This window comes from Procambarus clarkii, chromosome 2, assembly GCF_040958095.1.
Source record: "Procambarus clarkii isolate CNS0578487 chromosome 2, FALCON_Pclarkii_2.0, whole genome shotgun sequence".
NCBI classification, from domain to species: Eukaryota; Metazoa; Arthropoda; class Malacostraca; order Decapoda; family Cambaridae; genus Procambarus; species Procambarus clarkii.
The window spans coordinates 22,719,523-22,774,522 of NC_091151.1; the positions used below are offsets into that span (position 1 = coordinate 22,719,523).

The window sequence follows — 55,000 nt, forward strand, 5'->3', positions numbered from 1 at the left end:
GTGTCCTGGTAGTAACAGTTGGCGTCCTGGTAGTAACAGTTGGTGTCGTGGTAGTAACAGTTGGTGTCCTAGTAGTAACAGTTGGTGTCCTGGTAGTAACAGTTGGCGTCTTGGTAGTAACAGTTGGTGTCCTGGTAGTAACAGTTGGTGTCCTGGTAGTAACAGTTGGTGTCCTGGTAGTAACAGATGGTGTCCTGGTAGTAACAGTAGTTGGTGTCCTGGTAGTAACAGTTGGCGTCCTGGTAGTAACAGTTGGTGTCCTGGTAGTAACAGTTGGCGTCATGGTAGTAAAAGTTGGTGTCCTGGTAGTAACAGTTGGTGACCTGGTAGTAACAGTTGGTGTCCTGGTAGTAACAGTTGGTGTCCTGGTAGTAACAGTTGGCGTCCTGGTAGTAACAGTTGGCGCCCTGGTAGTAACAGTAGTTGGTGTCCTGGTAATATCAGTAGTTGGTGTCCTGATAGTAACAGTTGGTGTCTTGGTAGTAACAGTTGGTGTCCTGGTAGTAACAGTAGTTGGTGTCCTGGTAGTAACAGTGTCGTGGTAGTAGCAGTTGGTGTCCTGGTAGTAACAGTTGGCGTCCTGGTAGTAACAGTTGGTGTCCTGGTGTTAACAGTTGTCGTCCTGGTAGTAACAGTTGGTGTCCTGGTAGTAACAGTTGGCGTCCTGGTAGTAACAGTTGGTGTCGTGGTAGTAACAGTTGGTGTCCTGGTAGTAACAGTTGGTGTCCTGGGAGTAACAGTAGTTGGTGTCCTGGTAGTAACAGTTGGCGTCCTGGTAGTAACAGTTGGTGTCCTGGTAGTAACAGTTGGTGTCCTGGTAGTAACAGTTGGCGTCCTGGTAGTAACAGTTGGCGCCCTGGTAGTAACAGTAGTTGGTGTCCTGGTAATATCAGTAGTTGGTGTCCTGATAGTAACAGTTGGTGTCTTGGTAGTAACAGTTGGTGTCCGGTAGTAACAGTAGTTGGTGTCCTGGTAGTAACAGTTAGTGTCGTGGTAGTAGCAGTTGGTGTCCTGGTAGTAACAGTTGTTGGTGTCCTGGTAGTAACAGTTGGTGTCCTGGTAGTAACAGTGGTGTCCTGGTAGTAACAGTTGGTGTCCTGGTAGTAACAGTTGGTGTCCTGGTACTAACAGTTGGTGTCCTGGTAGTAACAGTTGTTGGTGTCCTGGTAGTAACAGTTGGCGTCCTGGTAGTAACAGTTGGTGTCCTGGTAGTAACAGTTGGTGTCCTGGTAGTAACAGTTGGTGTCCTGGTAGTAACAGTTGGTGTCCTGGTAGTAACAGTAGTTGGTGTCCTGGTAGTAACAGTTGGTGTCCTGGTAGTAACAGTTTGTGTCCTGGTAGTAACAGTTGGTGTCCTGGTAGTAACAGTAGTTGGTGTCCTGGTAGTAACAGTTGGTGTCCTGGTAGTAACAGTTGGTGTCCTGGTAGTAACAGTTGGTGTCCTGGTAGTAACAGTTGGCGTCCTGGTAGTAACAGTTGGTGTCCTGGTAGTAACAGTTGGTGTCCTGGTAGTAACAGTTGGCGTCCTGGTAGTAACAGTTGGAGTCCTGGTAGTAACAGTTGGTGTCCTGGTAGTAACAGTAGTTGGTGTTCTGGTAGTAACAGTTGGTGTCCTGGTAATAACCGTTGGCGTCCTGGTAGTAACAGTTGGTGTCCTGGTAGTAACAGTTGGCGTCTTGGTAGTAACAGTTGGAGTCCTGGTAGTAACAGTTGGTGTCCTGGTAGTAACAGTAGTTGGTGTCCTGGTAGTAACAGTTGGCGTCCTGGTAGTAACAGTTGGTGTCCTGGTAGTAACAGTTGGCGTCCTGGTAGTAACAGTTGGTGTCCTGGTAGTAACAGTTGGTGTCCTGGTAGTAAAAGTTGGTGTCCTGGTAGAAACAGTAGTTGGTGTCCTGGTAGTAACAGTTGGCGTCCTGGTAGTAACAGTTGGTGTCCTGGTAGTAACAGTTGGTGTCCTGGTAGTAACCGTTGGCGTCCTGGTAGTAACAGTTGGCGCCCTGGTAGTAACAGTAGTTGGTGTCCTGGTAGTAACAGTAGTTGGTGTCCTGATAGTAACAGTTGGTGTCTTGGTAGTAACAGTTGGTGTCCTGGTAGTAACAGTAGTTGGTGTCCTGGTAGTAACAGTTAGTGTCGTGGTAGTAACAGTTGGTGTCCTGGTAGTAACAGTTGGCGTCCTGGTAGTAACAGTTGGTGTCCTGGTAGTAACAGTTGTCGTCCTGGTAGTAACAGTTGGTGTCCTCGTAGTAACAGTTGGCGTCCTGGTAGTAACAGTTGGTGTCGTGGTAGTAACAGTTGGTGTCCGGGTAGTAACAGTTGGTGTCCTGGTAGTAACAGTTGGTGTCCTGGTAGTAACAGTAGTTGGTGTCCTGGTAGTAACAGTTGGCGTTCTGGTAGTAACAGTTGGTGTCCTGGTAGTAACAGTTGTTGGTGTCCTGGTAGTAACAGTTGGTGTCCTGGTAGTAACAGTTGGTGTCCTGGTAGTAACAGTTGGAGTCCTGGTAGTAACAGTTGGTGTCCTGGTAGTAACAGTTGGTGTCCTGGTAGTAACAGTTGGTGTCCTGGTAGTAACAGTTGGTGTCCTGGTAGTAACAGTTGGTGTCCTGGTAGTAACAGTAGTTGGTGTCCTGGTAGTAACAGTTGGTGTCCTGGTAGTATCAGTTGTTGGTGTCCTGGTAGTAACAGTTGGTGTCCTGGTTGTAACAGTTGGTGTCCTGGTAGTAACAGTTGGCGTCCTGGTAGTAACAGTTGGTGTCCTGGTAGTAACAGTTGTTGGTGTCCTGGTAGTAAAAGTTGTTGTCCAGGTAGTAACAGTTTGTGTCCTCGTAGTAACAGTTGGTGTCCTGGTAGTAACAGTTGGTGTCCTGGTAGTAACAGTTGGTGACCTGGTAGTAACAGTTGGTGTCCTGGTAGTAACACTTGGTGTCCTGGTAGTAACAGTTGGTGTCCTGGTAGTAACAGTAGTTGGTGTCCTGGAAGTAACAGTTGGTGTCCTGGTAATAACCGTGTGCGTCCTGGTAGTAACAGTTGGTGTCCTGGTAGTAACAGTTGGCGTCTTGGTAGTAACAGTTGGTGTCCTGGTAGTTACAGTTGGTGTCCTGGTAGTAACAGTTGGTGTCCTGGTAGTAACAGTTGGAGTCCTGGTAGTAACAATAGTTGGTGTCCTGGTAGTAACATTTGGCGTCCTGGTAGTAACAGTTGGTGTCCTGGTAGTAACAGTTGGCGTCCTGGTAGTAACAGTTGGTGTCCTGGTAGTAACAGTTGGTGACCTGGTAGTAACAGTTGGTGTCCTGGTAGTAACAGTAGTTGGTGTCCTGGTAGTAACAGTTGGCGTCCTGGTAGTAACAGTTGGTGTCCTGGTAGTAACAGTTGGTGTCCTGGTAGTAACAGTTGGCGTCCTGGTAGTAACAGTTGGCGCCCTGGTAGTAACAGTAGTTGGTGTCCTGGTAGTAACAGTAGTTGGTGTCCTGATAGTAACAGTTGGTGTCTTGGTAGTAACAGTTGGTGTCCTGGTAGTAACAGTAGTTGGTGTCCTGGTAGTAACAGTTAGTGTCGTGGTAGTAGCAGTTGGTGTCCTGGTAGTAACAGTTGGCGTCCTGGTAGTAACAGTTGGTGTCCTGGTAGTAGCAGTTGTCGTCCTGGTAGTAACAGTTGGTGACCTGGTAGTAACAGTTGGCGTCCTGGTAGTAACAGTTGGTGTCGTGGTAGTAACAGTTGGTGTCCTGGTAGTAACAGTTGGTGTCCTGGTAGTAACAGTAGTTGGTGTCCTGGTAGTAACAGTTGGCGTCCTGGTAGTAACTGTTGGTGTCCTGGTAGTAACAGTTGGTGTCCTGGTAGTAACAGTTGGTGTCCTGGTAGTAACAGTAGTTGGTGTCCTGGTAGTAACAGTTGGTGTTCTGGTAGTATCAGTTGTTGGTGTCCTGGTAGTAACAGTTGGTGTCCTGGTAGTAACAGTTGGTGTCCTGGTAGTAACAGTTGGCGTCCTGGTAGTAACAGTTGGTGTCCTGGTAGTAACAGTTGGTGTCCTGGTAGTAACAGTTGGTGTCCTGGTAGTAACAGTTGGCGTCCTGGTAGTAACAGATGGTGTCGTGGTAGTAACAGTTGGTGTCCTGGTAGTAACAGTTGGTGTCCTGGTAGTAACAGTAGTTGGTGTACTGGTAGTAACAGTTGGCGTCCTGGTAGTAACTGTTGGTGTCCTGGTAGTAACAGTTGGTGTCCTGGTAGTAACAGTTGGTGTCCTGGTAGTAACAGTAGTTGGTGTCTTGGTAGTAACAGTTGGTGTCCTGGTAGTATCAGTTGTTGGTGTCCTGGTAGTAACAGTTGGTGTCCTGGTAGTAACAGTTGGTGTCCTGGTAGTAACAGTTGGCGTCCTGGTAGTAACAGTTGGTGTCCTGGTAGTAACAGTTGTTGGTGTCCTGGTAGTAACAGTTGTTGTCCAGGTAGTAACAGTTTGTGTCCTCGTAGTAACAGTTGGTGTCCTGGTAGTAACAGTTGGTGTCCTGGTAGTAACAGTTGGTGTCCTGGAAGTAACAGTTGGTGTCCTGGTAGTAACAGTTGGTGTCCTGGTAGTAACAGTTGGTGTCCTGGTAGTAACAGTTGGTGTCCTGGTAGTAACAGTAGTTGGTGTCCTGGTAGTAACAGTTGGTGTCCTGGTAATAACCGTTGGCGTCCTGGTAGTAACAGTTGGTGTCCTGGTAGTAACAGTTGGCGTCTTGGTAGTAACAGTTGGAGTCCTGGTAGTAACAGTTGGTGTCCTGGTAGTAACAGTAGTTGGTGTCCTGGTAGTAACAGTTGGCGTCCTGGTAGTAACAGTTGGTGTCCTGGTAGTAACAGTTGGCGTCCTGGTAGTAACAGTTGGTTTCCTGGTAGTAACAGTTGGTGTCCTGGTAGTAAAAGTTGGTGTCCTGGTAGAAACAGTAGTTGGTGTCCTGGTAGTAACAGTTGGCGTCCTGTTAGTAACAGTTGGTGTCCTGGTAGTAACAGTTGGTGTCCTGGTAGTAACCGTTGGCGTCCTGGTAGTAACAGTTGGCGCCCTGGTAGTAACAGTAGTTGGTGTCCTGGTAGTAACAGTAGTTGGTGTCCTGATAGTAACAGTTGGTGTCTTGGTAGTAACAGTTGGTGTCCTGGTAGTAACAGTAGTTGGTGTCCTGGTAGTAACAGTTAGTGTCGTGGTAGTAACAGTTGGTGTCCTGGTAGTATCAGTTGGCGTCCTGGTAGTAACAGTTGGTGTCCTGGTAGTAACAGTTGTCGTCCTGGTAGTAACAGTTGGTGTCCTGGTAGTAACAGATGGCGTCCTGGTAGTAACAGTTGGTGTCGTGGTAGTAACAGTTGGTGTCCGGGTAGTAACAGTTGGTGTCCTGGTAGTAACAGTTGGTGTCCTGGTAGTAACAGTAGTTGGTGTCCTGGTAGTAACAGTTGGTGTCCTGGTAGTATCAGTTGTTGGTGTCCTGGTAGTAACAGTTGGTGTCCTGGTTGTAACAGTTGGTGTCCTGGTAGTAACAGTTGGCGTCCTGGTAGTAACAGTTGGTGTCCTGGTAGTAACAGTTGTTGGTGTCCTGGTAGTAAAAGTTGTTGTCCAGGTAGTAACAGTTTGTGTCCTCGTAGTAACAGTTGGTGTCCTGGAAGTAACAGTTGGTGTCCTGGTAGTAACAGTTGGTGTCCTGGTAGTAACAGTTGGTGTCCTGGTAGTAACAGTTGGTGTCCTGGTGGTAACAGTTGGTGTCCTGGTAGTAACAGTAGTTGGTGTCCTGGTAGTAACAGTTGGTGTCCTGGTAATAACCGTTGGCGTCCTGGTAGTAACAGTTGGTGTCCTGGTAGTAACAGTTGGCGTCTTGGTAGTAACAGTTTGTGTCCTGGTAGTAACAGTTGGTGTCCTGGTAGTAACAGTTGGTGTCCTGGTAGTAACAGTTGGTGTCCTGGTAGTAACAGTAGTTGGTGTCCTGGTAGTAACAGTTGGCGTCCTGGTAGTAACAGTTGGTGTCCTGGTAGTAACAGTTGGCGTCCTGGTAGTAACAGTTGGTGTCCTGGTAGTAACAGTTGGTGACCTGGTAGTAACAGTTGGTGTCCTGGTAGTAACAGTAGTTGGTGTCCTGGTAGTAACAGTTGGCGTCCTGGTAGTAACAGTTGGTGTCCTGGTAGTAACAGTTGGTGTCCTGGTAGTAACAGTTGGCGTCCTGGTAGTAACAGTTGGCGCCCTGGTAGTAACAGTAGTTGGTGTCCTGGTAGAAACAGTAGTTGGTGTCCTGATAGTAACAGTTGGTGTCTTGGTAGTAGCAGTTGGTGTCCTGGTAGTAACAGTTGGCGTCCTGGTAGTAACAGTTGGTGTCCTGGTAGTAGCAGTTGTCGTCCTGGTAGTAACAGTGGGTGACCTGGTAGTAACAGTTGGCGTCCTGGTAGTAACAGTTGGTGTCGTGGTAGTAACAGTTGGTGTCCTGGTAGTAACAGTTGGTGTCCTGGTAGTAACAGTAGTTGGTGTCCTGGTAGTAACAGTTGGCGTCCTGGTAGTAACTGTTGGTGTCCTGGTAGTAACAGTTGGTGTCCTGGTAGTAACAGTTGGTGTCCTGGTAGTAACAGTAGTTGGTGTCCTGGTAGTAACAGTTGGTGTCCTGGTATTATCAATTGTTGGTGCCCTGGTAGTAACAGTTGGTGTCCTGGTAGTAACAGTTGGTGTCCTGGTAGTAACAGTTGGCGTCCTGGTAGTAACAGTTGGTGTCTTGGTAGTAACAGTTGTTGGTGTCCTGGTAGTAACAGTTGTTGTCCAGGTAGTAACAGTTGTTGGTGTCCTGGTAATAACAGTTGGTGTCCTGGTAGTAACAGTTGGTGTCCTGGTAGTAACAGTTGGCGTCCTGGTAGTAACAGTTGGTGTCCTGGTAGTAACAGTTGGTGTCCGGGTAGTAACAGTTGGTGTCCTGGTAGTAACAGTAGTTGGTGTCCTGGTAGTAACAGTTGGTGTCCTGGTAGTAACAGCTGGTGTCCTGGTAGTAACAGTTGGTGTCCTCGTAGTAACAGTAGTTGGTGTCCTGGTAGTAACAGTTGGTGTCCTGGTAGTAACAGTTGGTGTCCTGGTAGTAACAGTTGGCGTCCTGGTAGTAACAGATGGTGTCGTGGTAGTAACAGTTGGTGTCCTGGTAGTAACAGTTGGTGTCCTGGTAGTAACAGTAGTTGGTGTACTGGTAGTAACAGTTGGCGTCCTGGTAGTAACTGTTGGTGTCCTGGTAGTAACAGTTGGTGTCCTGGTAGTAACAGTTGGTGTCCTGGTAGTAACAGTAGTTGGTGTCCTGGTAGTAACAGTTGGTGTCCTGGTAGTATCAGTTGTTGGTGTCCTGGTAGTAACAGTTGGTGTCCTGGTAGTAACAGTTGGTGTCCTGGTAGTAACAGATGGTGTCCTGTCCGGCGAAATTAATCTTCCGGCGAAATTCTTGAGTACTGCTACGTGCTTCCATTTTTTGACCTCTCCTCCAACACTGCTGGAATGGCTGCAGTCTTGATGACGCAGCAGGTGGGTAGTGGTGATCTCGAGACAGCTACCCCGGCGTTGTATGGCACCTCCGGTGACTGCTATAATGTGGACAGCTCGCTGGCCCTGACAACCTCGTTAGTGACGTGAGGCGTCGGCCGGGTGACTCTTGGATAGTCACTCATCCCCAAAGTAACTGATGTATGGGTTACTGGGTCTGGTGGGGGGAGGGCTTTGTGTAACGTGCCTCCCCCCTCGGTCTTTACAGACAAGGGTTCACGTGTGGCTGGAACAACTGGGTCGGTGTACCAATCAGACCTGGGAACAGACAGACACAACACAGCGGAAGCATAGATATACTCTGGGTTTGGTGGAGGTGGAACCCCAGAGCACGGTAAAAGTTGCTACCTGAGTCAAGTATAGACATAGTACATCTCATTGCCTTTACAGGAAAATCTAATGAATACTAAATTATACTAACCAAGGAAGTTACTTTACTGTACAGCGCGAGATCTCGTCACCATAGGGTGGCGAGACTGCACCTGACTACTGATGAGCGATGACAGAGGGTCATCCTCATCTTCTGACTCGTCGGTGAAGCCATGAGACAGCACTGCTGAGTCAGGAACTAGACCCGCTGAAGGCAGTTCTAATTCCTCTCTAGCATGATAATGTTTCAATTTATTTACGTGAATTGTCCTTTCCACCTGGTCCTCGAACACTCCTTTTATAACAAGATTAACTGGCCCCGCCCTTTTAATTACTCTATATGGTCCTCGCCACCTCGGAGCTAGTTTCCTGCTCTGATTGGCGGGCGCAGCCTCATTCACTCTCAATACAAGGCTTCCTTCCTTCAACTCAAGAGGGCGCACTTTCTTGTCATAAAAATGAGCATACCGAGTCCGTGCCTTCTTGGACGCTTCAGCTGCAATATTCCATGCATTTCTCATTTTACCAAGGACCTCTGAAGGATAGTCCTCCCCGTATGCAACATTATGTCTGTTAAGCAGACCTGACGGGAAATTGCATGAATTACCAGTAAACAAATGTAGTGGTTGGGTGTTAATTGATTGGTGGATGGCAGTATTCAAGGCGAACTGAACATAGGGTAGGTGTTCATCCCAGGTGTTTGCATCATGTTCAGCAAGGATTGCAAGCATATCCTTGACTGAACGATTAGTCCGTTCCGTCATTCCGTTTGCTTGTGGGTGGTAGGCCGTTGTAAAAGCCGAAGTTGTCTCTAAAATCTTACAAACTTCTCTAAATATATTCCCATTGAATTCTTGACCCCGGTCAGAGACTAAAACTTTAGGAGGTCCGAATACAGTAACGAACCTACGCAAGAACGCATCTGCAACCGTACGAGAATCCTTCTGAGGTAATGCAACTAGTGTAGTGTATCTAGACAGATGGTCAACTAGTACCAACACATATCTGTTACCTGAATGACTGTGGTGTAAATCAATCAGATCGGCCCCCACACGATCTAACGGTTCACAAATTTCAGGAAATTCCTGAAGTGGGGCTTGTACCTTAAGGGTACCTTTCCTCCTCTGGCAACGAGGGCACGACTTCACGAAATTGATTACCTCAGAAAGTAATCCTGGAAAATAAAATAGAGACTTTGCTTTTAAGTGCGTTTTAAAGATCCCCGGATGCCCTGCAATTTTTGAAGCATGTGCAAGCTTTAACGCTGATGACCGCAACGCGTCCGGAATAACTAGCTGAAATACTGCCCTATCATTCTGGCTATTAACATAATACAGGACGCCCTGTTTCATTTCAAAATCATGAATAGGTAAATTCTTTTTCTTTTTCGGGTATTTTCCTCCCTCTAAATACTCAATAATTTCTTTCCATCTAGGCTCGCTCATCTGGTATTCTCTCATTTTATCTGATGGAATGGTTTCAATATTTTCATTAATCTGCATTGCCGCTATATTTCTACTTAGCGTATCTGGCACAACATGGGCTGGACCAGGCTTGTACAAAATCTGGAATGAGTGGGCCGAAAGTTCGTGAGACCAGCGTGACATTCGTGGGCATTTCGTTCGCTTTTTAAATATATGTGTTAACGCTCGATGGTCTGTGTAGATTACAAAATGCCGCTGAAATAGGTAAGGCTCGAAATACCTAACTGATTCTACTACTGCCAGTGCCTCCCGATCCGTAGCTGAATAACGAACTTCAGGTCCTTTGACCTTCCTACTGAAATAGGCTACTGGATGGGGTAAATTATCTGCGTCTCGCTGAATTAAGCACCCGCCAATAGCAATACCGCTGGCGTCAGTGTGCACTTCCCACTCTTTCTCAAAATCAGGAATAGCCAATACCGGTGTCGTGATTAGTTGGTCTTTCAGTTTGCGATAGGCCTCGTCATGTTCAGATTTCCACACAAACTTCGCATTTTTCTTTGTCAGATCAGTCAGGGGTGCTGAAATGCCCGCGAAACCTTCAATATGACGACGAAAATATCCGGCCGCCCCCAAAAACCTACGCACGTCCTTTGCTGTCCTTGGAGTAGGCATGTCAGCAATGGCGCGGCAAGAATCTGGGTCAGGTCGGATACCGTCTGGGCACACCTGGAACCCCAGAAATTTGAATTTCTGAGCCGCCAGGGTGCACTTCTGAACATTCAGCCTGAAACCTGCCTGATCTAACAACTTCAAAGTCTCAGTCAAGTCCTGCAGGTGTTCCTCAAACGTCCTGGAATATATCACAACATCATCCAGGTACGCTAAAGAATGCCTACCCAGTACCGGACTAAGGATAAAGTTGATGGCCCTCTGAAACGACGAAGGCGCTGTCTTCAAACCAAACGGCATCCTACGGAATTGATAAGTGTGCCTACCATCCGAGAATGCTGTTTTTTCCCTATCTTGTTCTGCCACCGGACTCGCCCAATACGCCGATTTTGCGTCAAGAGTTGAGAAATACTTAGCAGCACCAAATTGATCTATTATCTCCTGTATTCGGGGCAACGGATACACATCACCCTTAGTTAATTCGTTCACCTTCCGGTAGTCAACACAGAAACGATAACTACCGTCCGGTTTCCGAACTAGCACAACAGGAGAGAGCCACGGTGACGTACTAGGCTCTATCACGCCCTGTCTCAACATTTTCTGGCACTCCTCCCTGATAATGTTCTTTGCCTGTTCCGGCAACCTCCACTGTCTCGTGTACACAGGCAAATGGTCACCAGTTGGAATGGTGTGCTCGATCTTATTAAGGAGACCAATCTGGTCATCCTCTGTCGCAAACAATCTCGGGAATTTTCGTAAAACTCCTCTCAGTGCCTTCCTATCCGCCTGTGCAACATGTTGCAAATCAAGTGCTGAAATTAATTTTTCCACTTCCTCTACATTCTGTGCAACATTTCTCGTCTGGTATTGTACTTTGGATGGTGTTTTAGTGTTCAACATATTTAGTGCACTACATTGTGCAGTGACGGCTGGCGTCTCAGCTGACTCATGGTGAAAGATTTCTGTGTCCTCCACCATGGTTCCCTGAGATACCCTATCACCTGCCCTGAAGCGAAAAGTCTTGTGTGAAAGATTGACAACTGGAATGAGTGCACCTTTATCGAGCACTACAACTAAGTGATGAGGAATTAATAAACTATCACATCTCCCAGCCACCTGAAGGGTGGTACCTGGTTGTATGTGACGTCCCACGGCTACTTTAATAAATTTAACAGAATGTGGTGGGCAACTCTGTTTAGTCAATGCATGCAATGCGCATGACCTCTTAACTGTGTCTGGAAGAGACTTAAAAATCAATTTTGGATAGTGCGCATTATATTTCAGCTTCCTCTTAATTGAAGCTACAACTGGGGGATGGTCGATCATCTCCACTGGGTAGGAAGTCTGTCCCAACTGCAACCTGCAGTTCCTAGCCCCTTTTTTGAGCAGACAAGGAATAATCAAATCGCGACAGAAAATCAGTTCCCATTAAGATGTGACCAGGAAAATCAAGGTTCTCTACGATCGTACATGTGTGAGGCTGCAATTCCCCATCAATCTCAAAATTAACTGTACCTTGACCTACGATCTCAATCTTTTCCCCATTGACTGCTGTTAATGTCTTTGCGCAACGTTGAAGACGTGCATACTTAAAATTGCTGAAGGCTGACTTTTTAATTACCGTTGCCTGGCTTCCTGTATCAACAAAAGCTGTCAATCTCACACCTTCCACTTTCACCTCAAAAGTAGGCCTGCCATCACTAGGAGCCTGCTTTCATGCTTTCGTAGGAGTGACTTCGCAATCCCTCTGTATATGCCCGCGCTTCCAGCAGGAGTAACACCTCCGCGGATCTCTGTTGGTACCCCGCGCAGGGTGGCTCGAACTTGCAGCTGAGGGCTGCTTCCCGCCTGATGAACCCGCGCCATAGTTCCTCGGCTTGGCTCCCTCGCCTTTACTTAACGCCTCTACGTATGGCGACAACTGAGTGCCCGGCGTCTCCGTGCGCATCTGCCTGTCTAAGGCTGTGGCGGCCTGGGGTTGGGGTTGAGGTATGGTGTGAGTGGCCTCGGGTTGGGGTGTGGATGGAGGTTGGGGTTGAGGTATGGTGTGGGTGGCCTCGGGTTGGGGTGTGGATTGAGGTTGGGGTTGAGGTATGGTGTGGGTGACCTCAGGCTGGGGTGTGGATTGAGGTTGGGGTGGGTATGGGGTGGCCTGGGGCTGGAATGGGCATGGGTATGGGTATGGGGTGGCCTGGGGTTGGAATGGGTATGGGTATGGGGTGGCCTGGGGTTGGAATGGGTATGGGTATGGGGTGGCCTGGGGTTGGAATGGGTATGGAGTGGCCTGGGGTTGGGGGAAGGGTTGGTATGGGAACTGAGGATGGGGTTGGTATGGGAATTGAGGATGGGGTTGGTATGGGAATTGAGGATGGGGTAGGTATGGGAGGTGGGGTTGGGGTTGTTGTAGTGACGGATGAGGTGTACCTAGGTGTTGTGGGTGCTGTGGTATTGGTGTTATGTTGGGTAGTTCCTGCTGTTGGTGTGGTTGTTCATATTCACGTTGCACGGGTTGCTGTTCTCTACCGAGCGAAGTGGGACGTCCTGTCATCCTAACTGAGGCCCCCTGTCTACCCTGCTGGCATGGCGTCGATGTTATTTGTGGGGGAACCCAAGACGGCTCTCCCCACTCATGGGACGACTCCTCGCAAGACTCCCCACTCATGTCAATAATAGTATCTCTCCAGGGATGGAAAGATACCCTCGACTGCCCAGTCCCATGCAGAACCCGTGAACTCGTCGCTTCAGTCCCACTGGCCCCACCTGTGGTGCCAGTTGAGCTACCTGAGCGGTCCCCAGTGGTGTCGGAAGAGGTTCTATCCTCTACACTCCCATTCCCACTGGTCCCTACTGACTGGCCATTATCTGGGTTAAACATTTTCTGTGATTCCTGGTGTGCCACGTCTCTTCTAAACTACCTTATAGTACACCCTCGACCCGAACTCACTACAACCGTGATCTTACACAAATAATAATAAAAAAAAATCGCAACTCTTTTCCAAGAAACAACTACTAAATCCTCAAAATAGGAAATACACCGATTTATCGAGAGAATCGCTGAAGTGAATCCAATGAATGAGTGTCTGCCCCGCACTCGTGTCTGACCGTGAAATATCCCGCAGTTCTATTGCTGACACCTAAGTCCTTTACGTTAAAAAAAATTAAAAGAATCTAATTTATATAAAACAATTTAAATGATAACGCAACTAACGCGCAGCACTCGTGATGGATTAATAAAGAATATTTACTGTACTCGACTACTAAACGCACTTGAAGTGAGCAGCGTGGCCACTGATGACTGATGGAGCGGGACCAGCTGCGCTGAAAAAAAAACTAAGTCCCGCGCTTTTTCGCTTAAACGCTGAAAAATCAAAATTTTTGATCTGAAGGAAAATAACTAGTTTTACGTTAATAAACCGCTCTAGCGATTAATATAGACACCCAGGATCTATAAATGCTTACTAAAAATTGAATTTTTATCAAAACTGCGTTTTTACTCAATTGCTGGACTCTGCCAATTTTTCTGACTCCGAGGGAAAAAAATTTCTATCACCCCAAATATCACAAAACTCCTTTAATTCACAAAAATTTGGGTTTCTCGTTTCCAGATATAAATACGTTATTATTTACTACTGACGTTGTATGCAGAACAATACTGACACATCGGGCGGTTTCAACACCCACTAATTCGAATTTTCGTCAAAATCCGAGATTTTCACCTCAAATGGACTCTGACAAAATTACAACACGATTTTCTCGAAAAATAACTAAATTCGGCAAAAATGTAATTATCACTGTTTAATGCTTTACGAACAGAATTACGTCCCTTGCGCGCACTAGAGAGTAATACTGACCCCAGAATATCCACAAAACATGAAAATTTGAATTTTCGCCAAAAAGTCAGATTCTAGCCCAAGCTGGACTTAGAAAATTTTCCACCTACGTATCTACTGAAAACAGAATTCTAAGTCTATAAACACAATTTTACCGTCTTACTGGTAAAAACTAGAAAATATCATCCGCATCGACTGGGGAATCCTAATGACGCCCAGATCATACACGTGACCCACGAATACAAATTAATTACAGTTAACGAGTTTCCGACATTGACTTAGCCGAAAACTTATCCCAAAATACTTAGAAATATACCACGGACTCTATTAAGCATCTACACGCAACTTATTATCCCTTAAACTCCTTCACTTATCTATCGTGACCGACATATAGCCCTAAGTCCAGAGGATTAACAACGCCTCTGACTTAGACTAATAGAACAGGGAATAACAAAACTTAACGTACGCACTTAGTCTAATATGCAAGAAACGCTAAACACTTGGGAAAAAAATTTTAACCGGGGATTGAATTTAGGGGAAAAAATTAATCTAGAACAACGCAAATAAACGGAAATTACCTTATAAATTTAAGTATACTTAATTAAAAAAATGCACTCGACTTAATCCTATAATTGTCCTTACCGGCTCGCCGTACCACACCTAGCCTAGAGGCCACACCATCTAGGTTCCAACAGAGCGACACGCAGCTTTCAGCAACAATTATGACTAGGGACGACTCAACCTCCACTAAGTGTGCGATCACTTAGTTGTTGAATCGCTGCTAGGTAGGTTACTAGTCCGTCCCTCGGAGGCCGCAACGCCCTTCACGGATTACGTTTTTCCTAGCGTTTTGGGTCGTCTAATAACGCCCTCGGACTATCTACTGGCGTCCCACAGATATATCCGCCCCCGACAGCCCTCAAGGAACTGCTGTTGAGAGTATGGCGGCTCCCAACACCTCTGAATTAATTGCAATGGGTCGAGTATGGTACCCAGTCCAATCAACTCGGAGCGGTCTCCTTTTCAATAAATCTAATTTTAACAACCTAATCTTACTAACTAAACCTTAATCATATCAGCCCGCATGACCCAAGATTCGCCAATCCCCACTCAAACGCACTGTTGTGGGGCGCACTGCTAATCCTGGCCCGCGGCTGTCTCCTTAGCATCCGCGCACGTGTTCGAACGGCTAGACGCGTGAGCCTTTCAACAATATCAAACAAAATTGTTGAAACCACCGCTGTGCACCATTGTAACACGGGTTAGGGTTTCTTCTCTACTTTACTTCCTTACCTTCTCCCTCTACCCGTATTCTTACTTATTATTCTCTACCAAGGGACTCCAAAACTTTTACCAAAGCCAACTCCACGCCACGTGGTCCTAAGACGATTGACCGACTTAGGATTCTACACCCAGTATGACGTGACCTAAGCTCTGATCAAAACCCTAGAGTCGCCTCTGCTGCCACCACCAGACCAGCTCTACAGAGCAATGATCGAGGTCTGGATCGATCACGCTAATTAATCAACCTTGGGGCTTGATCCCCACTAGTAGTTTATAACCTCGGAAACTTGAGTGTGGAGTTAATTAGATGGGGAGGATGAATTCCGATCCGATGTTAGAATCGGCGCCCAATGCAACTCTGCCTCGTGTGGACCACGTGACCAGGACAAGTTTACACAAAAAAAACACATGGAAATAATGAAATGCAAAAATATTAACAAATTTAATTTATTAAAAGAAAACTAAAACAAAATCTAAATGTGTTCACTCCCTATCACTTTAACACTCCCTACTTGACCTGAATGGCAAATGAGAAGACTATTTCTATACATAACCATAGCAACTATACCTCTATGTTTCCCAGCTCTCGGTGTTGGGGCTGGTCTTGGGGAGAGGTAAGATGTTTTGACCTCTCCCAGCTGCTCGGCAGATCACACTGATTTTTTCCTTGTCTGGACTACCCCAGACAGAGTATTGTATCCTTCCGCCTAGTCAAAGTCCTACCCAGTTACTAGCAAGGTTTAAGTTATAACAATTAACCTCTGTTGTACTTAATTGATCCAGACTGGTTGAATTATTTTACTGAATTAAATTACAAACATCTAACGGCAAAGCTGTTCCCGATCACAAAAATGGTTATTAAAACTGAGAAATATTAGACATGTCAACCCTGCTGACCTATGACCGCCGGTCACTCCACCTTAAAAGTTAGATCTGATTCGTGACGTCACTGATGGTGACTTAAACTCAATAATTAGAATACTCTTGATATTGTATCCAGTACTATTATACAATACAATTTTAATGCAAAATGAATAAAGGCTAATTTTCTCTAAATTACTGAATACTATAGGATGATTCATTATACGCAGTTATGAACAAAGCGTCGGTTATTTCCACCGCGAATTCCCCTGGGGGTCAGGTCACCATGCGGCTCAGCTTCCCATTCTCTTTTGTCGATAAACCACTCTGGATAATTCTTACAACAGCCTAGTTTGTTACAAGGGTGAGAGTAAAGGAGGCGGACATAAAGGATCTAAGGGCCGCAGCCGACCGAGCCGACATGTTAGAGGAAGCACTACGCCCAAGCCGAGAGGGACAGCACCGATCACCCGTGTACTCCGGAAGCAGTAGGAATTATAGGAGGACGGATGGATGGAGGACAGAAGCGAGTTCTCCCAAGTCCCACCTCTCGAGTTGGGACGACAGAGGAACAAAAGGTGCTGTAGAGCCGATAGAGAAGAACCAAGCTGAAAGCTCGGGAGCTGTTGCTGCAACGAATGAAACGACAAGTGGGGCGAGAAAGACACAGGGAGCGACGGCCTCTGAAGGCAGTGCTAAGGCGAGCGGTGGCGGATGGTCTCCGCCGAGGGTCCGCTGCTACAACTGTGGAATAATCGGACACGTCGCGCGGGAATGCAGACGCCCTAAGCAGCGGGGACACGTTGCTTTAGTGATGTTCGAGGACCAGAGGGCCGAGAGAGTGCGGGATGAACCCGTGCTGAGTGGGGAGAAGAAAGTTCACCCATTCGTGTGTCAAGGAACCGTAAGGATGGGGGACGCAGACCCCATCCCAGTGAAGATGCTAAGAGACACTGGGGCTGATTTTACCCTGGTGAGTGAAACCCTGTTCCCCGAGGGTTACGAGAATACCAGTGTGGGGGTGGCAAGTGTGACCACTGTGGGAGGCCCAGTGAGGATGCCCCTACACCAGGTAACTTTGGATTCCGATTATGGCTGCCAGACCCTAGTGGTGGGAGTCTGTACATCAATGCCCAAGATGGAAGCACAGGTCATCTTGGGGAATGACGCATGTGGAGGATATGTCCTCCCGCATCTCGTGAAAGGCGAAGAGTGCCTTGAACAATACAAGGAGACGGGCGGAGAGTTAAACGCCTGTGGGGACGAGAAGGGAATCGCCCCGGTGGCGTTCCCAGTTTGTGCTGTGACACCGAGACAACGCGAAGAACAAGGAGGTTGTGGATCTGATGGGGCTGAGGAGACGTCCGACAGCCTGGGAATAGATCACCTCTTCGTAGGACCCGGAGAACGAGCGGAGGGCGAAGACAGCCCAAATGGTGAGTTGCAAGTGACCCTCACCAGTTCTCTAGGGGTAGACCGCACTCGTCTTGGAGAGTTGCAGCAGAGGGAGTTCCCCGAATTGATTAGTGAGGCCAAAGGAAGACGTGTGGGTCCTGAGAAGGCTTATTTATCATTTATCTATATAATATGTGCCATGCTATCCATGCTGAGGGAACGATGGACACCAGGAGCGACCGTGGGAACGGTGAATGAATATGTCCAAAAGTTCAAAGAACGTCTCACTCGAGCGAAGGAACTAGCTGGGAAACACCTGAATGAGGCGCAGCGTAAGATGTCGGAGTGGTACGACAAAAGAGCGACGCAGAGGGATTTAAAGGTCGGATCCCAAGTGATGGTTTTGCTTTCAGGTAAAGGTAGGGCGACCGAGACGCGGTTCGAGGGACCATTCCAGGTGCTGCGACAGTTGGGTCCAGTGTCGTACGAGATTAGGAAACCGGACAGACCCCGAAAGAAACAGGTGTGTCACGTAGACCGCCTGAAACCTTTCTTCACTGTGGAAGGGGGAGCCGCCAGGCAGGAAGGAACGATGATCCGAGAACCCCAGCGGAAGACGGTTCTGTGTGTACAGGGGGACCGAGAACTCCCGGAGGAGGAAGGAAAGTGGTCCAGGGCGGATGGCACCCGTCTCACCAACACTGAGAGTCTGACAAAGATCAAGGTCAAGCACGTCAAGGGGAAGGACAACGTAGTAGCAGATGCCCTATCCCGCATACACTAACCAGACATGACTCTTATTTTAAGGGGAGGGGTATGTGACGGTGTTCCCCCCCTTATATTTCTCCCACGCCTGCAGTAAGAGTCATGTCCACTTTTCCCAAGCGTTCTCTAGGTCGCAGGCATCAATTTGATATATGTGGGAGAGTGGAGTGATCTCGGAGAGCCGAGAAATTTGTGAAACAGTAATATTTTGGCCTGTGGTTTAGGCCCTTTAGGAAGCCAAGATGGCGCTGGCTCTCCTGTTTCCCCGCCAAAACGGTGTGACGTCAGTGACACCGGATTGGTCACCGACAGCAATGTGGCACCGAGAGCCAATGAAAACCTCCCGTGGCGAAAGTGACGTCACGAAGGAAGGGGGTCCGGGCAGCGCGCCGCGTTGGCGCCAGCAGTCAGACACGACACGTCAAGGAGGTTGGACGTGCGACGATTGGTCCTGTCAGTTTGACAGTTGTTTCCCGCTCCCGTGGATTTACGAGTCACCTGAAGTCTGCCAGTACTCTGTGAGGTCTTCCCTAGTTCATGTGTTCTTGGAAGGACACGACAACGTGTGTGTGGGGGCGTTCCCGACACCAGGACCAGGAGCTACAACTCAACTCTCATCGGAGGATAGATGGAAGTAGGTGTTTCTAGTTTCCCTCCCCATTTCCCTTTAGTTAGCTATATTATTTGGCTATATTATCTAGCCTGAGGATTTTGTATGTCGTGAGCAAGTCTCACCAATGTCACAGTAAGGCACCAGTGTGCAGGATAGTACTATCAAGAGTACTTATAATATCTATGTTTATTATTGGTGTGTACAGGCACCCGGAACAAGTGATGAATTTACTGTGTGTTGTATATCTTTCATGATACTTTAATGTGAACGTATAGTGATAAATAATATATAATATTATGCCAGTATTTGGAAGTTAGGCTATGTGCCCAGAAACTATTTATGTACCATTTATTGATGTCTGATTTATATACATTATATATGTCTATGTTCGTGCAGTGATTGATCATTTGGGAGTACAGTGAATTATTGTGTTATCGCCCACGAAGGGAAGTACTGAAAACTCCAGTGTTAAATATTCCATAAAATATTATTGAATGAAGGGCAGTGTACAACCGTTACGGTGGATCATTGTCGCATTGATTATAGAAACGACTATTTGAGCCCGAGTACAGTGTAACTAAGTAATACGTGCTATTGTTGCCAATATCGAGTGTGTGAGTTTCTAGTAATACTGGAGAACTTAAAGAAACAGCGCGCGTGAATCTAGAAAACAAGCAATAAACTTTCGCGCGGAGCCAGGCGCTCAGCTGTTCTTGACATTGACGAGAGGGGGAGGTGTTGCCATTTAGTGAGCGCATATTATTCGTGGGAACGAACATTCCTCGCCTGGAACAGCTGATTGTGTATTGATATGACCTTGTGACATCTTTCATGAATTTTAAGTAAAATACAAAATACTTTTGTGTTTCTATCATCCCCTCCATTTATCTTGTGGCTATATTATACTGGAAAGCAAAGAGTGATAAAAGTAAGTACCTGCCTGATTCCTGATCTATTGAGTGTGACCTTGCCAAGGCTACCACTAATTCAACCAGTCCACTGACGTGTTACTGGACACCGAAAACACCAGTTGGCGACCTTGTGGTTAATAGTAAAGCCCTAGTGTTGGGGCGTGCCACACGACAGTTAAGTGAACGAGAAGTGTGTTCCCACTCCTTCTCAATCAAAGGCCGGTTGGGATTGACTGGGATACTCTCCTGGCGTGCAGTGGCGCCGAGAGGATTAGAGTGAAGACCCGCAGGGCTACAGTGAGTGACCTTGAGATACCGTTGCTCACCCAGAGTAAGAGCAAGAGTAAGTGTAAACCCCAACTGGGGGGACATGGAGGATACGGGGTGAAGGGGAGGAGGGATAGGGAGGGTATTGGTGAAGGGGGAGAGGGGAACAGGGGGGGGGGGGAAGGCAGGAGGGGTGACATATTGGGAATGGGGGAGGGGTTATAGGGTCTGAATGGGGTGGGGGGGAGGGAGGGTTGGGTGAGCATTTGGGTGGGGGCAGGTAGGGTGAGGGGAAGGGAGGATTTCTATGCAGAGGGGAGTGGTGGTGTTGATCTCCCTTCTGGTGTTGCTGGGATGCTGGTTGTGGGTTCCCCACTTATACCTGGGACTGTTGTGTTGGGGACTGCGATTTCCTGGTTTGCTCCTCTCTCCCTGCGCTTGTGTGTGTGTGTGTACTCACCTAGCTGTGCTTGTGGGGGTTTAGCTTTAACTCTTTGGTCCCGCCTCTCAACCGTCAATCAACAGGTGTACAGGTTCCTGAGCCTATTGGGCTCTATCATATCTACACTTGAAACTGTGTATGGAGTCAGCCTCCACCACATCACTCCCTAATGCATTCTATTTGTCAACCACTGTGTGTGTGTGTGTGTGTGTGTGTGTGTGTGTGTGTGTGTGTGTGTGTGTGTGTGTGTGTGTGTGTGTGTGTGTGTGTGTGTGTGCGTGTTTATGTATTCACCTAATTGTGCTTGCGGGGGTTGAGCTCTGCTCTTTCGGCTTGCCTCTCAACTGTCAAATTAATCTAGAGGGGAAACGCCTGCTGCGTCCTCGGTTACTGTCCGGAAGCAGAAGAGCTTCAAGAGATCCATAACCTCTAAGAGAGAGAGAGACGTTAATGGAGATATGTATACAGGTAGAGGTGTAGCAGGTATGGTAATGGAGATATATACACAGGTAGAGATGTAGCAGGTATGGTAATGGAGATATATACCCAGGTAGAGGTGTAGCAGGTATGTTAATGGAGATATATATACAGGTAGAGGTGTAGCAGGTATGATAATGGAGATATATACAAATGTAGAGGTGTAGCAGGTATGGTAATGGAGAAATATACCCAGATAGAGGTGTAGCAGGTATGTTAATGGAGATATATACACAGATAGAGGTGTAGCAGGTACGGTAATTGTGTAGCAGGTATGGTAAAACTTCTGTGTACCAATTTATTTCATGGTGAACAGATGCAGTAGGTCATACGAAACGCGCCCAAACATTTCTGTCCCGCTTAAGATTTGGACTCAGAATTCTGGATATGTTTCTTTTAACGTTTGTCTGTTGCTACGTAAGAGAGCGGTGGTATATCTTCTTCCTCACGGCTTGGGACTGTCTTTGATAATTACTTATACTTACCAGGGATACGTCGGGTTCAGTGAAGTCTACCATCCGACTGTGTTTATCTGCAGAGTTATCAAGTCTTTGAGCAAGATTTATCCATTGTTATGGTGTTGTGGATGCTACTGGGGGACAGTGCCAAGAGTGTCACACTAGTTTGGTTAATTAGTAAAATGCTTTTAAAATTTAATTTTTAAATCTCAAATTATTTTTTCATTCTATGAGCTTCTTATTATTTAAAAAAATTATTAACGTAAACTGTTTTACATTAAATATTATAGAAAAACCTTCAAATATTATTTCCATATCTACTTGCAGGCAAATCCAACTGCGGACTCCATACTACAAGCAGAAGATTCTCGAGCGAACCTCACCCATCACCTCGAGTGAAGCTTTCACCAACACTCCAGTCAGTCACCCACTCGTCTTGCTTGTAGAACACACCCAACAGTCACCCACTCGTCTTGCTTGTAGAACATACCCAACAGTCACCCACTCGTCTTGCTTGTAGAACACACCCAACAGTCACCCACTCGTCTTGCTTGTAGAACATACCCAACAGTCACCCACTCGTCTTGCTTGTAGAACACACCTAACAGTCACCCACTCGTCTTGCTTGTAGAACACACCCAACAGTCACCCACTCGTCTTGCTTGTAGAACATACCCAACAGTCACCCACTCGTCTTGCTTGTAGAACACACCCAACAGTCACCCACTCGTCTTGCTTGTAGAACATACCCAACAGTCACCCACTCGTCTTGCTTGTAGAACATACCCAACAGTCACCCACTCGTCTTGCTTGAAGAACACCCCTAATAGTCACCCACTCGTCCTGCTTGTAGAACACCCATAATAGTCACCCACTCATCCTGCTTGAAGAACACACCTAACAGTCACCCACTCGCCCTGCTTGTAGAACACACCTAACAGTCACCCACTCGTCCTGCTTGTAGAACATACCCAACAGTCACCCACTCGTCCTGCTTGTAGAACATACCCAACAGTCACCCACTCGTCCTGCTTGTAGAACACACCTAACAGACACCCACTCGTCCTGCTTGTAGAACACACCCAACAGTCACCCACTCGTCCTGCTTGTAGAACATACCCAACAGTCACCCACTCGTCTTGCTTGTAGAACACACCTAACAGTCACCCACTCGTCCTGCTTGTAGAACATACCCAACAGTCACCCACTCGTCTTGCTTGTAGAACACACCTAACGGTCACCCACTCGTCCTGCTTGTAGAACATACCCAACAGTCACCCACTCGTCTTGCTTGTAGAACACACCCAACAGTCACCCACTCGTCTTGCTTGTAGAACACACCTAACAGTCACCCACTCGTCTTGCTTGTAGAACACACCCAATAGTCACCCACTCGTCTTGCTTGTAGAACACACCTAACAGTCACCCACTCGTCTTGCTTGTAGAACACACCCAATAGTCACCCACTCGTCCTGCTTGTAGAACACACCCAACAGTCACCCACTCGTCCTGCTTGTAGAACACACCCAACAGTCACCCACTCGTCTTGCTTGTAGAACACCCATAATAGTCACCCACTCGTCTTGCTTGAAGAACACACCTAATAGTCACCCACTCGTCCTGCTTGTACAACACACCCAACAGTCACCCACTCGTCCTGCTTGAAGAACACACCTAACAGTCACCCACTCGTCTTGCTTGAAGAACACACCTAATAGTCACCCACTCGTCCTGCTTGTAGAACACACCTAATAGTCACCCACTCGTCTTGCTTGAAGAACACACCTAATAGTCACCCACTCGTCCTGCTTGTAGAACACCCATAATAGTCACCCACTCGTCCTACTTGAAGATCACTCCTAACAGTCACCCACTCGTCCTGCTTGTAGAACACACCTAACAGTCACCCACTCGTCCTGCTTGTAGAACATACCCAACAGTCACCCACTCGTCTTGCTTGTAGAACACACCTAACAGTCACCCACTCGTCCTGCTTGTAGAACATACCCAACAGTCACCCACTCGTCTTGCTTGTAGAACACACCTAACAGTCACCCACTCGTCCTGCTTGTAGAACATACCCAACAGTCACCCACTCGTCTTGCTTGTAGAACACACCCAACAGTCACCCACTCGTCTTGCTTGTAGAACACACCTAACAGTCACCCACTCGTCTTGCTTGTAGAACACACCCAACAGTCACCCACTCGTCCTGCTTGTTGAACACACCCAACAGTCACCCACTCGTCCTGCTTGTAGAACACCCATAATAGTCACCCACTCGTCTTGCTTGAAGAACACACCTAATAGTCACCCACTCGTCCTGCTTGTAGAACACACCCAACAGTCACCCACTCGTCCTGCTTGAAGAACACACCTAACAGTCACCTACTCGTCTTGCTTGAAGAACACACCTAATAGTCACCCACTCGTCCTGCTTGAAGAACACACCTAACAGTCACCCACTCGTCCTGCTTGTAGAACACACCTAATAGTCACCCACTCGTCCTGCTTGAAGAACACACCTAACAGTCACCCACTCGTCTTGCTTGTAGAACACACCCAATAGTCACCCACTCGTCCTGCTTGTAGAACACACCCAACAGTCACCCACTCGTCCTGCTTGTAGAACACACCCAACAGTCACCCACTCGTCTTGCTTGTAGAACACCCATAATAGTCACCCACTCGTCTTGCTTGAAGAACACACCTAATAGTCACCCACTCGTCCTGCTTGTACAACACACCCAACAGTCACCCACTCGTCCTGCTTGAAGAACACACCTAACAGTCACCCACTCGTCTTGCTTGAAGAACACACCTAATAGTCACCCACTCGTCCTGCTTGTAGAACACACCTAATAGTCACCCACTCGTCTTGCTTGAAGAACACACCTAATAGTCACCCACTCGTCCTGCTTGTAGAACACCCATAATAGTCACCCACTCGTCCTACTTGAAGATCACTCCTAACAGTCACCCACTCGTCCTGCTTGTAGAACACACCTAACAGTCACCCACTCGTCCTGCTTGTAGAACATACCCAACAGTCACCCACTCGTCTTGCTTGTAGAACACACCTAACAGTCACCCACTCGTCCTGCTTGTAGAACATACCCAACAGTCACCCACTCGTCTTGCTTGTAGAACACACCTAACAGTCACCCACTCGTCCTGCTTGTAGAACATACCCAACAGTCACCCACTCGTCTTGCTTGTAGAACACACCCAACAGTCACCCACTCGTCTTGCTTGTAGAACACACCTAACAGTCACCCACTCGTCTTGCTTGTAGAACACACCCAACAGTCACCCACTCGTCCTGCTTGTTGAACACACCCAACAGTCACCCACTCGTCCTGCTTGTAGAACACCCATAATAGTCACCCACTCGTCTTGCTTGAAGAACACACCTAATAGTCACCCACTCGTCCTGCTTGTAGAACACACCCAACAGTCACCCACTCGTCCTGCTTGAAGAACACACCTAACAGTCACCTACTCGTCTTGCTTGAAGAACACACCTAATAGTCACCCACTCGTCCTGCTTGAAGAACACACCTAACAGTCACCCACTCGTCCTGCTTGTGGAACACACCTAATAGTCACCCACTCGTCCTGCTTGAAGAACACACCTAACAGTCACCCACTCGTCCTGCTTGTAGAAAACACCTAATAGACACCCACTCGTCTTGCTTGAAGAACACACCTAATAGTCACCCACTCGTCCTGCTTGTAGAACACCCATAATAGTCACCCACTCGCCCTGCTTGAAGAACACACCTAACAGTCATCCATTAGAATGCAGACATCAGCATCCATCACTAGTGTAGATAACCACACAATCACTAGTGTAGAAAACCACACAATCACAAGTGCAGACAACCACACAATCACTAGTGTAGACAACCACACAATCACTAGTGCAGACAACCACACAATCACTAGTGTAGATAACCACACAATCACTAGTGTAGACAACCACACAATCACTAGTGTAGATAACCACACAATCACTAGCGTAGACAACCACACAATCACTAGTGCAGACAACCACACCATCACTAGTGCAGACAACAATCTCTAGTGCAGAAAACAATCACTAGTGCAGCTAACAATCACGATTGCAGACAACATTCGCTAGTGCAGACAACAATCACTAGTTCAGACAATAAACACTAGTTCAGACAACAATCACTAGGTCAGACAACTACAACTATCTCACACATTGACAGGCAGAACTTCAGAAATTTTATCATAAAACAATATTGTTACTTGTTATTATATAAATATATAATATATTCTACGATGAGCAAGAGTGCATGAAGAACTGATCAATGTACCGTTGTGGGGGGCAGGTAGCGAGGATCGGCCAACATAACGACTGCTTCCTCGCCTCAGACACGGATTTCGGCACGTACGTTAACAAGGCGATGGAGTACCCATACCTGAAGAATGAAACACTGTTCCTCTCCATGGGTGGTGAGACTTGCGCGAATATCCCCCCCAGGTTAGTTGATGATCAGTAACTACTGCTGCACTAAACATATCCCCAGGTCAGTCCTGGTGATGACCAGTAACTACAGCTGCACTAAACATGTCCCCAGGTCAGTCCTGGTGATGACCAGTAACTACAGCTGCACTAAACATGTCCCCAGGTCAGTCCTGGTGATGACCAGTAACTACAGCTGCACTAAATACGTCCCCAGGTCAGTCATGGTGATGACCAGTAACTACTGCTGCACTAAACATGTCCCCAGGTCAGTCATGGTGATGACCAGTAACTACTGCTGCACTAAACATGTCCCCAGGTCAGTCATGGTGACGACCAGTAACTACTGCTGCACTAAACATGTCCCCAGGTCAGTCCTGGTGATGACCGGTAACTACAGCTGTACTAAACATGTCCCCAGGTCAGTCCTGGTGATGACCAGTAACTACTGCTGCACTAAACATGTCCCCAGGTCAGTCATGGTGATGACCAGTAACTACAGCTGTACTAAACATGTCCCCAGGTCAGTCATGGTGATGACCAGTAACTACTGCTGCACTAAACATGTCCCCAGGTCAGTCATGGTGATGACCAGTAACTACTGCTGCACTAAACATGTCCCCAGGTCAGTCCTGGTGATGACCTACCTGCTCATCACATAACACACTGACCTACCTGTTCATCACATAACACACTAACCCTATCTGCTCATCACATAACACACTGACCTACCTGCTCATCACATAACACACTGACCTACCTGCTCATCACATAACACACTGACCTACCTGCTCATCACATAACACACACTGACCTACCTGCTCATCACATCACACACTGCCCTACCTGCTCATCACATAATACACAGTATCCTACCTGCTCATAACATAACACACACTATCCTACCTGCTCATCACATAACACACACTGACCTACCTGCTCATCACATAACACACTAACCCTACCTGCTCATCACATAACACACTGACCTACCTGCTCATCACATAACACACACTGACCTACCTGCTCATCACATAACACACACTGACCTACCTGCTCATTACATAACACACACTGACCTACCTGCTCACCACATAACACACTGACCTACCTGCTCATCACATAACACACTAACCCTACCTGCTCATCACATAACACACACTGACCTACCTGCTCACCACATAACACACTGACCTACCTGCTCATCACATAACACACACTGACCTACCTGCTCATCACATAACACACACTGACCTACCTGCTCATCACATAACACACACTGACCTACCTGCTCATCACATAACACACACTGACCTACCTGCTCATCACATAACACACACTGACTTACCTGCTCATCTCATAACACACACATTGACCTACCTGCTCATCACATAACACACTAACATTGGCTCCCACTCCCACAGATCAAGCTGTCCAACAGCACTGCAGGAGATGGCGGAGCTCCACTACAGGTTCCTTAATGTCGACTACATTCAGGTGGTGCTCGACGCTTGGAGGACCCAAGGCTGCTTTAACACGGTCAGTCCCGCCGGCTGGCAGGCGAGGGTGTGTGGGGGAGGTGTGTGGCAGAGGGTGTGTGTGGCAGAGGGTGTGTGGCAGAGGGTGTGTGACAGAGGGTGTGTGGCAGAGGATGTGTGGCAGAGGGTGTGTGGCAGAGGGTGTGTGGCAGAGGGTGTGTGGCAGAGGGTGTGTGGCAGAGGGTGTGTGGCAGAGGGTGTGTGACAGAGGGTGTGTGGCAGAGGGTGTGTGGCAGAGGGTGTGTAGCAGAGGGTGTGTGTGGCAGAGGGGTGTGGCAGAGGGTGTGTGGCAGAGGGTGTGTGGCAGAGGGTGTGTGGGGGAGGTGTGTGGCAGAGGGTGTGTGGCAGAGGGTGTGTGACAGAGGGTGTGTGACAGAGAGTGTGTGGCAGAGGGTGTGTGGCAGATGGTGTGTGGCAGAGGGTGTGTGAGGCAGAGGGTGTGTGGCAGAGGGTGTGTGGCAGAGGGTGTGTGGCAGAGGGTGTGTGGCAGAGGGTGTGTGGGGGAGGTGTGTGGCAGAGGGTGTGTGGCAGAGGGTGTGTGACAGAGGGTGTGTGACAGAGGGTGTGTGACAGAGGGTGTGTGGCAGAGGGTGTGTGAGGCAGAGGGTGTGTGGCAGAGGGTGTGTGGCAGAGGGTGTGTGGCAGAGGGTGTGTGGCAGAGGGTGTGTGGCAGAGGGTGTGTGGCAGAGGGTGTGTGGCAGAGGGTGTGTGTGGCAGAGGGCGTGTGTGGCAGAGGGTGTGTGAGGCAGAGGGTGTGTGGCAGAGGGTGTGTGCGGGAGGTGTGCGGCAGAGGGTGTGTGGCAGAGAGTGTGTGGCAGAGGGTGTGTGGCAGAGGCTGTGTAGCAGAGGGTGTGTGGGGGAGGTGTGTGGCAGAGGGTGTGTGGCAGAGGGTGTGTGGCAGAGGGTGTGTGACAGAGGGTGTGTGGCAGAGGGTGTGTGGCAGAGGGTGTGTGGCAGAGGGTGTGTGGCAGAGGGTGTGTGTGGCAGAGGGTGTGTGACAGAGGGTGTGTGGCAGAGGGTGTGTGGCAGAGGGTGTGTGGCAGAGGGTGTGTGGCAGAGGGCGTGTGTGGCAGAGGGTGTGTGGCAGAGGGCGTGGGGGATCACATTCTCTTACATGTTCACTGTGTTCATCACATTCTCTTACATGTTCTCTGTGTCTTTGAAATCAAATATATGATTGTTTCTCCCATTCAGTAAATAGTTCATTGTAATGTATTATTAACCGCATTATTGATTGTCAACAAGTTACTACAAAGTATTTATTTAGTCATTTATTTAGTCATTTATTTAGTTATTTACAAATTTATTTAGACATTTAAAAGTTATTTGCTACAAATTATTTATTTCAGCTACTTACAAATTTATTTAGTCATGTAAAAGTTATTTATTGCAATATATTTATTATTGATAAATACAAAATATTTTGTTTCAATATACTTAGTTTTCAACTTATTTAATTACGAATTATTTAGTTACAAATTATTTAGGTTTTTCAAATTATTTAGTTGCAAGGTATTTATTTATTCATTTACTGAGGTTTATTTTCAACCAATTGTCATTGTATTTCTTTATCAACTTAATATTTCTTACCAACACCTTTCTTACCTAAAATAACTCTTCTCTCAACTGAAAATAGTCATGTTCATCATATTTCAACACTTTCGTAACTACCATTATGCATTGTTGAGTTAGAAAAATAGTCAAAGGTGATTTCTTCATAATATTTTCTAAGCTAAAGTTCTTTCCGAATTATCTTTGCTCATCAAATTATATTCTCATTGCATCATCATTCTCCAATGACACGCTCAAAGACATCAAAATAATTTGCATGCTATCAAAGTTATTCTCAGAGTCGACAAAGGTAATCTCGGAAACATTAAGAATACTCTTCAAGCATTAAAAGACTCTCTCTGTGTTGTATTTACTTAAGAAGGATACTCTGTAATCATCTTCGTTCATTAATTAATCTCTCCAAGACCCCATTAATACGTTCCAAGATCATTTTAATTAACATATGTACTTTCTAAGACATCTTCGAGCATCAAAGAAACTTTCTAAGACATTTATTCTCTAAGACATTCTTTATCTCAAGAATATCTCAAAGATATTCTTTAAGACATTTTCGTGCATTTAATGAATCTCTCAAAGACAACAATAATAAATTCTTATATAATTTAATTATCATTTTCTCTCTTTAACGCAAATTTATATAAAATAATTACTCATTAGAACTTCTTTGTACATCAAATAATACTCTCATAGCAACAAATATTTGTTCTTCATTCAATAAATAAGTAGCAAAGAGCTTCGTTTTCTGTACAATATTTAAACTAATGTTTGTGCAAAATTTAATAAGACACATTATATAGTTACAAAATACTTTAAGTAATATATCAAACTAAACATGCGCTACTTTATGTACTAATAAACTTACTCATCAAGTAAAAATGAGTATAAAACTTTTCTATCAACTTATTACAAAGGTACTACATCATATTATCGCCATTTTACTATGTTTCCCATCGCTGATAATAATAACTCTCTCACTAAACATGACTATTTAAGTAACTAGTTCATCTGTTCTTAACAACTTTTATTTCCGTTTATTAATTATTATGTTAAAAATGTATTCGCTTATCCACTTTAACTTAAACTAGTCTCTGATCAACAATTCACTATCCTACCTATCCTGATTTACCTGAGCTAACCTATGCTAATGTAACTTATGTATTCCAACTTACATATCCTCACCTACCTGATAGAAATTACACAACCTATCCTACCTGTCATAACTTACCAATCCTAACTTGGTCTAACTTACTTAACTTAATAATGTAACTTACCTATCCTGATTTATTTGTACTAGCCTATCCTGTTGTTACTTACATAACCTAACTTACCTCACGTAACTTACCTATCCTGACCTGATCTAACGTACTATCATAACTTACCTAACTTCTCCTACCTAATATAACTTACATAACCTAACTTACCTAACGTACCTTACCTTATCATGAACCAAACATATCATAACTTACACAACATAGCTAAACCCCCCCCCCTTACCTAGCCAAACTTACCTGATGTAAATTGCTTAACATAACTCACCTAACATAACTTATCTGTCCTGACATATCCTAACTTACACAACTTACCAAATTATCTGACTTACATACCTCACCTATCATAACTTATTTAAAGCATCATCTTATTCTCTCTGAAACATCAATTCTTCATTTATTTACCCTGAAAACACTCATTTAAACATACAATTACACTCGCAAACTTATAAAAACTTGCACACTTATACAAAACTTAAACAAATACTCAGTTCACTCACTTACACAAACAAACACAGACTGGCACATGCCCACATACTCTCTGTTCATTAACTTACTCACATTCTCAGACTTGCTCAAAATTCATAAACTTAGTCAAAACAAGTAAATACATTTATGTACTGACACAAACCATATGCACTCTTAGACTAGCACAACTCTCACAAACAGTTTGTCACTCTTACACATATACTATTTTCAGAACATTATATAAAAACCCATATCCAACTAATTTGTCTTATCTTAGCTCGTTCTTATTACTGTTATTCTTAGTAGGTGTTGTTTAAGCATTCCTCCCTTACATAACCCATAACCTTAACTTACCCCAACCAACCATGACCCTAACCTATCACACCCCACCTAACCTTTACTTATTTATATATCCTCATACTTTCCATATAATTTATAGGAATGTCTATTTTTACCACATCTAGTCTTTACATATATTATTAATATATTAAACATCTTATCATATGTATATATGTTTTTCTTGAGAACATTCATGTTCATCAATCTGTGTTTCAAATACATTTGCTTTATTTCATAGGATTTTTTGTTATATATATATAGTTGTTGGTTCGTTCTCAAGAGGCGTGTATAAAAGACGGGGTCTTTTGTCATTTCAAGGGATATGTGTTAAAGACAGGGTGATTAAACATTTCAAAGGTGTGTCTGTTAAAGATAGGGTGTTTAAGTCTTTCAAAGGATTTTGTTAAATATGGATGTTTGGTGATTTCAAGGCTGTCTTTATTAATGATAGGGTATTTAAGCATTATCAAGGATTATTTGTTTAAGATGGGGTATTTTATGCATTTCATGAGATTTTGTTAAAGATAGGTGTCATGCATTTTCAAAGTATTTGTTATATACAGGCATTTTTCAGTTCAAGTAATATTTGTTAGAGATGTGAGTTTAAGTATTTTATACATTTTTTATTTAAAGTTCATCAAGTCTCTCATAAGTTGAATTTACTATGTTTGATATAATTGTTCTTATTCTCCGCCCTTTAACCTAACCATTTTTTGATCTTAGTGTATTTATTGTGTTGGATATAATTTGTTCTTATTCTTTGACCTTTAACCTAACCTTTCACATATAATTTATTGTGTTTGACATATTTTTGTTCATATTTTTTATCTTTGACCTAACCTTACAGATATAGCTTATTTGTTTCGTTTTGTTTATTGTGTTGGACATATTTGTGGAATATATTATCCTTAATGCATCCTTTCAGATATAGTTTATTTGTTTTGTTTCTTGTGTTGGACATATTTGTGGAATATATTATCCTTATGTATGCTGTTTCTGAGTCAAAGGTTGTTTAATCTTTTGACAGTTACTTGCTTGGTGAGAAGAGGACAGTGTGTGTTGTAGAGGGTGCTTTGGCGAGGAAGATGTTAATTAATTATTTTATACCATGTGTATTATTTAGTTCAGATTCTTAGTTTATATTGTGAAGTGCATTTATGAGGTGGTTGTCAATCGTTGTTTTGCTGTGAAGTCTGAAGGTTAATTTGTATGTTTCAAATGCTGCTTTTCACTTGCTTGCTATAAGGAGGGTACGATAGTTTGAAGTAATGTTACAAACTTAGCATTCTTATCCTATAACGAAAAAGGAAAGATACTAGTAATATTGTACACATGATAAGTCAGATCATTACCTGATTTCAATATTTACCAAATTAAATTTGACACAACCTAACCTAAAATAGTACAACCTAACGATGTTTACAGTTTTAAACTAAAAAAAGCACTCTCTCTACTAATTAGCAGCCTACGACATGCTGGTATCGCATATGTATCATTCTGATATGCTGGTTGAGAGAACCTCATCGTATTGACTTCAGACTGATAGTACTTACTTGTATGATCAAGTCCACTACAGGGGGCAAGTCCACTATAGGCTCACCATAGCCCGTTAGCTGAATCTTAAACAACAACATCAGTATGATCATAAAACTAAGGTGTCTGTTGCTGCTCAACAGTGTAACCCAGTGACAATCATTTGTTCTTCTGATTTGTATTAAGAGATATGATTTGAGCAGGGACAATGATCTGAACATATTTAGTTAATATTCGTTATTGACAGATTTGGTCATCAATGGGATACAATTTCGTGGGCGTGCAGGCGCAGTTTCCTGCAGAGGTAGCTGTCGGATGTCAGCTGAAGGTCGGAATACTGATCGCCAACAAAGGTTGGGCGGCGCCAATCAATTATCGGTCAGCTCAGGTAAGCAAAACAGTATTAATGGTTTATTTAATGTCACACTTCCCCATTCAAGTAACAGGTTATTTCTATTCAATTCTTTCATCCCAGACCTGTTTCCAACACAAGTACCAATGTTCTCTGCCTTCCCTTCATATCTGAGCTCAAAACCCTCACTAATACGTTTCACCCTCTTGATATAAAGCTCGGCTTTCGACAAACTAACACTCTTCGTTCCTGTTCGTCTTGACCTCTCCAACGTGGTAACTGGCCATATGCCTAATGAACACATAAGAAGTGTTAAGTCTTCAGACACAAACAGTGCTCTATTTTGTCATGTTAGGGATTATAATCATCCTATGATTAGTCTTCTTCTAAAATAATTTTTTTCCTGCCTCTACTCTACACGGACGCCGTCTTGTCGAAACGGCTCTGATACACAACCTATCCAACCTGAACCTTTGTCCTGGCTTCGTTGCTATTGACTTTTCCCTTTCACAGTAAGCTCTTTCCTTTCCCTTTCCCTTTCACAGTAAGCTCTTTCCCTTTCACAGTAAGCTCTTTCCTTTCCCTTTCCCTTTCACAGTAAGCTCTTTCCTTTCCCTTTCCCTTTCACAGTAAGCTCTTTCCTTTCCCTTTCCCTTTCACAGTAAGCTCTTTCCTTTCCCTTTCCCTTTCACAGTAAGCTCTTTCCTTTCCCTTTCCCTTTCACAGTAAGCTCGTTCCTTTCCCTTTCCCTTTCACAGTAAGCTCTTTCCTTTCTCTTTCCCTTTCACAGTAAGCTCTTTCCTTTCCCTTTCCCTTTCACAGTAAGCTCTTTCCTTTCCCTTTCCCTTTCTTCCCGTCCCTTTCTCTTCCCTTAAAGGCCTCAACCTTCTTAACTAACGTGATCTGACATAAGGTCAGGATTAGCATTACAGTTTAGAGTTTTATATATAAGAGTACACCTGAGAGGATGTGCAGTGACTTAATATCTAACATATTCAAAGATTTAAGAAAGGGGGGGGGGGGCGCACGAGTGCTGTCAGGGGCCAGAGTTTGTTATTGTTCTAATAGCTGATTTATGTTAAATAATTAAAGGATGTATATGATTTTGGATAGTAGAAACACAGGTACAGATATCATAATTGATATAAGGATAGATGAGAGAGTAATACCAGGGCAGGGCGAGGTACATAATATCCAATCTTAGAATGCCATCTGTTTTTTAACCTTTTTTAGCTATATTTTGAATGTGGCCGTGGAAATTCAGCTTGTCATCATTGAGAACACCAAGAAATTTACCATTACTTTGTTACTAATTTGGTTATTGTTAATTCTTAGATTAATTTGATCAGAGGACTCATTACCAAACAAAATATAGGTTATATCAAATGTAAAGTGTGAGTTTGTTAGCAGTTAGCTAAACATGGAATTTATTTTGTTCGGTATTCAACGTATCCTTCAGAATAAGAGTGTTAAGATTGGAGAAAATGAAGGTTATGTCATCAGCAAATAAAACTAGCTTGAGATGTTGAGAGGCATTTGGAAGATCATTAATGTAGATGAGAAAGAGGAGAGGGTCAAGTATGCTGCCCTGTGGAACACCAGTGTTGATAGATAGGGTAGGAGAGTTGAGATCATTCACAAAGACATACTGGAGCCTGTCACTAAGGTAAGTCTGAAGGTATTGGAGGGAGTTACCTCTGAAATCATAATGATGTAATTTAAGAAGCAGGTTATAGTGGTTAACTGTGCCAACAGCCTTACGTTGGTCAACACATAACCCAACAGAGGAACTCATTTTTGTCACGAGTTGCATGTATCAAGTTAATCATACTAATTGCTGCATCATTGGTGTTTTATGGGGGTTTGAATCCATATTAGCAAGACCTAAGTGTATTGTGTTTAGCTAGATAAGAGTAAAGCTGCTTGTAGATTAGTTTCTCAAATATTTTAGACAAGGATGGCAAGATTGATATTGGTATGTAATTGTTGACATCAGTGAGATCACCACATTTATGGACTGGGGTTAGTCTTGTTTTTTTTTAATATCAGGAAAGGTTTGCAGTTTAAATGAATTTTTGTAAAGCAATGCAATGGCCGGAGCTAAAAATCTAGAGGATTTTTTGAAAATTTGAGCTGGAATCTCAGCAAGGACACTTGACTGTTTTAAGGGAAAGGATTATATCATTAACATCAGTGGATTTTTTGGAGTTAGGTACAGAGACTCTGGATAGTTACCTGTAAGTTAGTCTTTATCATTAGTTAGGGAGGACGGTTAGATAGCTTAGTTGATCAGCAATATACTAATTAATTCTAGTTAATACCTTAGCACTAAGTTAGGGCATATCTTATATACAATAATTAGAATCATAAATATTAGATCAAATGAAAGCCACTGCTGGTGGTGTGGCATGATGGTGCTGGCTGCTGGCCTACACTGTTGGTGGTGTGGCATGATGGTGCTGGCTGCTGGCCTACACTGTTGGTGGTGTGTGGCATGATGGTGCTGGCTCCTCGCCTACACTGTTGGTGGTGTGACATGATGGTGCTGGCTGCTGGCCTACACTGTTGGTGGTGTGTGGCATGATGGTGCTGGCTCCTCGCCTACACTGTTGGTGGTGTGGCATTATGGTGCTGGCTGCTGGCCTACACTATTGGTGGTGTGGCATGATGGTGCTGGCTGCTGGCCTACACTGTTGGTGGTGTGGCATGATGGTGCTGGCTGCTGGCCTACACTGTTGGTGGTGTGTGGCATGATGGTGCTGGCTCCTCGCCTACACTGTTGGTGGTGTGACATGATGGTGCTGGCTGCTGGCCTACACTGTTGGTGGTGTGGCATGATGGTGCTGGCTGCTGGCCTACACTGTTGGTGGTGTGGCATGATGGTGCTGGCTGCTCGCCTACACTGTTGGTGGTGTGGCATGATGGTGCTGGCTGCTGGCCTACACTGTTGGTGGTGTGGCATGATGGTGGTGGCTGCTCGCCTCCACTGTTGGTGGTGCGGCATGATGGTGGTGGCTGCTCGCCTCCACTGTTGGTGGTGTGTGGCATGATGGTGGTGGCTGCTGACCTACACTGTTGGTGGTGTGGCATGATGGTGCTGGCTGCTGGCCTACACTGTTGGTGGTGGGGCATGATGGTGCTGGCTGCTCGCCTACACTGTTGGTGGTGTGGGACATGATGGTGCTGGCTGCTCAACTTCATGGTGCCAACACGAGGCGTCTAAGGGCAAGAGTTTACCTTTGGTAAACTCCATATAAGCTATCAATAAGACTATAATCTTTAGACTTTTCACACCTGCCCCATGTTACCTGTTCCCCATGGTGCTTAACAGAACCTGTTCTTTCCTGTGGCACTCCCGTGTTACAGAACCCTGTTCTGTCTTGTGGCCCTGCTGTGTTACTGAACCCTGCTCTGTCTTGTGGCCCTGCTGTGTTACAGAACCCTGTTTTGTCTTGTGGCCCTGCTCTGTTACTGAACTCTGTTCTGTCTTGTCGCCCTGCTGTGTTACTGAACCCTGTTCTGTCTTGTGGTCCTGCTGTGTTACTGAACCCTGTTCTGTCTTGTGACCCTGCTCTGTTACTGAACCCTGTTCTGTCTTGTGGCCCTGCTGTGTTACAGAACCCTGTTCTGTCTTGTGGCCCTGCTGTGTTACTGAACCCTGTTCTGTCTTGTGGCCCTGCTGTGTTACAGAACCCTGTTCTGTCTTGTGGCCCTGCTGTGTTACAGAACCCTGTTCTGTCTTGTGGCCCTGCTGTGTTACAGAACCCTGTTCTGTCTTGTGGCCCTGCTGTGTTACTGAACCCTGTTCTGTCTTGTGGCCCTGCTGTGTTACAGAACCCTGTTCTGTCTTGTGGCCCTGCTGTGTTACTGAACCCTGTTCTGTCTTGTGGCCCTGCTGTGTTACTGAACCCTGTTCTGTCTTGTGGCCCTGCTGTGTTACAGAACCCTGTTCTGTCTTGTGGTCCTGCTGTGTTACAGAACCCTGTTCTGTCTTGTGGCCCTGCTGTGTTACAGAACCCTGTTCTGTCTTGTGGCCCTGCTGTGTTACTGAACCCTGTTCTGTCTTGTCGCCCTGCTGTGTTACAGAACCCTGTTCTGTCTTGTCGCCCTGCTGTGTTACAGAACCCTGTTCTGTCTTGTGGCCCTGCTGTGTTACTGAACCCTGTTCTGTCTTGTGGCCCTGCTGTGTTACAGAACCCTGTTCTGTCTTGTGGCCCTGCTGTGTTACAGAACCCTGTTCTGTCTTGTGGCCCTGCTGTGTTACTGAACCCTGTTCTGTCTTGTGGCCCTGCTGTGTTACTGAACCCTGTTCTGTCTTGTGGCCCTGCTGTGTTACAGAACCCTGTTCTGTCTTGTGGCCCTGCTGTGTTACAGAACCCTGTTCTGTCTTGTGGCCCTGCTGTGTTACTGAACCCTGTTCTGTCTTGTCGCCCTGCTGTGTTACAGAACCCTGTTCTGTCTTGTGGCCCTGCTGTGTTACAGAACCCTGTTCTGTCTTGTGGCCCTGCTGTGTTACTGAACCCTGTTCTGTCTTGTCGCCCTGCTGTGTTACAGAACTCTGTTCTGTCTTGTGGCTCTGCTGTGTTATTGAACTCTGTTCTGTCTTGTGGCCCTGCTGTGTTACAGAACCCTGTTCTGTCTTGTGGTCCTGCTGTGTTACTGAACCCTGTTCTGTCGTGTGGTCCTGCTGTGTTACAGAACCCTGTTCTGTCTTGTGGCCCTGCTGTGTTACTGAACCCTGTTCTGTCTTGTGGCCCTGCTGTGTTACAGAACCCTGTTCTGTCTTGTGGCCCTGCTGTGTTACTGAACCCTGTTCTGTCGTGTGGTCCTGCTGTGTTACAGAACCATGTTCTGTCTTGTGGTCCTGCTGTGTTACAGAACTCTGTTCTGTCTTGTGGCCCTGCTGTGTTACAGAACCCTGTTCTGTCTTGTGGCCCTGCTGTGTTACTGAACCCTGTTCTGTCTTGTGGCCCTGCTGTGTTACTGAACCCTGTTCTGTCTTGTGGCCCTGCTGTGTTACTGAACCCTGTTCTGTCTTGTGGCCCTGCTCTGTTACTGAACCCTGTTCTGTCTTGTGGCCCTGCTGTGTTACAGAACCCTGTTCTGTCTTGTGGCCCTGCTGTGTTACAGAACCCTGTTCTGTCTTGTGGCCCTGCTGTGTTACTGAACCCTGTTCTGTCTTGTGGCCCTGCTCTGTTACTGAACCCTGTTCTGTCTTGTGGCCCTGCTGTGTTACTGAACCCTTTTCTGTCTTGTGGCCCTGCTGTGTTACTGAACCCTGTTCTGTCTTGTGGCCCTGCTGTGTTACTGAACCCTGTTCTGTCTTGTGGCCCTGCTGTGTTACTGAACCCTGTTCTGTCTTGTGGCCCTGCTGTGTTACTGAACCCTGTTCTGTCTTGTGGCCCTGCTGTGTTACAGAACCCTGTTCTGTCTTGTGGCCCTGCTGTGTTACTGAACCCTGTTCTGTCTTGTGGCCCTGCCGTGTTATTGAGCTCTATTCGATCATGTGGTAAGCCTAGGCAAGATCACAAACTAGTTCCAAGTTGGAACTGGTTGAGGGCTTCCTACTCTCCAACATTCAATTGTAAATTAATGAATTGTAAGCCAATATAATTTTATTGCGTGTATTTGATGAAAACTTTCTCAGTTCGGAGCCTGATGTACATTGCGGTCATACAATCTACACTGTTCGCTAATGGTTCCTTAAGATACTCATACTCACCTGCTGAACAACTTCATACGATAAATAATTGATCTGTCACTAACCAATTTGTTCATTAAAATTTCAGTTTTAACTTACCATTTAATTAAATATTCCTATGATATTGAAAACCAAATAGATATTTGTGGCCAACGTCGTTAAGAATGTGGCTGGTTTTGCAGTTAGTGTTGCATCATGTGAGCACCAAGACTGAGTACGTGTCTGCACTTGCTGGGGCGGACCTCAGGAGGTGGCTGCCCGGCCAACAACAGAAGCTCCAGTTCTCCATGACATTACCCACTAACGCTCCTCTCGGCAACTATCAGGTGGGCGCTTGTTATGTCATCATCCCCAAGTGAGGCTCCTGGTGGAGAACTTTCTTCCCTTAATCTGTGAGCCTCCTGACCTCAGATAAAACATAAACAAATGTCTAGGTTTGAGTGAAAGTCTAAGTAAAACCACTAGTTTACTTGGGCGAAAATATATTCATGACACAGCTTATATATACAATAATTACAGAACCACAACAAAGTAATTATAAATCAGTTAAGTTAACACGAGGCACGAGTCACAGCAGCTAGATTTCACTAAGCAAAACTAACTTAACAACATGGGGTACACTAGACAGCATGGGACTGACAGGTAAGCTGTGGACAAGGTGGGAGGTAACGTAAGAATATGACGATTCTGTATGGCAGAATCGTAGTCGTCTCCGCTTAGATTCACATGATCGGTAACTGGCTTTGCTTCTCTCTTAAGGGTACTTCGCAAATAAAGGAATTTATTTATTTTGTTAATTGAACTTTTAGAGTTCATTAAGGAATCTAACGTGTTCAAGTAACATTCAAAGTTTTCGTCATCTCTGCCATTAAAATTGAGGTAGATCAATGGCAGGAAGACGAACTTCTTTGAGTGGTTCAAGTATATAAGTATCACTCGTTGTTAAAGCATTTTGAGAAACAGATTTTATATTCAATCGTTCTAAGAACTGTATTAATTTATCCAGACGATCAAAGACATCCTCCTCAAATTGTCCGTATCGTCATGGAAAATGTTTGTCTGGCTCAGCAGTTTGTTGCCTGAGGATTCTAAAATAGTTAGCTGCAGCCTCATTTGTTCTCTGTAATTTTTGTTTGGCCACCTCTATGTGGCCTTTGTGAGATTTTTCTCTACGCCTACCTCCCTTAGGAGGTGGACTACAAGTTTAAAGTCTGCTCACGGCAGTTAAGCATGAGTCCAATAGAAAAAAAAGGAAAAGCGGGAGCAAACCGCCAGGCCTCCACCACCAGGGGTGAAAACCTGTCCACAATAGGCCGCTGGCTCCTCCTAGTTAAACAGGACGTTAAAACTAATAAATGGTAACCGACGGGTTCTCACAATCAAATATTTATATTTGATGTGGCGCTATGAATTGGAATTCGAATTCCCAAGAACAGCCGCCTTATCAAGATCACATCAACATTTAATAATATGCAGAAATATGGTGGAATAATATGGTTGAAGGGTTGACATCAAAGACCGTTTTCTATAACAACAATTTATTAATAACAAGAGACTAACTACTACATTACCGAGTTTACGTTACGTTAATGTCCATCCAGTGGCACGATAACAAACAGCTAAATAGCAACCCTTGCTGTGAGGCTGCATAATGAACTAACCTGAACACAGGTGTGCCCACTGATGACGCAATATTGCAAAACGAAGAAAAATATCACAGACTAAGTTACACCACAGCGAATGGTTACGTTATTGTACATCAAGTGGCATTTGCAACACAGCTATTCAACAGCCCCTCGAGAAGTGACAGCAGGCTCCATCTTGCTGACACTTCGGGCTGACAACATGAACTAACTGAACAAATGAAGGATATCCACTGAAGACACAAGCATGCAATCAATAGTGTCTCGGTTTCCCTGACAGCTACTATAATCACAATCTTAGGGGTCCTCCCGCCCCCCAGGAGAGACCCACGTAACTAGGCGGGTAGTCCAACAGTGACTCCCCCCTATCACAACCCAGTGTGAACACTCTTTGCAACTCCCTACAAGAAGTTGCACTGTTGTAAACAGTAACAAAGACAGGCAAGGCGGGATTCTGGGACACAGCTCCACAAATCACTAGATGACTCTACTCTCGTCACCAGACGACAACCAAAAGAAATTGCCTTAAGTGATTAATTACGTTAATTGACTGATCGCAGCAGTCAGCAACAAAGTACTACGGTAATCACAAACAATTGTCTCACACTAGACAACATCATGATGATACTCTACGTTAATCTTTAACACTTGTCTCTCTTGTTAACAATAACTCAAACATATATTACATCACACTTGACTCCTTGCAAGTATTCAGTGAGTAATTCTCAATTAAGGTCAAACGGACCACTAATTACATCCCCATTGAGTTACGTTAACTAAGCCTACCCTAACTTGGTAGCTTCTCCACAGTCTGTGTCAAAAAATTACTAGTGAGTGTTAATTACCCCTAATTAATTCTGAGCAATTAATTAACTGTCACCATGACCAATAAGTAAGCATCCATAAATACGTCTCACTCCGCACTGCCTAAGCAGGTCTCATCAAACACTGTGAATTCACGGGAAAGGAGTTAATTACCCTAATTAATAAGATGTGCCACTAATCCACTGTCCTCAGACAGGATATGATTAATACAACGATCTATGCTAGCTCCATGACCTCGCTTTACCGAGTCATCGGAGCTCTCCAATGTTAATGATCCACTAATTAACCTGAGCCACTAATTGCTATACCCCTGAAAGGTAATTAGTCTCGAGCAAATTACGTTAACACAAATATTGACAGACTCTGACAGATCCTCTCCCACTACGTGAATTCATGATGAGAAGGCTAATTACATAATTAGCTAGAGTGGTCAATTAGTTGTCACATGGACAATTAATTGCTCCCGAGACGTATCTCATTCAAGCTCAACACTGTTCTCTCTTATAACAGCCCTCACTCACTCTACAATACTAAGTGTGCACCCCTTATCCAGTTAATTACCCCTTACTTAATTAACTCACTGAATCCTTAAGTCCTCAACACAACTTAAAGAAACAAAGTAACCCCAGCGTTACATAGGTCACACTACAATGGCATGCAACATCATAAAAGCATTGCCCACATATGGTTGCGGCTACTGCAACTCGCTAATTACTGTGCCCACACAATAATGACACACGGTTGTGCAACACACAAGAGTATACTAATACTACTGCCCCTCTCTTTTTCTTGCACCCGTTGCAAAGGACTACTGTGAACACACACTTACCTCAGCAAGGCAATTAACCCATCAATTGCCTGCTCTCATTAAGTACTGTGAATTCCCCTGAATAATCCTAGAGGTCCCTTAAACCCTCAACACAGTTCCTGGGGCAATAATATCGTATAAACTGATAACAATACTGCACAAACCTGCAACATAATGATGCCGTCAGCATACCCCACATGCTAATGACATCATTAGGCAATCAGTCAGCAATCACATCTACTGACTTACCACACAACACAGTACATAAAGCATGCAAATGAACATATAGAAATGGCATTCACATAATCAATGAAAATTATATCATCAAGTAAATGTAACTAACTACACAGACCGCAGGGCCCACACTGACATCACTGCAACCGGGCCTGCCTACCTCTAATGATTATAATTTACGGTACTCTATGGCATTAATCCAGTCTGAACGATTATATAGAATCGACAGGCTGGATCACTTATATGGTAAATCTCTACACTGACCAGTTACATACTCTAGTCAGTCTACTATATATATACATTATGATACTACAGTGTGGTCCCGTGTATAACATCTATCTCCAGGTACCGCCCTCCCAATCACCTGGACCCTACTGACAGCTGTCACTCAGCTGCTTCTCTAGCCTGGCGAGGCTCTGAGACAACTCTTACCGTGAATTTCCACCGGTACCCATCACACTTTACACAATGATAATAGTACTCATTTCCCAGGTCACTACCACTCTAGCTGTCAACACTTAGCTTGCTTGCTCCTCATGCGTCGACAAGATGTGGCCCTAGGCTGTCCCAGGAAAGTGGCCAAGGCATGTGGCCACCGCGTGGCCCACAGCGCCCCTCCCGAGCTGAGAGGGGGGGGGGGGTAGTGGTAGCCGGCGTGCGGGCCGAGCTGGGCCGGGCAGAGCGGCTGGGTGGCCTGGGGTTGGCCACGGGTAGCGCATTACGTCATAGCACCCCACCCAGCTGAGGTGGTGCGTGGGGTGGGGTGGGGTTTGGCTGCGCGGGTGGCCTGGGTGGGTGGCCCCCAGCAAGCAACTGGCCAAGGTGGGTGGCCGCGGGTGTCCACGCACATGGGTGCCTCAGGCTGGCAGGCTGCCGCCCACAGGAGTACACACGCGGATGGGGAATCACTAACAACCCCATCAAACCAGAGCCTGCCTTGCTCTACACTGGCGTGACAATGGCCGGCGGCGTCCCCACACTGACGCAGCCTGGCGGAATCCAAAAATCCAACAGGGGCCTGTAATATCACACTCACTTACACTACCCAACACCAATTGTCCATTGCCACTAGACAGGATGCTCAGACCCGAGGGATGAGGGATCAATCTGATACACCATGAGGCTCTGCCATCTGCCTCACGGGTTAACACTGCAACTGTCTCTTTAGCTTTTTACTGTTCCTTCCGTAAATCCTTGGCCCCAATTCACCCAATTGGGCCTTGACACAACCCCTGATGGCAGGAGTGCCATATTCGATGAGTAATTTGGACGAGAGAAGCGATTAACGTGGGGTGGAGGTGGCCAGCCCGCCACCTCCACCAGACACTTCTTCCTCCGCTTGCCGCCCAATTCAAACTGCCTCCCTGGTGGGCAGGGAAACTCAAATATCCATTCCTCCTCCCTACTTTGTCTTGACCAATCAGCATGAAGCCGGCACACTACCAAGATGCCGCTTCCAACCACAGCTCTTCGCGCCAAAACTCGGCTTGGAGCACACATGCCTAAACCAATCACAGGCTCACTCACCCTCGAGCATCCCGTGACGTCACAAGGAGGGGGAGGCCTAAAAGACAGTGGCGTGATGTCTCCCATGTGGGGGGGCAACGTTCACTCCACTCTCCCCCCCACCTCTAACGGTTTTAGTCAAGTACCTCACATCCCACTTCACTCTCACCTCGATCATCCTGTTTCACAGAAACAGGAAAATCTCTGTAATTCTCTCTACAGAGCCATCACAGACTTCTGACTACTCACAAATGATAGACCATAACATAAGCTTTCATTCAACACCCAACAAGTATATGTTATTTTGAAAGCTTCAGTTTCTAGAGTGCCTAGCCTAATCTAGAAACTAGGAAAACTAGCTGAGGGATCTAGATCCCTCACAGCCTTCAAGTACTTTGACTGTGACACCTGACTGAACTAACTGATCAAACTTGTTCAGTTGTCGAGTCACATGACCTTTGAGACTCACGTAGGATCTAAAGAACAACATACTGTTGCTGAACATTTCGTCTGATACACAGTCTGTGAATTTGGTTTCATTGGCTCCCATGATTTCGTTGTGGAAAAACCTGAGGTACTGGCTCAGATTTAAACAATTGTTTGACAATAAAAGCCTAGGGTTATAATTTTCTACAACTAGGCAACGTTGTTTGCCTCACGTAGATGCTGATTAACAATATTAACAGTAAATATAAGATTTGAGGAGTAATCAATCGCTGCTGCTATAAGATTTACCTTGAACTAGCCCTTCTTCATCGCCGTCTGTTGGATAGCAACAGTTCTTATCATTCAAAGATGAAATACAATAGAAATAATATAAGAATGGTAAATATATAGAAAAAAATCGTGTAGTTGATTATTCCCACCCTATTTCGGGGCTGTACAATTCTTAGTACAGTTCTAGCTAAATGATAATCCTACCCTTGTTGGGTCAGCACAAAGAAATATATTAGGCTAGGTTGTGCATTGTTCAGTTCAGCTCAAGCCTAAAATTGTACAACCCACATCTAAGGGTTAGCAAGAACATAAGAACAAAGGTAACTGCGGAAGGCCTATTGGCCCATACGAGGCAGCTCCTATTTATAACCACCCAATCCCACTCACATACAAACATGTCCAATCCACGTTTGCAAAAAAATCGAGGGACCCCACCTCCACCACGTTACGCGGTAATTGATTCCACAAATCAACATATAATATTTATATATAATATAAATAAAATTCTATAATATAATAATGTGCATAAAATAGTGTGGTGTAATATTTTGTTTGTTTTTTGTTTAATATAAGAGAAATATATACAAGTAAATTATATATCATATCATATATATATATATATATATATATATATATATATATATATATATATATATATATATATATATATGTATATATATATATGTCGTACCTAGTAGCCAGAACGCACTTCTCAGCCTACTATGCAAGGCCCGATTTGCCTAATAAGCCAAGTTTTCCTTAATTAATATATTTTCTATAATTGTTTTCTTATCAAATGATAAAGCTACCCATTTCATTACGTATGAGGTCAATTTTTTTTTATTGGAGTTAAAATTAATGTAGATATAGGACCGAACCTAACCAACCCTACCTAACCTAACCTAACCTATCTTTATAGGTTAGGTTAGGTTAGGTAGCCAAAAAAGTTAGGTTAGGTTAGGTAGGTTAGGTAGTCGAAAAACAATTAATTCATGAAAACTTGGCTTATTAGACAAATCGGGCCTTGCATAGTAGGCTGAGAAGTGCGTTCTGGCTACTAGGTACGACATATATATATATATATATATATATATATATATATATATATATATATATATATATATATATATATATATATATATATATAAATATATATATATATATATATATATATATATATATATATATATATATATATATATATATATATATATATATATATATATATATATATATATATATATATATGTGTGTGTGTGTGTGTGTGTATCACGAAAATAAACACGTGATTAAGAATGTGACAATGTCAGACCACGGAGGAAAATGAAACAGGAATTTCCTTAAGTACTTTCGTATATTAAATACATCTTCAGAAGGAATTAAACATCTTCCTTCTGAAGATGTATTTAATATACGAAAGTACTTAAGGAAATTCCTGTTTCATTTTCCTCCGTGGTCTGACATTGTCATATATATATTTATATATATATTACTGAAAACTCCAGACCCCAGTAGTGACTCGAACCCATACAGCCAGGAGCACTATGCAATGGCGTATCTGGTACCTTAACCACTCGACCAACTGTGACCGTACAAAAGACGATGGTAGCCGAGGTTATTTCCCCCACCATCCCGACGTCACTTTGTGGTGAGCCTGGGCATAGACTGTGTATCAGCCATCAAATCACCTCACTTTGTGGGGCCACGTGAGCAACACAAAATGCAAACAAACTTGTATGGTCCCCAAGCATATATGTAACTGAAAACTCCACACCCCAGAAGTGACTCGAACCCAGACAGCCAAGGGCACTATGCAACTGGCGTATCTGATACCTTAACCACTTGACCAACTATAACTGTACAAAAGACGATGGTAGCGGAGGCAATTTTCCCCACCATCCCGACGGCACTTGGTGGTAAGCTTGGGCATAGTTATTTCATCAAATCATCTCACTATGTGGGGCAACACGAACAACACAAATGCGAACAAGCTTGAATGGTCCCCAAGCATATATACAACTGAAAACTCCACACCCCAGAAGTGACTCGAACACCTTGGAGAGGTGACAAGTCGCCAATATACGTTATTCTTAAAAAAAGACGAATATTTTTCGAAAATGAACCTCATACTCTCTGACTAAACTAAATTCCAATGGGTAACGAAGGACACTACAGCCGAATTGAAAACGAAGGGAAACAGATTGATCAAAACTGTGAACGCCAAGAAATCTGGACGCCACCTGCCGAAGGTTATTGGGGAATATAAACCTGTGTATGCATATGGAAATATCAAGACCCACAAGCCTGGAAACCCACTTTGGTCAATCATCAGCCAGATAACCACACCCACATACAGACTGGCTAAGTGACTCAAGGGATTGCTGACTCCTTATGTACCCCTGTGTTTTCAGTCTGAAGTCTCCAAAGGAATTTGTTGACTTACTGTGGGGAACACGGGCCACAGGGCAAACAGGCCACAGCCTCGTTGGATATAGAATCACTGTTTACCAACGTACTTGTGGATGAAACAATCGGGATGATAGCGGACAGAGTGTATCATGATCCGGCTTGTACTCCTCTTGACATGCCAGAAAACATAATTAGGAAACTACTCCAAGCTTGTACTAAAGAGGCACCCTTCTTGAGCCCGGATGGGCACATGTATAAGCAAGTAGATGGGGTCGCCATGGGTTCTCCCCTAGGTGTCCTGTTTGCGAACTTCTACATGGGTATCATCGAGCAGAAGGTCTTAGTTGACATGGACTTGAAACCCGCCATACACTGCAGGTATGTTGACGACAATTTTACGCAGGTACCTGATGCCTGACGTCTGCAGGAGCTGAAGGAGGCATTTGAGCAGAATTCTGTGTTGAGTTTTACTTCTACACTAGGGAAACATAGGAATGTGCTTCAATGCCAATAGTGACTGCCCAGACAGGTACAAGAGGAGTGTTGTCAATGCTTGCGTGGACCGTGCTGTAAGCCACAGCTCAGGATTGAAGCAAGTCGATGAAGAACTCGGTAGGGTAAGGCTGGTCCTAGTCAACAACAGCTTCTCTAATGGTTTTGTTGAAGACATCATAAAAAGGAAGGTGAAATGCCATGCAACCTCTGAATTGTCAACTAACACAACACTTGTACCTCCTATTAGACTATTTTACAGGAACTTCTTTTCGAAGACAACCCGCTCCCACGAGTTGGCAGGCACACAAAATGAGCGAATATGTTCCCTACATCTTTCATTCTTACTTGGTATAAAGACCGTTGAAGCATTAGACCGTTATCGAGGCAGAATAATGTAACAGAAATATTTACCACTACTGTCGTGAGTTTAACACGAGCTCGGCGTGGTTATATCGGGTAGGCTGCTCCATGGTTTACTTTCAGGTATACTATAGTCACAACAGCACACCGATATCTGCAGGAGGTGCACTAATCCTGTAGTAGGTCTCCTCCAGGCGGTTACCCATCAGTACAACCGCATCACAGGACCAGCCTATACTGGCTCGTTTAGGGGGCAGTCGTCTCTCTTACCCCGGCCCCCCCCCTACCAACAAGAGGTGGGGGGGGGCGGTCAAGAGGAAGAAAAGGGGAAGAGCAACAGTAGAAAGTTTTCGTCTTGGAATTTGGTAGACAGGGGTCTTAAGAAGACTCTGACAAGGCCATCTACAAATGTCCTAAGTACTTCTAACTCATTCGCCGTGTTGCAAGACGAGTGCTGTAGGGAGCCTGCAGTTCGCTTGAAAGGAAAGGCAACGAAGGAAGCGCAGGTCCCTCAAAGTGCTCAGCAAGTAGAGGAAGCACCTACGCTAATTTTGGTCGTGGAAGATTCCCAGGTGAAGTATTTGGACATAACTTTTTGTGACAGAGATTAGGGGAACAGGTTAAGGATTGCTATCCGGGAGCAGAGATTGGTGATACTGTTAACAACATGGAGCCGGTCGGCCGAGCGACAGCACGCTGGACTTGTGATCCTGTGGTCCTGGGTTCGATCCCAGGCGCCGGCGAGAAACAATGGGCAGAATTTCTTTCACCCTATGCCCCTGTTACATAGCAGTAAAATAGGTACCTGGGTGTTAGTCAGCTGTCACGGGCTGCTTCCTGGGGGTGGAGGCCTGGTCGAGGACCGGGCCGCGGGGACACTAAAAACCCCGAAATCATCTCAAGATAACCTCAAGAAGATGGATGATATTGTTGAATATATAGTTGAATATTATGGCTTGAAATGGAAACAGACACATTATTTGTATCAGTGCCAGCGGAAATGATGTTGGACGAGTTAGGAGTGAGGCACTGATACAGAGATTTAAGACACCATAAAATTAGGAGCAAGGGGAGGAATCACAATCATATGTGGCATTCATCCATGAAAGGGAGTTGGAAATGAATAGTTATCGAGAGTACTTGGTGTCTATTGCCGACTGGACAAATATTGCAAATCAAATGCAATATCATTCATACATAACTGGGAACACTTCTATGGAAGAAATGACATGTATGCTCGAGATGGGGTGCATCTATCTAGGGCTGAGGTTGTTGCTGTTGCCAACTCGTTGGAACCTGTGGTTGGAGGGATTTGTTTGGGTTTAAACTGATAGTAGATAGTGGTATGGGAATTGATATGGAGAAGGGAAGTAATAAAAGTATGTGTTTGTGGGGGAAACAAATTTCGCAAAATAAACAGGGAAAGAGAAGGGCCTCAAAATAACAGTAGAATTAAGGTATATTACAAGAACAGTAGGAGTCTAAGAAACAAAATAAACGATTTAAACGCTCTTGTCTGCACAGAAAAAAAAGTAATATTGCACTTACTGAAATATGGATGAAAGTAGAAAATGGAGAAATATTAGTTGAATATCAAATAAACGGATTTAAATTATTTCACGCAGATAGATATATTAGAAGAAGAGGGGCATAGCCATATATATTAGGGAAATTTTGAAACGTAGTCCCAAAGAGGGAATCAAAACTGAGCCACACACAGGAACTATCTGGGTAGAATTTAACGAAACAACTAAAAATTTTATAAATGGAGTTATATACAAACCACCAAACTTGGACATAATGGAAACAAAGCACCTATAGGATGAAATATCTAGAGCATCTAGGTCTAAGAGTAATTGTGTCATGGGTGACTTTAATTTTAGTGGAATAAATTGAATGAACAGAACAAGGGAATAATGAAGTAGGAGAATTTCTAGAATTAATTGAAGATTAAGCAACACATTAAGGAACCAACTTGGGAAAATAATATTTTATACTTCGTGCTAACAATTGGGAAACAAATTAATGAAATCGAAATATGGAGTGAGCTAGGGAACAGTGATCACAAAGAAATAAGATTTTACATAAAATGGAATAGATTTGTAGGAGAAAATTCTGTTAAAGTACCAGATTTTCGAAAAGCTGATTTTAATGGTCTAAGATTTTTTTTGGTGAAATATATTGGAAAGTCTTGAGCATGGGGGGGGTGGGCTTGTTTTGGAGTGAGACGTGAATCCAGAGATGGGTGATGTAAAAAGGGATTTCGATGATAATTGAAAATAGAACTTATTTAAAAATATTCTAAGCAAAGCAAAGGAAGGTAGTATACCATGCAAATTGAATAGATCGAATAATAATGACCCAAAATGGATAAAAAAGGATATGATGAACCTTAAAGGTAGAAAGAGAGCATGGTACAAAAAGATTAGGAATGAGGAAATCAGTTTAGAACAGGATTTCGTTCAACTGGTTAGAAATGTTAAAAAAAGAGATAAGGAGGGCAAAAGAAACTATGAAGTTCGCAGAACAATGCAAGAAAAAACAAATCCTAAAGGGTTTTCCCCATTTATATTTAACAAAGTATAGATAAAGGATAGGTCCATTAAAAACTGAGACAGGTCAGATAACAGATAATGACGAAGAGATTTGTAATATTTTTAATAAATATTTTATCTCTGTATTTACTAAAGAAGACGAGAACATTATGTCTTCAGCCGAACAAGTCTATGTGGGTGGGGAAGAGGAAAGGTTGACTAGTTTACCAGTTACCAGGGAGGATGTTATTAAACAAATAGTGAAATTCAAGCCAAACAAATCCCCAGGGCCAGACAAAGTGTTTGCCAGGGTGCTTAAGGAATGTAAAGAGGAGCTTTGCGAGCCTTCGTCTACCATATTTAATAAATTATTAGGGTCAAGCCCAGTGCCAGAGTCATGGAAGGTTGCTAATGTGGTTCCAATTTTCAAGAAAGAAAATAGATCACTTGCGTCAAACTATCGGCTAATTAGCCTAATGTCTATTGTGGGAAAGTTACTTGAATCGATAACTGAATATACCATTCGTCTTTATCTTGAAAAATATAAATTAATAAATGATTCACAACATGGGTTTTACAAGTGGCCATTCATGTTTAACAAATTTGCTATCATTTTATCCCAGCATAGTTGAGGCACTTGATTGTGGTAAGGATTGTGACGTTGTGTACCTTGACTTTTGCAAAACTTTTGATACAGTGCAACATGAAAGACTGATTAAAAAGATAAGAGGCTCATGGTATTGGGGGTGCTATATTAAGTTGGATTAGGGTATGGCTACCCCAAAGGAAACAGAGTTAGTTAAAATGGGGTTAAGTCAGAGTGGGAAAATGTTGTAAATGGAGTGTATCAAGGTTCGGTAACAGAGTTGTTGATTTGTGGAACAGTTACCACGTAACGTGGTGAAGGCGGTGTCCGTTAATTGTTTCAAGCGTGGGTTGGACATGTATATGAGTGGGATTGGGTAGATATAAATAGGAGCTGACTCGTATGGGCCAATAGGCCTTCCGCTTTTACCTTTATTCTTATGTTCTGTCCCAGACGACTCATACATGGAACATCAGAACATAAGAATGAAGGTAAGTGCAGAAGGCCTGTTGGCCCATACGAGGAAGCTCCTATTCATATCTACCAAATCTCATTCAAGTATATTTATCCAACCTACGCTTGAAACAATCAGTGAACCTCACTTTAGAACATAAGAATAAGAGGTAATTGCGGAAGGCCTATTGGTCCATACGGGGCAGCTTCTATTTGTAACCACCCAATCCCACTCATATACATGTCCAATCTACGCTTGAAATAATCGAGGGACCCCATCTCTACCATGTTACCCGGTAATTGGTTCCACAAATCAACAACCCAGTTTTAGTGGGCCAGCCAGAGGCTTAGGGCCTGCCCAGGAATATCCCGGCCAAAAAAAAAAAAAAGTTACCAAACCAGTATTTACTCAGGTCTTTCCTAAATCTAAACTTATCCAATTTATACTCATTGTTTCGTGTTTTGTCTTGTGTTGCTAGTTTTAACGCTATTAATATCCCCTTTGTTATTGCCATTCATCCACTTGTAAACCTCAATCATATCACCCCTAACTCTTCGTCTTTCCCACGAAAGTAATTTAAGCATTGTCAATCTTTCTTCATGACAGGTTTCTAATTTGCTGGATTGACTTTGTCATCCTGTGCTGGACGTGTTCAAGTAAATTTATATCCATTCTATAGTACGGCAACCAAAACTGAACTACATAATCTAAATGGGGCCTAACCAAAGCAGATATAGCTGAAAAACAACACCAGGTGTCTTATTACTAATGCTTCTATTAATAAATTCTAGTGTACTATTTGCATTATTACGAAATTTTATGCATTGATTTTTTTTAAATTCTTAGTGATCATAACTCCCAGATCCCTTTTGCAATCCGACTTCGCAATCTCAACACCATCTAGCTCGTATCTTGTAACTCTATCATCATTCCCTAGCCTCAAAACCTTACATTTGTCAGCATTAAATTGCATCTGCCAAAATTTTGACCATTTCAAAACCTTATTTAGATCTTCTTGAAGTGATAGTGAGTTTTTTCCATGTTTATTACCCTCCCGATTTTTATATCATTGGCAAATTTACAAATATTGCTGCTTAAATCTGAATCTAAATCATTTATATATATTATGATTGACAGAGGTCCCAGGACAGAGCCCTGAGGCACTCCACTTACAACATTTTCCCACTCTGACTTAACCACATTTATACTAACTACTAACTCTTTGTTTCCTTTGGTATAGCCATGCCCTTTGTAGTGCCCTCAATGCCATGAGCCTCTATCCTTTTAATCAGTCATTCATGTGGCACTATATCAAAAGCTTTGCTTAAGTCAAGGTACACAACATCACAATCTTTACCACAATCAACTGCCTCAACTATGCTTGAATAAAAGGATAGCAAGTTTGTTGAACATGAACGGCCATTTGTAAAAACCATATTGTGTATCATTTATTAATTTATGCTTTTCAAGATGAAGGCGAATGGTATTTGCAATTATCGATTCAAGTAACTTTCCTACAATAAACGTTATCAGCTCCTTTTCCACAAGTTAGGCGTTAGGCCGATAGTTTTACGCAAGTGATCTATCTCCTTTCCTGAAAATTGGTACCACACTAGCAACTTTCAACGACCCTGAGACTACCTGACTCTAATGATTTATTAAATATGGTAGAAAATGGCTCGCAAAGCTCTTCTTTGGATTCCTTAAGCATCCTGGCAACCACTTCGTCTGGCCCTGGGAATTTCTTTGGTTTGAGTTTCACTATTTGTTTAATAACATCCTCATTGATATCTGCTAAACTAGTCAACCTGTCCTCGTCCCCACCCACATAGACTTGTTCGGCTGAAGGCAAAATGTTCTGTTCTTCTTTAGTAAATTACTGATATAAAATATTTATTAAAAATACTACACATCTCTTCGTCATTACAAAGTAATCTGACCTTTCTAAATTTTTAATGGTCTAATCCTTTTTTCTACTCTTAGTTCAATACAACTGAAAAAATCCATTAGGATTTGTCTTTGCTTGCCCTGCTTTGCGAACGTCATAGTTTCTTTTTGCCCTCCTTATCTCCTTTTTAACATTTCTAACCAGTTTTACAAATTCTTGTTCTAAACTGACTTCCTCATACCTAATCATTTTGTACCAAGCTCTCTTTCTACCTAAAAGGTTCTTCAGCTCCTTTGTTATCCAGGGTACTGTGCTTGGTTACTTATGGCGTTGCAAGAATACCATGTAGGGTACTGTGCTTGGTTACCTATGGGGTGGCAAGAATACCATGAAGGGTACTGTGCTTGGTTACCTATGGGGTGGCAAGAATACCATGAAGGGTACTGTGCTTGGATACTTATGGCGTGGCAAGAATACCATGTAGGGTACTGTGCTTGGTTACTTATGGGGTGGCAAGAATACCATGTAGGGTACTGTGCTTGGTTACTTATGGCGTGGCAAGAATACCATGTAGGGTACTGTGCTTGGTTACTTAGGGTGTATCAAGAATGCTATAAACGTTCTTGTTTTATATTGAACTTTATTAACGTGATCTTTCTTAAATATATGCGAGGCCAACGTTTGTCAGTGCATGTTAGTCACAAGCTCACTTGGCTTTCTCCTGCTGCCACTCTTGACAATACGGCAAAGTGATCTTCAAGATCTCAATCTCTGGCTAAGTATCTCCTCTACCTTGCAGGTGTTGCTGCTCCTGCCTGACGGGGATTCTCAGCTAAGGAACAGACCAGAGTATAACATAGTTATCAGCAACATGATTTACTCTGATAGTCCTGGTCGTCGCCTGAACTTGGTGGGGTCCTTCAACGCTGTGCCATAACGTTTAACCGATCAGAAAAGTTTATTGTATAAAGTCTTATACAAGTTAGAATCTCAATAAGTAAGCTCGGTTTGTATTTACAGACTTCGGGATGATTAATTCGATCTTGCACCAGTGATAAATGACTTATTTCAGAGTAGCTTAAACATAACCTGCGTGTCCAGCACTTGTTAATGTGGCTGTGAGGACAGATGATATTGTGGGCCTTTTTATCAAAATAAACCTTTACATAAGTGCAGTAGAAGGCTCTCAAATATATAATCAATATATAGGTACACCCGGGCCATAATATTCAAAAAAAGTTTATTTGAATTATAATATAATATAATTTAACATAAAACAGTGCACAGGTCTTTATAAGGTAGAATATTGGTCTTACCAGCGGTCTCATGTCTCAACCACAATAAACAGAACATAAACAATTATGACCTCAAATTCAGGTTCAATATTAATCCTAGACTATAAGAGAGAATGCAAGCAGTCAATGTCTAACACTTGCACTAAAGTTAAGCTTGTAATTAAAATTAATTAAATCACAAAATGTCAATGTGTTTCCTTCCAACATTAACCGTTGACTAATCTACTAAGCTGTATACGGATAAGAATATTTAGTCATAAATTCCAAACCAAAAGAAATATATAATTAAACATTTGTACCAAGTCATGCCGTTTCATTATGAATTGGAAATATATGAACATCATCAACACCTTGAAATGGTGAGAGCAAGAGACGACCAAGTGAATACTTCAGAGAGCCAACTGAGGCAAGGCAAGGAGTTAGAGCAGCCAAGCAGGACTCCGGCCGGAGATGAATTGAGTTCTATATAAAGACAAAAGGCAAGACTGGTCCATTATACCTAGAATCAACACAAACCTCTTCCGCACCTCATGCCTCTCCTCCTGTCTTGGGGGCCTCCATACACTGGACATGCCCGGGTGCCTCTATACAATGGATATACCCGGGTGCCTCATTACTCGGGACATACCTGGGTGCCTCTATACAGTGGATATACCCGGGTGCCTCATTACTCGGGTCATGCCCGGGTGCCTTCATACCCTG

At 44.2% G+C, this 55,000-nt stretch overlaps 1 protein-coding gene across 1 annotated transcript; it reads left to right on the forward strand.

Moving 5' to 3' along the window:
- Positions 1-27,210: 27,210 nt before the first annotated feature.
- LOC138366966 (uncharacterized) lies at positions 27,211-54,229 on the forward strand. Its single transcript, XM_069328370.1, has 4 exons — positions 27,211-27,312; positions 32,739-32,879; positions 38,727-38,870; positions 53,803-54,229. Exons 1-4 carry the CDS (start codon positions 27,226-27,228, stop codon positions 53,938-53,940), a joined length of 510 nt encoding a protein of 169 aa, XP_069184471.1. The 5' UTR covers positions 27,211-27,225; the 3' UTR covers positions 53,941-54,229.
- Positions 54,230-55,000: the final 771 nt, after the last annotated feature.

Bases quoted from the DNA above. Each gene is read 5' to 3' on its own strand.
- LOC138366966 (XM_069328370.1), top strand. From the start codon at position 27,226: ATGGCGGAGCTCCACTACAGGTTCCTTAATGTCGACTACATTCAGGTG. The intron at 27,313-32,738 runs GTCAGTCCCGCC...CGTTATTGACAG, and splicing joins CCCAAGGCTGCTTTAACACG to ATTTGGTCATCAATGGGATA. The intron at 38,871-53,802 runs GTGGGCGCTTGT...TCTACCTTGCAG, and splicing joins CTCCTCTCGGCAACTATCAG to GTGTTGCTGCTCCTGCCTGA.